Source organism: Buteo buteo, chromosome 2, assembly GCF_964188355.1.
Source record: "Buteo buteo chromosome 2, bButBut1.hap1.1, whole genome shotgun sequence".
NCBI classification, from domain to species: Eukaryota; Metazoa; Chordata; class Aves; order Accipitriformes; family Accipitridae; genus Buteo; species Buteo buteo.
The window spans coordinates 67,335,472-67,407,560 of NC_134172.1; the positions used below are offsets into that span (position 1 = coordinate 67,335,472).

Genomic DNA, 72,089 nt, shown 5'->3' on the forward strand with positions numbered 1-72,089 from the left:
TGTTTATTTGTACATTTCTTCTGAATGCTGTGAGTGAAAATTACAACGACTGACTCATGGTCACATCCCTTTGGCATCTGACTACTGATGCCAACATTGATAAAATCCTGTATCGCAGAGCCCCTTGAGTAGTTCGCTCTCTGCTCCCAGAACAAGGGTTCCCAGAGGTAAAATCCTGACTCTACTCAAGACAATGAGAGCTTTGCCACTGATTTCAGTACAGTCACTATTTCACTTCAAGTCTTTTAAAAACTTGTAGCCTAATTTTCTTCTGTTGAAAATTGAGCAAATCTACAGAGTCATGATGTGGTTAAATGGTAGCAGACAAGGAAAGCATAGGAAAATGGAAAACTGATAGGAAAATCAGACTTGTTATGATTATAGTCCCTTCCCCCTTCCTGGTTTCTCCTGCTGTGCTGAGAAAATACAGCACCATTCTCCTTTAAGTTCAAAATGAGTAGAAGAGGGAGTCATGGTGTAAATATCAAGCAATAGCTAAAAGTGAATTTACCAAAGTTCAATAAACATAAAAATGATGAATTTAGATGTCATGTAATTAACTCAGAATTACACAAGCAATAACCAAGTAATTACACCTTTAATAATGCATTAAACTTGTCAGGAATACTTAGTCATTCAACTAGAATTTAACAAGATAGCCTATAGCAAGTTACAGTAATTAGATATCACTACTGAAAACATTGACAGTTCCTAATTGATACCTTTTATTATAAAGTTAAATGCCAAACATTTCTTTTGAGTGGATTAAGGAATAATATTAGTGGTGTTTAAGACCATACTGCCTACTCTTATAAATTGCATGCAGGTATAAAAAAGCAGCAACAACAAAAAAAACTAAGAAAAAAAATGTATACTAGTTAAACCCATCAATCACACAAATTTGGTTCAAGTTCTCACTCCTGTTATTTAAATTACAACCTAAGAGAGTCTGCTCCCTGGCAGGTCTGTCAGCAGCAATGGAGAAAGGGAGGTAGAAGAGAAAACTTTGAAACAGGTAAAGAGAATAACAATTGCATCATCTGTAAGATGCAGGCCTTCAGTGTGAATAAGGCACACTGCAGCTTTTGCAACAGTACAGCAGAAAAAATAAACAAGCTTAGGAGTTTGTAAATTAGATATTAAGGCAGGACTTGGGCTTACTAACAACTAAATCAGATTGTTTAGACTACAGGAGAAAGGTTTTTTTTTTTTGAGAAAGAGACGGAATAGAATTGAAACTATGTGTTTACTTGCTGTTTCTAAATGTGGGAGATATTTCTGCTGGTTTTATGTTGTTCAGTCTATGCACTTGGCAAGTAATTATTTTGCTTTTTTTTCTTGTAACCAAACCAAAAAGTAAAGTTTATTCAAGGAGAAGCTGAAAAAATAATGTTAAAAAAAAAAAAAAGAAAAAAAAAGAAAAAAAAAAAAAAGGAAAGGGAAAAAAAAAGAAATCTTTTTGGTCAACTCAAAATGTAGTTTTCCTGAAATAAAAATGTCTTGTTTAATTCTATTTTTTAAAAAACTTTTGAACCGCTTTCTTATTTACAATAATTCCCATATTTTGCCTGAATTCACAAATATTTTTGTTTTCCTAAAGTTCATCTCTAGCAAATTTCTTCGGGGAGAAAGTATACAATCCTATTCTGGATATGTATTGGAATCTCTGATGCATAGTGGAACCATCTGTACTTTAAACAAAACTAAACAGAGATTAGTGCTGTCTGTTATGAAACAGTAGAGATTGGCTGGAATGATCACATACATCTTTTGTCCTTTTTTTTTCATCTGTATAATTACAAGTCTTATCAGGCTGCATGCTGAGCTATGTCTGATTGTCAATAAGACCTCTCTTGATTGCATCTTATATAAATATTCCATGTCAATCTGTAGGATGCAATTTCAGAGTCCAAACAACTATATTGTAGTCCACAGATGCAAGATCCTGGCCTTTTTTGCTACACTGATAATCAAATTAATTCCTAAAATGTAGGGTCCCAGCTACCAAGTGGTTAATTCCCCTGCACCTTTAATGCTACTCCTCTGCTCTGATGTATGGTGGCTCTGCTGAGCCCTTCTCTCCAGATACATAAGATTATTCATGAAAATGAAACTACTGCATTTATGTTTACATGATTCTCAGCCAGTTGCGTGGCAACTGGAATTGTCTTTACTTTTATGCATATTAAAACACTCAATAGATACCCTTTCAATAATTAATTGGTAATGAATGTAGAGGCTGTAGAATGCTTTATCCGATGTGTTTAGGCTTTATCCAGTGGTTAAACTGGCTAAAAGAGCCTTGGTTTTCTGTCTTAGGACTTCTTTAACAGGAGATGCCATGCACTGTTCTCAAAAATAACAGGCAGTAAACAAAACCCTAGAGGAGCTGACTGACCTGAACAGCATCAAGGCCAGCCAAGTGCATGTGTTTGCAATGCATGGGACACAAACTGTATGTTGCAGAGCAGACTGCAAAATCTATACTGTGGGGTAGACAGCAACAATTTTCAATCCATTTTCAACACCTCTGCTCTTGATGCTCACCCAGTGCACTGCATCTCTCTTTGGAATCCCCCGGCTGGCTCTTCCAGTGGGCAGCTTCCTCCTCAAAATGGTCAACATCAGAACAGCAATGCTGTGGCTTGAAATAGCCCTGCAGGACTTAATTCTTAGTTGTCTATGAAATAAAGAGTTTCAATTACATATAGAAAGTGAGCATTTGTAGACTCGATAAATATTTCTCTTATTCCTTCTTGCTTTTTTCCTGGCCTGTTCAAGAAAAGAAAAAAAAAAAGAAAAGAAAAAAAAAGGAAAAAAAAAAAAAGAAAAAGAAAGGTCATCTCAGCTCTGGCTAGACTTCCCTATTTAACTGCATCACTTTGGCAATTTCACCTCCCCATCATGCCTTTGGGCTTCTCTTGATAGAGAATTGGGATTCCAAAAACTGTGCTGGCTGGGACTGGCCACCCTTTCCTGCTTATTGGAAATGGGAACAGGACTTTTTCTAAAGAAAAGGCAAAGAGGCAAATCTCTGGTTTCTGTGTGGTTTTTATAACTGTTTTAACACAAGATGGTGTGAGAGGTTTCTTCACTCTCCACAAGTCTCCTTCTGACTTGCTTAATTAGACCTGAAAGCTAATGAATTCTTACAGGTTGTAGAAAAGTTGTGTACATGCTTGTTTGGCCTTGCTGTTGTTAGCACTAGCTTTGCATGGGTGTTTGTGCAACTGTGTTCATCACTGAAGTCACTCACTGCATTGCTTCTCCTCTTGTCTGGAGCATGTCTGGAGTTTTAGTGTCGCCACTTTGTCCCGACACATATCTGCTTTTATATATGCATGTGAAGAATGGATGCACAGCAGTGTCCTCACTGACCCTGTATGCAGTAGCAGCATGTTGAAAGTATTTTCTTGATGCTTCTTCCTTACTGTCACCAGTAATGTAATGGATTAAGTCAATCATGTTGTTTTGTTTACATACAAATATGTGCATGTCTGTGCATTTATATATATGTAATGCACACAAACCAGTTTGCTGCTATGAAGGCCATTCTGTAGAATGTGACTTTGCCATTCAGAGTTACTTGAATAGAGGCATTCTCAGCAGCTGGAGTGGGAACTCACCCAGTGTATCTGCATATCTGTTCATGTGGTTCCTCAGGTGGGTGCACAGTTACCATGGCTGCAAGATGCAATCACGGTAAGTCATATAAATGAAGGATACTATTGATTGTTCATTTTTGTACACACCATTGCATGCACACACTTTTGAAAATAAGACTTGGGGCATAATTGATTGCCAATGGAGCTTCACCAAGTTGACTGCATACATTTGGTTTCCTTTATTTTTACATTTTAGAGAGCTATTCATGCTGATTCCCGGAACCTGTTTTAGGGCTTTGAATTTCCTCCTAGATGTGTGTGTCTCTGCATTGCTCTTGTGTTATGCACCTAAAATAGATGATGTGTTTAACCTTTCAGGTATGCTGATTGTGTTCTGCTTTATCACTACGAAACAAGGAATTAAGTGTTCCCCAAAAGGCTTCCCAAGTTTGTTCCCAGAAACAAAAGTACGCAAATTTGTTGAAAGCCTGAGACAAGAAATGTGTGGAGGCAGATTTGACAAAGTAGTTGATGGGTGTACTACTGAACAAGTTGCTGTGGAAAAATCAGACAAATCCTGTCTTGAGGTCCAAAGATTACACAGTGTACTGAGGACTCCGAATATTGGTCCTGACGATGGGCAGCTGCTGGTGGGTGCTTTCCTGGGCTCTCCACCAATGTGAGCAACCTCATACCATTGAACACAGAGAAGGCACCTGTGTTGTCCCAGGCTGCCAACTAATGAAGTGACAATGGGGTGTGATAACTCACCAGCCAGTGCTGGGTTATATAGAGTCACTGCAGCCTATTAACACTTCGTAAAAATCCTGTATGGCTTAGCTTCACTGAACCTGAAAGGCATTAGAATAAGGACTGAAAAGCTGAAGCCCATATGAAGCCACGAGTGTTCTTGGGACAGCAAAACTAGAGGCTTTCAGATGATTTTTTGAGCCAGTTGGAGATTGGGAGATGTATGCCTAAACAAGTTTCTGCATGAATGCCTAGCGTGTTGTGTATGGAGGTTTACATGAGGGCAGATCCTCTGCGCTGCTACACAAGTGTCCTGCTCATTTCCCCTGGTGAAGACAGGAGAAGGGGTACAGTGAATTATCACCTAAGTATTTTTGTACTAGCTTTCAATTTCCCTGGAGAATGTAGAGTCCAGCCTGTCCTTGCAGGTCTTGATCCTGCAATGGGTCTGAACCTGATTTACCTTGCCACTGAATTTCCTTTAGATTCCACTTCAGGGTCATGGATTTAGGGTACAGTTATTGAAGAAAGGCTGATCTGATCTGTTTGCTGTTGCTGAAAGGAGGAATAGATTCTCAAGAATCCTCCTCTATCTGTTTTGGGCTAGTGAGCTGCTAGCTCCTGAGTTAGTGAGCTCAAACAGCTCAGAGAAAGGTCCCATGAGCAGCTGAGCTGGTGCAAGAGTTGTGCAGCTGGGAGTGGGGAAAATGGGAGGACAGTAAAATTCCTGCCCTTTTAGTGACAGTGGGATATCAGATTTTGTGGGCTGAGTAAGGTCATGCACAGACTTCTCTCCCACTCCAGCAGGCAGTCTTTGTTCCAGGCACTGTAAGGTCTCAGGCCTATCCTTTTCTTGGAGTAATAATTCTGTTAAAAAGTCATGGTTTAGTGATACTTCCTTAAATATAGTTTTAAACTAATGCACTGTTCACTCAGAAAAAATCATAACGTCTCTCCCAATTCCTACATGCAGGCGTAGTCACAGCTCTACAGCACTGGCTGTGGTGCCACACGAGGAAGGCTTTGGTAGTTGTACTGGGAAATGCCACATCCCCCCAGTCTGCTGTTTGTTTCCAGGCATTTTCTGCAGTGTGCTGACCCTTTGCATTTTGGCGATACATCTGTGTGACTGTGCTGTGAATGAGGTGAGTAAACATATTTGGGTGGAAAATAACCCTGCAAAAAGAGTTTGGTTTTAGTCCATACTAATTAGCTGTAGGCAATTAAAGGGTCAACATGAAGAAGGGAATGATCCAAAGGATGTAAGAGATAAATGAGGAAAGAATGTCTTAATTAAGACATTCTCATGCTTCTATCATTGCAATCAATGAAAATGGTGTATAGAAGAGTTTCTCTAGAGCTAGGAAAGTTAGTCCATAATTTTTGTCATATATTAACTGTATTCTAGCTGCTGCATAAATTATCCTTTAGTGATGTGCACCGTATAATAACCTAGATAGATAGATACACCTTAACTATTATCTTTCCTAAACGATGCAGGAGCACTGGACCGGTGCATTACACCACAACTGCAAGCAATCACACTGTAGATGTTTAGGCTGGAAAGGTCCAGATAATATATTTCTCATACCGCCTACTTGCCACAAAAGTTTTCCAATGACTTATTTAAGACCTAATGAAAAAAATCAAAAGGCTATAATACACTAGAGGAAGAAAGCAGGAGAAATCAAAGTCATCAGCAGTGTCCTAAGGTCTGGGAACTGCAGGTAACTTGCTGAAATCCCCAGGTAATCCTAGGATGCTGATGGTGCAGGCAAAAAATCATCAGTGATCGCCATCAACATGGTTCGGAGGAAAGTTCTTTCCTCCTTAATGCAATATCTTGTGATGGGTTGAATTCTGTGTATGTAAGATATACCAAACAATAACCAATGGCTCTAATGTCACTGTAGACCCTGATTGTGCCCTTCTTGTCCTGTTTCTAGTTATGGTTATCTTCAGTGAATCAGGGGAAAGCAGTAAAAGTCCTCAGAGTCATTTTTTCCCCCTCTTTTCATATATAAGGCCTTTGTGATCCTTCCAGCAAACTAGTGGGAGCCCTGAAATGTGGGATTAACACAATATAAAGGTGAGGTGAGCATGCTGTGAAAAGATTTGAAGTAACATATTATGTCCTTAATGAAAGTATTAACCTTTTATGACAGAATGAGGGAAAACGAAGTTAAGATGACCTGGCTGTTTTATAACTGTGTAAGTACACAGTCTGTACAGATATCTCTGTTTCAGATAGCAATGGGAGTTTTCAGTGTCCACCAAATTCTAAATTTCAGTCTTTGTCTTATTAAAGCCCTGACTCAGCAGATCCCTTCAGCATCGTTTTGCTTTCAATTACATTATGCACAAAGTGGCTTAGATGTTTTGGACTCCCCAGTTTGATTCCAAGTGAGATAGAAAATGGCAAAATTTAGAACATGGAACCAATAGGTACACTAATCCTCCGACATCCTTGATGCCAAGATGTGTTTCAACTCTGGCCCGTGTGCAAGAGATCCTCTTCCCTTTTTATAGTTCATTTAATCAGGGGTGTTTTTGACAGAAACCAGCAAAATATTCTGGAATTACCTAACGTGCTCCAAGTGACTGTCCAATGGTTTGTGGAGCGTTCCCATGCAGAAGTTATATAAAAATGTTCTGTTGCTATGTGAACTGGAGGTTTGTTTTGATGTAGCATCAATACCCAGGAGGGGAGAAGGGGGTGGGGGGAGGGAAAAGAAGACAAGACACTGGCATAGTGCCAACCTCTGGAGTTTTTTGCGATGATAAGTGGTTCACAAGGAGTCAGCATGACCCGCCAAGTAAACCCAAATGCTCTCAAAGAGCCGTGGGCTTCAGATACTGCTGACAGACAAGTACTCCTTATCTGCTTTTTTGTTTAAACATACATGCAGAGTGTGCACACATAGGATATCTGCTATAGCAAAAGAGAACGTATGCCAGCAAAGTGGACTGCACTGGCAGATAATGTCCACCCACATGTCCAGGTCTGATTACCTCCTCCCGCCTCCCCCCGCCCTTGGCTTCTATAGAAACTTTGGATTTCTTCTCAGCTAGAGGCATAGATCACAGTAGATACCCTCTGCTGTTGCTTGCGATGGATGAGTTGCAAAGGCCTCATTGGTTTCTAAAGGGAGGAATTCACATTCAAAAATTTTGACAGAGCTAGAGGGGCCCATGTTTCTGTTGTAGCTGGTTCAGAGGTAGAGCTTCTCTTCATTTGGCTTAGTTTGTTTTGTCCTGCTTTTTGATTTTTGTTGTATTTGACTCAGGTGAAAGGTTTGGAATTATAGCTTTGAAAGTGGATTTCATATTTGTTTCCCATCACTCTCTCCTAGAAAGTGTCAGTCTTGTTCTGATGGGCAGGTCAAGGCATGAGCTCAATGGTGGTTTGGGGAATGCTTGTTTGTGCACCACTTAGAAATCCTGACTGATTTTATGGAAATCTGTCTGTAACTCTAGCCCCTGTGGTGCCTCAAGCAGCCATTTGCTAACAGAGACTGTAATGCACACAACTTATTCTCGCAGGAAACAACTACAGGACAATCAAAGATATAATTAACATTAAATAAGTATTCCCTGGCAGGACAGACTTAGGGAATTGATCAAGCTGAAGAAAACTGTTTTTCTCCAGTTACTCTCAGAGGGCAATTTTGAAGGGATGGAAAATCTTCAGGAGAGTGTTCAAATGTAAGAGGACATGTTAGAAAGATCCTGCCTTTAACTGAAGGGGAACCATTCAAATCCTCTAAGCCTAAAGAGAATGAAAAAGAAAAATGAAACAAGATAGATTGAGAAATTAAAGATGTAAGCCAGAGAGAAAAGATAAAGGGACTGAATCATGAGTCTTCCACTGTTTGGGTGAGTTGAATCATCTCTCTCTTAATCCACTTTCCCTGTGTACACAAAGGGCAGGCAACAGGGGAAATAAGAAGGGCATTATGAAGCATAAGTAGTCACAGGACATTTGGAACTACGAAGTGTTTTAATAGTAGTAACTGAGCAGAGTGTATTAAATAGGTGCTTTGGTGGATAGCAGAGTTAAATGATCTGCAAGTCAGGAGCCGTGAAGGTAGAGCCTGGTGTTGGCAGCAGTAAGACTGGTGGTGGTGAGCTGGCAGGAGACATTTCTTAGGGGAGCGAAGGAAGCAGAAGAAACACTTGAAACAAGCTGTACTCTGCATCCCTGACACAGCTCTGAGTGAGCTGGAGTGTCTGCACTGTGCAATGAAACGTTGGGAAGAAATACTGGTGTGGGCTTTAGGAGTGGTGTAGCTACATTAGCTTTGTGCCTGAGATTAATAGCTCAACAAGCTAGTGGGGCTGATTAGCACCATGCTGGTGAGGCTATTCTCTTTCTGCACTGAAATTAGCTTTGTCAGTGTTAGTGCAGGGTTTTCTGTGCTGTGCTTTGCTGTAAGGTGTTGATGAGCCCTGAGGGCTTGACCGTGAACTTATCTGATCAAGCTGAATTGTCTGTGGTTCCCATAAAGCACGTGGAGTTAATGGAATAATACATTATGGTAAGCACAATGCAGACACAAGAGTTAATGCTTGCGGTCCATGCCTGGCTTTCAACTGGATTGACTTTGTCGTGACACTTTATTTATCGTTTTGTGCATCTGTAAAATGAGGAAAGGTGGCAGTAGGTATCACCTTTCTGTTACATTTGGAGAGAAATGGGAATCAGATATTGAAAAACAGAGCCTAGGAGATAGGTTGACAGAAGGGGGTGAGGCTTCCAGGGATAAGGAGGTGGATTATCTGATGGAGTAACCAATTGCTCCCTCTTTATTTTGTTATTGTTGCCATCAATGTGAAGACCCAACGTCCATCATACATATTTGGTTTTGTGAGTGGGACTTTAAGTAGACAGAAAATCAAATTGGAGCCAAGAACTAGCCTGAAGGCAGGTACATCCTAATGCAAAACTTCTAAAAAAAGGGATTTGAGCATTCCCTGTGGCACAGCTTCCCTGTCCCACTGCCGCTGATGCAGCATGGACTGGTTTCCCTCAATTTCCAGGAGACCAAAGAAATAAAATACTGTTCTGTCAAAATCGAAGTGCCTCTGGGCAGCAGATGAGGAGGATTTTGGAGTTTTCCTCTATCTTTTATTGTTTTAGTTTTGTTTTTTTTTCCTTTTCCATCCTGCGTTTGCACTTTAAGAAATTGTCATTGGGGGGGGAGCGGGGAAGAAGGCAAACAAAAGTTGACTTTTGTTAAGCGACTGAGACTTGGCAGTTGTGTGGAGGTCATGGTGTTCAGTCAGTGTCAGCCTCCATTCCCCAGAGTTGTATCCTGTAATGTATTTATTTATCATTACAGACGGCCAAAATTTTTTTTTTCTTTTCAGTTTGTTCTGTCCAAGGCCGCAGGGTTCCGACAGAGATCAACAGCATTCCCGCAGTGATGAAGCAGCTCGTCAAAAGCTGAATTAGATGTTAAATCTTTCTGAAGTGGGGAGGAGGTGGAAGGAGGGGAATCACATTGTGCTAAGAATTTATCATGTGTTGTTTCCTGTGAGATAATGTATAGGAGAAGATTTGTTATGGTGCAAGTTTCAAACTGCTGTTTCAGGGCTACAGTGTCTGCCAAGCTTATGATGTATTTGATCTTTTCTGAAAGTCCTTCTCTTCCTTTTCTACCTTTTGTTAAGCCATCTGTCTTCCAGGTAGGTAAATACTTAAAATACTCCACCTACTGAAATATGTATAGGTAAGGACCAAAATTTGCATGGGTAAGAGGAATAAGGAGAAATCTGTTAGATTAGACTGTGAGATTCAGTGACGTTCCAGCTCCCAGACAGAAGGTTAGACACTCAAATTGTCTCTTAGCTTTGCAATTGGATAAGTTAGACAAGATGTGTAGGCATGCCTTTTTGTAGAAACTGTTACAAATTTTGGTACAGGCCTTGAAGAAAATAAGGCATTGCTTTTCAAAGGCACTGCATACGCCCAGCATTACTTAAAGCCAAAGGAGCAACAGCTTGACGGTGCTTCTGAAAATGTTTATTGAACCATTTCGCATCAGTGACCATCTTTTACAGTTCAGGTCACTGTCTCAAGCTTGTGCACTTGTAACATGGTGGAAATACTCTTTGTGTTTTTCTTTTGCTCTTTCATCACACTCCTTTTTTCCTCAAAAGGAAATACAGACAAGTCTCATATTCATTTATGCTTTCTGAGATAATTGTGTTTGCTCTCTGCAGTCATTGAAAGGGGCCCATAGGCAACTCATGTACCTTATTAATGGACTATAAAATGCACCCCTTTTCAATCTAAATTGAGAGGGAGAAAGTGTCAGAAAGATTTTTCTCTCTCATCCACTGAATAAATATGCTGGTGTAGGAACCTTTGGGGTAAAATAGTTTTGCTCTGATTCTTCAATAAAATGTCAAGTGCAATGATAGATGAAGTGGCAGTCCTGAAGTTTACTCAACATTGTTTTGTGCTCAGTATCTAGGTCAAGATATTTCTGGTTTGCTTGGATCAGACAAAATTTCCACAGATCTTAAATAACACTGTTAATATTATAAGTGGTTTGGTTATCGGGCAGGAAGGAAGCTAATTGATCAGCAGGATAAGCACTGTGTGCATATGAGCCATCTTTTCCTGCCTGACTGTAATGAATCTGAAGACCAAAAGCAGGCATGGCAAGTCGCCTCTGCCGAGGGGTGCGGGAAGGAAGATAGTAACATACCAATTTCCCTGCCTTAGCTACTTGCATGGTCGTCTTTACTAGAGGCACCTGAATAACCTTTAATATAACTTTTCCTTAAAGCAATCCTGGAAGTAAGTGCTACTGTGTACTTTGCAGAGGAATGAGTGAGGTGTAGAGGGGAAGTCACAAATTCACCCACTGTTGACTGAATTTGGGCCTTGACTTTGGACTTGAACCTGATCTACTTACTGTCTAAGTGTTGGTTTGGCCTCTGGACTGGGTCAACGTGCTTGTCAGATGCTGGTTCCCACCTGAGTGTCCTTATGGGGAAATAACATGACTGGGTCAAGCCACTAGAGCTCAGAAAACACGAGCAGATACCAAATGTGTCATGGGTGAACGATGACTTTGGCACTGCAACACCTAACTTCATCCAGGGTTTGGGACCTTAATCAGCTACTCAGGTTGCCCGTTTTGAGTACAAAGGACTTAGAGGTCAAATCTTGTCTCCTTCAGGGGAAAAAAAAAAAAAAAGTTCTGACTTTTCTAAGTTATCCTAAAAGGAACTTTTGTCCATTCTTCCTTTTTGAGGTTTGCGACGTTGCCAAAGAAATCCAAGGTAACCTGCCTTTGCTCAGGCAGAAAGGTACATAAGTTGTGACATCATCTTTCTTAAGAATGGCTCCTATCTTTCACATCATATTATTTACAGAAAACAGCTCATAGGGCAGTAGCAGAAATCCCTGAGTGAGCATCATAGTCATGAGGTGAAAGATAAAATCACGGTGTTTCCTCTGCCCATTCACTCAATGAAACGAACTCTTTCTGTGAAGTAGCTAGGCTTTGACAAGAGGAGTGGAGAGCACCTCCAAGACAAGCAGGTAGCCAGGGAATTACAGCATCATTCTGGGACATGGGAGATGTTTATCTGAAGCCCTCTGGTTGAGAACTGGAGCTTCTGCAGGAGTGCAGGCGCTGCTGAGTAATTCAGTGAAGCACCAGTGGCATCTACTTGGCGTGGTTTGGCCTGAAAGGAGCCCCAGGCAGCCTGCTTTGGGAGGAGCATGCCCCACCTAGGAATGCTTGGCACTCACCCACAGGTCCTGCAAGGGATTTAGGTAGATGAAAGCCTGTTTTGTGGAGTCCAAGCCAGAGCTAGGTGTGAGCTTGATGTGCAGCCCAGCTCAAGTGGTGACATGCGCAGATGCTGAGCTGTGTAGGGAGCACTACTGCTGGAAACAAAGATGCATAAAGAGTTAGGGATTAGGCACACCACCTCTTTCAATGAGGGTGCCCAAAGGGCAAGTTGTGCAAGGTGACTGCACTGCTCTAACAGTTCACTCCTGCCAAAAGAGGGAAGTCTCTTTACCACCCAGCTCCTGTTAGATCTTTGCTGAACCAGTTCCCCGCACTGACTGCCGCAGTGGTGAGCTATCAGAGCAAGTATCTCACAGGACTTCATCCTGTCAGGTGTTTGCAGAAGTTCACAATGAAGCAGAAAATTGAATCCTTGCATCTGGGGTACTATGCTAGCACCTTCTCTGCCAAGCAATTTTATTTACCATGCGTTCCTGTTTACAGTTTCTGAAGGATCTGGAAGAAATTACAAGAGTGACGGTTATGAGAGGGGACGTACTCCAGGTTGGCAAGATTGGTTTGTGCTTTGTTACCACATTGCCTCTTCCTAGCAAAATGGATGTGCTGGTGGTATTCCCTGACTTTCTTGAGCTCTCATGTTAACTCTGGTAAGTGTGCATAAACGAAAGAATGAACATCGTACAGCAAATAACAGTTTAGTTTTCAGGTTTTTTGTAGGCGGCCTGTGTTTCAGGCTGGAGAATGCCTCTGCAGCCCAGTTAGATGGGAGTGTTGCTGAATTGCTTTTCCTGGTTCCGTATTTGCTCCATATTCCTTTATGTTGTATCAAGCTATCCAGCCTGTGTTTCGGGGAGGAGATGATCCTCACTGACACTGCAGGTCACATAGCAAAGCCCTGTGGTAAAGCAGTGTATCTGTCACAATAATATGCTTCCAGTGCACAGAAAAGAAACCCATAGAAAAGTGACATGATAAAAGATAAGCTGCGTTAAACAAAGATGTTTTCTGTGTATCACACCAAAACGTGGTGTATTTCATAACACAGCAGAGCACACTTCATCAGAATCCCAGGGAAGAGGCAGACCTGCTAAAAGAATAACATTTTGGTGCCAGGGAAGTTATGCATTTAATAGATCTCCTCTGTATTTTGCAGAGAGATTTGCAGCTACATTCAGCCTTGGCTAAAATGTAATGGTAACATGTTGTAGGAGCCAGTTCTCCTTAGGGCTTCATATTGCAACAATGGAGCTATAAATGATGTTATTGAAGTGGTAAGTGTCAGAAGGCAAGCAGGATATAATTTCAATTGGGAGGTGCTTTTCATTAATCGGCCCGTTTAAATGCTGAGCTGTCCAGGAGAAAATCTGGTCAGGTTGCTTTTTAGACACTTGAAGGGGAGGAAGTTTGACTGTGCTCTACGTGCCTGGTTGCAATGGACCCTGCTCCTTATCCAGATCCACTCTGGCTAGAGCAGAAACTCAGGGACAGAGTTCATTTTCCTGCATGCAGCCTCCCCTAACTGCTGGCAGCTGCTGATGTGATGCATGCCTTGCTGAGAGGCAGGTTGTATGGATGGGATGGGGATCGTTGGTCTTTGCTCAACCTGTCTTCTGCTGACGCTTCTTGCCCAAGAGAAACCTCAGCTCAATGTTTTAAATGGAGACCTTTCCTAACATTGTCAGCCTCTAGTGGAAGAAAAAAAAAAAAAAAGAATGTGGTGTTTCGTGTTTACATAGAGGGTTTGGAAAAATATAACCTACAGCATGTCAGAGAATGTCAATCTCTTGCAACCTTTTTTATGGGCACTTCCTTTCTGCAGCATTCAAAAGAGTAAAGAGCTGATCCTCTGTTACTTTTGTGTTTACTTTGGAAGGGATCTTTCTATAGCAGAACTGGGATTGTCTCAGAGACCAAGCTGTAATTAGGTCTTGTGTATTCTGACTATATGAGGAGAAAAGCCAATTTTATAAAGACATGTCTCCTTTCTCTGCCCTCGTCTCCTTGCATCTACCTGTCCCCGCTCTAAAAGGAGATTGAAAGGGAAGAGTGTGGCTGAGGGGGACAGCGAATAGTGCTCTTGGCTGGCACTAGAAGGGACCGTGCCAGCAACAGAAGGACAGAACGTGGTCTACAGCGCCCTTTTACCTTGTGGTAGAAAATCCTGATAGGGATTTGTTTTGTTTTGTACTTTGAAGTCAATAGGTTGGTTTTCTCTTCCCTCTCCTATTTTTTGAGTCAGAAATTTACTATTTTCTGACCACAGAAGGAGGAACTGGTTGAATGCAACTACTCTGTAATGTATGAGAGCAGGAGACCTCCCTGGGCCTGGGGGGATGGCTGGGGTGCACGTGCAGTGTGTGGAGAGGAACATCGGGCAGCGGTGGGACGTGGGTCTGCAGAGTACTGTTCGTGTGCGTGGAGTGGCGAGTGGGAGTTTTCACCATCGGCACTCAACACTGGTGCTGCAGGGCCTACGCTGTGTCTGCGGGCTTGCAGGGGAGGCTAAAATAGATTCTTGGCATAAGGTCTTGGATCCTCTTTACTTAATAGGTTGCTCTGTCTCCCTAGTGATACCACTGCAGCTGCAAGCCACAGAGGCATTTTGGCTGAAGTCCTCTTGGTTTAGAGGAGAGAATACTGGATAGATCTCCTCGGCAGGAGCATGACTGAATACTCTCTTTCCACTCCAGCCTGGGAGAGTCCAATTCTGCTGACCTGAGGGACACATCTCCTCATGTCCCAGGCTCTGGAGAAGAGAGAAATAGTGTGTGCAAAAGTTTTCAGTTTATATAGAAAGATTTGAGGTCTCTGGCCAAGGGACTTTTTTGTGCCTTCTCTGGCTTTTGGAAGTTGCTGAGTTTATTTTTGTCTGTGTGAGTTGGCCTGCTTTTTTAATATATGGCAAAGGTGGCTAGAATCTTGGATAGACACTTTTTTATATTTCATATAAACCTAAACAAATACATTAAATAAAGGTCCTTTCACCTCCAGGTTGGTGGTTCAAATCCAGTCGTGCTTGGGAACAGAACTGTTCAAGCAGTAAAAATAAAACATCTCCTGATTTATGAATAGAAGTGTCAAGTTTTGACTTGTTCTGATTACTGGCATCACATTATTTGTGAACATTCAGATAACTGCCAGAAATTCATGAAACACATTTGTGAATCCCAGAAGTTTCATAAACTTCAGCCTGAGTGATTATTTGCTTTCTGGTGAATAAGTGGGCTGGCTAAAGGGATATAAAGAGAACAGCTAACTAATGCTCAGGTCCCATAGTAATAATAATGAGATGCAAAGGCTCTTGTTTCTGTTACACATTAGAGGGTGGCAGTTCTGCTCCAGTTTACACCAGGCAATTGCCATTTGCTCTGGGGAACTGTTGTTACTGGTTTGAGAAAGCCAAGGAAGAAGGGATCCAGCTTGACTTTCAAATCTTACATTGTTTGCTGGGCCAGCTGTTGGGAAAAAAGGTACCTATTTTTTGCTTGAAAGCTGACTTGTTATGTTGGAGACACCATAGCAATAATAATGCTAGGTAGTGCTTGTAGAGTACAGGAGGTGGGGAAAGAGCGGTGCTGTGGTTCAGAGCTCTGTGCAAGACAGTATGGAGAGCTGCTTCCCAGCACACAGGCAGATCAGCAGCTCTGTAACTTTGCACTAGCATTAAAGTGCCTTTAAAAAGCATGGGGATTCAGCAAATCCACATGGATTTCACACCAGGAGTAGAGATGCCACAATTAGAACCTAAATTCAAGGCATAGCTGTGCTAAGATGACTCTCTCCCTAGCAGACCCTGTCATACACTTATTTGTTGGGCATTCAAAAGCTGTCAGTGAATATCAGGCTGTGGGAAACTTGGCTAAAAGCAATGGCAATACGTGGCCTATAGTATTTAAGAGCTACTCTGGGACTAATTGTAAATGACATTTTAAACATTTTTTTAATGTTCTTTTCCTTCCTCTATGTGAGTCTTTATATTCTCTCACTGCTTCCTCTCCATCTGCAGAAAGTAAAATTTAGAAAAGGTTATTATAGCTGCTCTGTCACAATATGTAGTACTTGCATGGGGAAGTTGCAGGATAGGGATAACATGGCATGGTTTGCTTCTGCTGCTACTTTGCATAAGTGTGACTTTAAGACATTACCTATAATTTCTATTGGTATTATAAATAATAGATCAGGTCCACAATTTATTTGCTAAAGGTTCCAACAGATGCAGTGTAATTAACAGACTGTAATCATTAGGGTTTGGATTGAGGGTGACATATCAATTTTTTAACTGCTTTTCCACTTAGAAATACATCCAAGTAGTGATGCCTCCAGAGGGATATGCACATGGATGAATGTACTTTGTGCATGCCATTTTATATACATTCTCACTTTGCTTTCCAAGTATTAACATGTGTAAATCCCTTTGGCATGTGCAGATACGTGCAAGTGGGTTGTGCATCTGTAGCATTTATTTGCATATGGAAGAAAGCATATGTGGAATTGTGTGCACTGAGTTATGCTTGCGCCAAAGTCCTTTGAATGTTTGACCTTACATAGTATCTCTTCAAATCTGCAACTCAGTGATTCAGTTCCTTTTGCCTTAAAAATAAAGGCGGGTGACTTTGGGTGGAGTAATAATGATATTATTTTAGGAAATAAACCTTTGAAGCATATTTCCCAGTTACACCTCCTTTAATCTAGTAACATGAAAACCACAGAGATGGAGAAAACAGTTTTGGTGGACGAATACGGGTGTAGCTCAGTGGTACGGGTATTGAGCTGATATCCAAGCCTCCAGTGAGCACAACCCATTACCATCAGGGAGATTGTTCTTTCTACCACAAAAAGCATAACCCTGAGGAAACAGCATGTCACCACAACCTCTATACTCTTGTAGGTCCCATCTGTTCAGCGGACTTGTCCAACAAGTTGTATTTAGCTCACGGGGTCTTGGAGCAGGAGGAAGACTGGGGTGCTGTGATGCCCGTTCCCCAGAGGAGTATGGGATGTGGCCCAAAAGGGAGTGAGTCTCGTGCAGGTCATTCAGATTAGTAATTGTAATTAGCTGCTGGTGATGTCAATGCACGCATTTGAGTTTTGAGAGTGATTGAAATACGGAAAAGAAGTTCTGGGGAGAACTGCTTTTCCTCTACATTTTGGGAGGGCTTCTAATCTTTTTTGTCCAGTACCTTCTGATTTCTGCCAATAAATTCTATTCTTCGTACATGGAAGTAAAGATGATGGCAATACTTGAAAGCATTTTCTTGTGATGCCGTTTAAAACCTAAGAAATTTTACCAGGGAAACAGGTGAAAGCCTTGTGGCAAACTGATTTCCCCCATGCTGGGGCAATTGTGCCCACATGGATTCCCCCCCCCCCCCCCCCCCCTTTTGGAGAAATCAGAAGTTCCATTTTGTGTCTTTTAGCTGCTCTAATTCAGGTTTCCTACAGTTATATCCCTTTTTTTAGGGACAGTGCGGGAGACAGGAATCTGAACTGACTGCCTGATGCTTAAGAAGGTGAATAATGACTTGGAGAAGACCTTGTGCGTATCTTTTGATCTTTGGGCTTCAGACACCCCTTCACCCATAATTAACTTGTGTGTTGACTGATCACCTGAGTGATCAAGGGAGACTCAGTATGTCAGTGGAAACCAGGAAACTATTACTCTATGGCAAAACAGCAATCAAGCCAACTCGTCTATGATACAAATCAGATACCTGCAAGAACAAGTCACGTAAAGGCAAGCTGTACTGGAGATGGATGATATTCTAAATCATTATCTTCAATAGCATCAATTATGTTTACAGGGTGAGTAAGACCATGGTATCTTCATGGCAAGCACTGCATCCAGGTAGCAGCAGCAGAAGGAACAACAAAAATTAAAATTACAGCATGAATTTCAGGAGGGGCAGTGCACTACACATGACTAGCCAATAAATCAAGACCATCAGTGGATTAGATGGAGTAGAATGGTAATGGTTATCATTCTGTTGTATAAAATGCACAGCTTAGGTTATATATATCATTTAAAATATACATGAATTTGAAATCAGCCAAAATATGTGTCAGGCATTTTTCTTCTTAGAATTATGGTATGTTTTTAAAATGTAAGTGCTTTTCAGGACAGATTTTAGCATGTTTTGCATTCAAATGAAACATCTACTATACGTGTGAAGCCCTTGCATACACTGTCTGTGAAAGTGGGGGGGAATAATTGGATTTATAGGTTCTTTTGCACATTCTGTTGAAGTCAGTCTTTCTGCCTAGTGTAGCACACGGAATAGGAAAGGCTTTCATTGCACAACTTTCCATAAGAGGGAGAGTGTTTACTGTCTGACACATCGCAATGTGTAAACAAAGACTCAAAATAAGTCTGTATTAAAAGAAGGAACTCCAATTGGGAAAGGATTAAGTTAATAACATTTTCTGTAATCTCTTTATCAGCATTTCTGTGGCCAGTATATGTTAATAAACAGGCAAAAAAAGATCATGTTTGAGATGGAAGTAAATTTCAGTCTGATATGAGTGATGTACCTCATAACCAGTTATAATTAGAAGGGAGGCTTCTTACAGCACTGTTCCTCTATAAATCATAGCAGATATTACCCCAACTTGTACAACTATGAAATATGCTATGAAATGTGAAACTCATAAAATAGGTTCTTTTGTTGCAATTTCATTCTCAGAAGAGATCTAATGTGACACAAGCTCATGCCTTTTTTTTTGAGGGGTTACTTAAAAATAGGTTAAACAGCCCCAATTCCCTAGAAAAATGTATTAATCTTTCCATTTAGTAATGACTATTTTGTTCTTTATAATCACAAATTGTGCAAACCGAAAGCATTGTATGTTACGGTACACAGCATCCTTTCTTGGAAGAGCTGTTCAAAAAACCCCAGACAAAACTTGTCTATGGCACAAGCTTCGTATTGAGCAAAATTTTACACTGAACAAGAAGTTGGAAATACAGGATGATAACTAAATAGATGCATATTTTCCTTTCCTCTTCTGACAGAGTAAGCTTTGACCTGGCCTGGTGCCCTCTCACTTTATTCCAGATGTGACCATGGAAAGTCCATAGGGGAGGCAACCATAGGGAAGAAGACCTTGCTGGCTTGATGCCTAAAACCAAAAAAAAACCCCAAATAGTAAGATTCCTTTAGTCTTTTTCTTGTATTAAGGTCTAAGTCTTTTTCTTATGATACTATATTTTTAATAGAAAACGGATGGGTTTATTTCAGAAGTGTCTTCTCTAAAAACTATGAACCTCTCAGGACTGTTGATATGGTAGGGCTGTAGCTGCCTCTATTGATCCTAATTTAAACCTGTAATTGCAAATAAAAACATCATTATATCCCCCAGCTACCGTAATTGAAAGGATTGATTCACAGGAGCAAAGCTTGATAAGAACTTCTACATGGGCCAAGTGCTTATAGGCATTTTAACACCTCAATTTCTGCATGGCCTGGGTCCGTTCTTGTGTGGAAGAATGTCATAGGCATTGGGGAAAACCGTTCACTCTTCTAATATCTGACCTCATTTCTTGGGCTCCACTTAAAATAAGGCAGGGGACTTACCTAGGACTCTGTAGGCAGCAGGAGGATCACTGGTTTGATCTCCCAGATGGCACCAATTATCTGGAGAAACCACATGTGTATCAACGTGTCAAGGATATGTGCTGTAGTTGTGTGAAAGGACTAACATAACAGGTTCCTATAAGCATAGGACAAATAATATGACTATGAATCAACTTTCTAGTCTGAAGTGGATTAATTATTTACATCTTCACAAACTGTTTTTCTTTCAATCATGTCCTCATACGTAGAATCTGAGACTTTTTAACCTTACAGTATGGTTTCCTCTTGGTACAATGTAGAGTAGGATAATGTCAGGTAATTTTCTGCACAGCATCAAACTGCTGTATTCCAGAATTATTCATTATATTCTACAAAATTTCAGGTTCAGGCCTGAAACTCATGTAGTCTGCAGAATCACTGTCTACAGCTTTTAACCTTATGAGATGATCCTGTTAGTCTGTATCTCTTAGCTCTAGCTTACCTGCTGTCTCATGCCAAAACTTTTCTGGTCTTAACAGATGCACAGTTCATTAAGTAAGTCCTTCAATTATAAAATAGCATAAACAGGTAGAGTATTTTGCAAAGTCCATGTCTGAACAAATATATAAATATATAAATGAATCTAGGCAAATCTGACTGAGGTGAATATAGCCCCAATATAAATGGATCAAGTAGTGGATGTCAGTGATGTAGTGAGCCCTAAGAAGGCTGGTGCTACAGGTGTTGCAGCTGCAGAACTTAATCTTCCTGCCCCCTTTAAATCCCTTTCTAAATACCTGTTTGATAGAGCAGTTGATGTGAGAGACTTGTGGAAGACTTTGAAGACCACCATATTTCCCCTCCTCTCAGGGTAGTTTTTGTGAATGAATGTGTTTAGAGGATCTGAGGAGGAATAAAACCAGAAGATTGTTCCATCATATTTTCTCCTTATATCTGCCCATATTTTACAGGATTAGGGAATGCAAAGCATATTAAGTATGCCAAGGTCTTTTATTGTGACTGGTCATCAGAGAAGATGAAAAAAACCTTTTCCTTAAAGGAAATGGTGGACGCTTAAGATACGGAATTACTTTTTCAGTAATAGAAATAGAACAGGAGGCACTCCTTGCACTGGCATTCTCTCAATACGCAAGAACATGACTATTTCATAACAACTCAGGGAGGTGAACACCCAAGACCTTCAAGGTACCAAAATGCTTTCAGGGATCTCAGCCCAAGAGATTAGCTCTTCTTTAGCAACTGAGATTATTTTATCTTCAGAGCCAAATAACTCTAGTTATGGTACAGTATAACAAGCCAGTCATGTCTGCTTAATGTACTCAACTTGGAGGAGTGAATCTGTAGAGCAAGAAAGATTTTTATAAGTCTTAGATTAAGATCAATGGCGGGGGGGGGGAAGTTTACTACTATGATTGGTTGGAAACAAGACTGATATGTCATTACTCAAGGGACATATTCTGTCAGGCAGCATTCAAACACATGGGACAAACTTAGCTCCTTCAAAAATATTTTAGTATTTTTAAAGAACTAAACAAAACTCTTGTTTAATAGATTAAATTATCAATTTTTTTGTCTTACAGAAGTAAACAAAGAGCTGAGGAAGTCTCAATCACTCAGTCTTATGACGTTATGGTCACTGTCCAAAATACCAGCGGTAATGTTCCACGCTGTAGAACTAAGAAGAAGAAAAGCAGATACTCAGCAGGGTTAGCCCAGGGTCTTTCCAAGTAATCCCTTATTTTTGCAAAACATTTCCATATGGGAAACTCAATCACTGAGCAGAAGCACTGAAAATAGCGTGGCCAGTTCTTTGTGTAGATACTGATATTGGCTGTTGAATACCTAAAACAGTTGACAGGGTTTAACAGTGCTGCTCTGCATGTCTAAATGTAAAACTGATGCCTGGGGATGAAAATTGATCTATAGCATTAAACTCTAACCACAAAATGGGTATCACCTTTTGGAAGGGAAACAGATAGCTGGTATTAGCTCGTCTGGTGAAGACGGGTAGCTAGAAAGGGTCTGAAGAACTGTTGTAGATATGAAACCCTTACCCTGAACTTCATGAAAAATTGGTTCAAAACACAAATTTGCAGCATATACTTGTTTATGTACTGGGCCTGAGATGTAGCCCTGAATCTAAATCCTTTTTCACTGGGCAAAGTTGGGTCTGGCTCTTTGCTGACCCTGCAGGCAGGCCTATCTGATCCTAGAAAGCAAACAGACTTACTCTTAAGAAAAAGTCTCTCTCTGTTGTTGGGTTTTTTTTCTCTTTTCTTTTCAAGGGAAAATGTGTTGCAATAATACAGAACTATCATGATCTCTCTGGTTACAGCTGAGTGACACTACATCAGCAGCAGAATATGTACAAATTAAACTGTAACAATGTACCAAGGAGAGGCACAGCAATATCATAAAAATTATCCACAGTACAATATGACTAATGTTGTGTGAAATGCATTCATTGGCGAAATGATGTCTAGGTGTATCTTAAGGAGTTATGCTGATGGAGATAATGGTTATAGAACAGAGATAAAGGAAGGAAAGGCGAGTGAAAGACAAAAGGTTGCAGTAAGGGCAGTGTGGCTGGGGAGGATGCTCAAGTAGGCGTCTTTGAATGGGGGAAAGCTGTGTCCCTATGGAACATAGAAGGGTGTGATAAGAACTCAGTTACACCTTTCCTACTCCTATGTCTGGCACGGAGGTGTGCTCCCTCTTTCAGGCATGGACACATGTTCCTGTGTTCTTTCTCACCTGCTTTCACATGGACTTTTTGCAGTCAAACGTTTATCTAGAAACACAAGCTGCATATGTGTTAAACATTCTCTGGCAGTGTTACTTATAGAAATGTCTTTTGTTTTCCCTTTCTAAGTACAAAAGTAAACAAAAATCCCAAAGAGAAGGGACTGATATTTTATTAGCATGTCTAAAATCAAGAAATCAGCTCAAACTTACTCAGAGAGGGAATGGCTAGAGTAAACACTTCATTAAGGTGCATTCAGAAGTTGTCAGCTCCTTCCTTAGTCTGAGAGTTTTTGAAGTGAGTAAATGTTTTGCCTGAATAAGGAACTTGGGTATTGGTAAATTAATTTGATTTTCCTCTCCCTCTCTCTGTTTAACATAGAATTGGAAAAAATCTGTCCAGTGACCCATTGTGCCATTATGCTTATCCACAGATGTTTACCTAGTATGTGAATGCTTTGTTTTCAAAGGAACATAGGGATTACCCAATTAAGTCTTTTTTTAATAGCTAAATTCCATTTTCCAAAACAGTTGAGGTGCTTGAGAGCTCATAGCTCACTGAGTGTCTCTTAAAACCCTCTCTAAGTGCTTCTTAAAATCGGAGCACTGGAGAGCAAAGTGGACCTGCCTGAAATAAAAATCAATCTTTGTGCAGTGTGCTGCTGGAGTGCAGGGCCTAGTCTCTGATGCAGTCAGAAACTCTCAAATTACTACAAAAATGAAGCATTTTTATGGTGTTCTTGATTAGTTTGCTACCTGGTTGATTACGAAGGGAAAGCTTAGGCCAAAATTGTGCAACAGTTCTTGTTTCTGATGTGTTGGAGCCATGTGAGCTATTTTTTTCCCCTCATCTATTGATATGTACAAGAATGGGAGGTAGACCCATCCAAAAATGTCGGGATCCAACTATTTTCAAAGACCTAAGATATCCAGAGGTGGGAGTTCATTTTGTCTCCTAGTGAAGAAAGGGTCCCCTAGGAACATTTCCATGGGAGGCAAAGCTCTCCATAGACATTGGGTGTGCTGGACTGAGCACTTCTGTTGTGCTCCAAAGGCAAAGGAGGAGGGAGGGATGTGATAAAATCAGTGTTTTCAGCCCTAAGTCTGACTTGGATCTGGGGGTTCTTTGTGAACCTCATAAAGCTTTTTCTCCAACCAACCACCTCCACTTGCTGCTGAGCATGTGCCAGGAATTCCCTCCCGGAGGAAGCTGCCAAAACTCACAGAGCTGTGATAACCCTCTGCTATCGAATGGCATAAAGCTCCCCATGAGTGCTGCGCTTTCCCCCATGCAAGCAGGGGCATGGCGTGGCCAAACTGGAATATCCTGAGCATGTAGCTCAGGCTCAGTGATTTTTCTCCCCCTCCGTGCTGCAGTTTCCTGTTTTTACAGGTCCGCGATGGCTCTATGCAAAAGAATTTCTGCCTGCCCCTCTTCATTTGAGAAATAAACTTCAGCCATTTACTCTCGGCATGGGAAGGCACGCTTCTTTGCTTTGACAGGAGTGTGTGCAGTAATACAGCAAGCTCAACCTTGAGAAGGGGGAGAGGCACTCTGGGAGCTGGGCTGGTTTATATCTCAGCTGATTCTCTTCTTTCTCTCTTCCATATCCCCTTAATAGCTTGACAGGAGAAATATAGGGAAGATACAGCCATCTGATTAACAGTGCTGGGGGCTGGGGGGGGCCAGGGATGGATGACAGGGAAAGGGAGAGCAGTGTGGCTACCAGCCAAGTTCCAGCAAGAAACAGAATATCTGGCTTCCTCTAATCTCTAGAGGAAAATTAAGTTACAAAAACCTTTAGTGGAAACTTTGCATACGTTCAGTACCATTGCCATGCCTGACAGAAAAAAACTGATATATTATTTAGTTTATAGTTATAGAATTAAAGGCATAAGCTTTCCCACCAGGAATGAAGAAAAAAAATCCTCTTGAAAACCAAAGACAAAACCCCTTAAAACCCCCTGAACATTTTGTGCGATCAGAGTTCTTGAGAAATTCTCCTTTTGGTGTTGATGGATGGTCATGTGTGAATTGTGCATCTTGAACACCTTCCCCAAAGAGTTGGATGAATATTTGCACTTGCCCAGAGAGCCCTTCTTGTTTTCTCAGCCATTTGTGCCGCCTTCTGCAGGAGCACAGTAGGGCAGGTGAGGGTGGAGGTGGGGAGGAGCCTCTGAATTGCCCCAGGCAGACACCACTGGCCAACGAAGGGGCTTAGGCTGCTCATGCCGCCAGACAGCCAAGGCCATCGCCTCGGATGAGTGCTCCCCATTTTGGCATTCATCAGAAACCTGCGTGTTACACAGAGAAAGGAATTTCTCCCCCTTCCACGTCTGTCATCAATGTGTTGATGAAAAATAGTGGAGTTTGATTTAAAAAAAAATAGCATAGGTATTAAGTGAGCAACAAGTTGGGACCTATGTGTATGAGATAAATCGCTGATTAAATAGCCTACTTCTTGAAAGTATGATGAAAGTATTACTTACATGTTACTTGGTTTTATGAGAGTAAGAAAAGAAGCTGGATTGGCTGGTTAGATCTTTCTTTCACTTAGTCTTACGTCATGTCCATATCATATGTGTGAAGTGAGATTTCTTTCATGTCTGGAACGTGGGCTAAGGGTCTGAAATGGCATCACATGGTTCAGCAGCCTGTGTTCCCCTGGCTGGCTGGGCTCTCCTCTTGCTGGTTCCTCAGGCTGGTAGGAAACTGGCTCTGTTTGCTCAGAGAGGAAAAAGTACAGACGCATTTTGCAATATTTCCCTCCACCTCGTTGTAAGCAAGCTTGCTTCCAACCTGCACGCTAGCAGGCCCTTTCTCACATGATTCATTCACCAGCCTCATCTGAAGGGAACATTTTCCATGCAGGCGAACATAAAAGCCATGTTTACATGCCGTTTCCCCTCTGAGAGCTTTATTTCTCTTCAGCCTCAGGGACCTCAACACCAGCCAAAACTCAATATGGGGCTGAAATTGTACACTGGCCATCCCCATCCCTGGCTGTCCCTGCAGCAGGAGAGAGGGTTGTGTTTGTCTAAGCGTGCACATGCATGTGTGCGCGCACAAAAACAGATGTGTGCTGCCCAGAATAAATGAGGCTATTCAGAGTGTCACAAAATGGACAATTTATGGCCAGTTTCAGCAATTAGTCAGACCAAAGAAGTGAGGTGGGTCAGTATTAAAACCTCACTGTTTTGTTTACTTTAAAAAAAGCAACAGGGAGTTCCAGCTGATGAGCAAAGATACTGAGAGAGGGTAATTAAAGAGAAACAATCTTTGATGTTTACTTTATTACAGTTTCTCCTCATTTTGTTGTGCTCCCCTTGCTCGGACTTAAGAAACAGAGCTGCTGCTTTCTTTTCGGGAGGGCGGTGCGTGGGTGGCTGCATGGGCAGTTCTGCTGCAGGAATTTGTTACTTGCTTCCTGCCAGGCTCTTGCACCTTGCAGTGAATTAAGGTCCTTTGTACAAAACTGCTGGCACCTAGCAGAGCTTCTAGGTGTCAGGCTATAGGGGCATCCACTTGTGTGACTATTTTTATTGTGTTAACAGGGGAAAAAAATTTCCCTGAAAAATATTGATAGCTTCTAAAATAACCCCCTAGCCCAACAGTAACTTCAACTGTGTAAGTTAAACCTTGAGAGTGACCCATGCCCCATAGTTAACTGCCATAGTTAACCACCTTATTTTAGTATAAATATTCTGTTCCATTTGGATTAACTATTTTGTCTACTCAGGTCCCAGTTCTGCTTCCAACACTTGATTTTGTGCCACAGTCATAAGATAATGGTTTTCAAACATGTTCTTAAAAACTTCTGAGCAACCCAAAGCTTTGGGCTATATGGAAGCAGGCTGTAGCCCTTTTCACTGCAGGTTGTATGTGTACAGTAAGAAAGTAAACTTCTTTGCATGACTTTTTACGTTTCTTGGTCCATGGGCAGCCTTGCCTGACTGGTTGGATACACAGTATGGATCAGGAAACCCACTTCTTGTTTGCCGCTTACTAGTTCTTCATCTAGTATGTCTGGGAAGTAGGAGGGTACACAGTCTTTTTTTTGTGGGTCACCATGATGGGTGGACCCTCTGAAGCAATATAAAAAGCAGAGAGGCCTCTTCTGACTTGTGCATCATGGGTGTGCTTGGTGAAGCTGGCTCTTGCTCATGGATGCTCTCTCATGTGGGGATGAGGGCAAGAGATGGAAAGTGGAATGGGATGGTTGGGAGTTATTTAATGAAAGCGTTTAATGAAACAAAAGATATTTAAATATGCTGTTTGTTTCACTGCAAATTTTTGGCAGTAGATGGGGCCCTTACTGTAATAAAATTCCATTGAGCTGGGAAGCCTTTTGGAGACAGTGCCCAGATGCGGTATATTGGCGCTGACTCCTGGAAGATCAGCTCTGACTTGACTCAGGCACCTTGTTGTTTCCATGTGACTGCCCAGCATGACAAAAAAAAAAAAAGTGGGTGCGAGGGGGGGAACAAATGTGGATATATCTCTGTGCCCCTATCTTTTCACTCCGCTCTGTCCTAATGCTTTCTTTTACTGTCTTTCCAAAAAGGTTCAAACCCACATCTTCAGTTTGCCCAGGCTCCCTGACTCTGGTCCTGCCGACTATGGGCACGACAGCAGGTGTGATCAAGGATGAGCAGGAAGGGAAGCGCACCCCTGAAACAGGATGGGGACAGAACCAGGACCTCACTTTCTGCCATGATGATGTGGATTTGATGTTTCATTCATGCAAATGCACATTTCCTGGCAGTGCTGGTGCTGGCCTAGAATCCAGACCTGGTCTGCTCGAGGTAGAGCCATTATCCTAAAGTGCTTTTATTGATCTGTTGACTTTCTGTCTCCCTCCTTCTCTGCCTCTCTTCACCCTGCCAGCCTCCTAAAGACTCGTATCTTGTCTCATACAACCAAGGTATTTTAAGAGGCAAACAATGATTTTGAAGTCAGGTTAGACAAACTGTACTTGACCAGTGAAACCAGATATCCCCTGAATGACATCTGAAGAAGGATCTGTCTCCATTTACAAGCAGTCTTTCTTTCTCTTCCCCTCTTATTTTTTTCCCTTCTATGTATGTCCTGGTGATCTTGAAAAATTTGGAAAATACCAACAATTAATTTCAAGGCCAAATACATCTTCTTTGCAGTAACCTATTGCCCAGAGTGGCTATGCCATATTGTCATGCTTTATTTTAAGTTGGTTAAAGAGAGCTATAGTAGTAAATCTATATATGTGCTGTGATATCCAGCAGTATTAAAGGCTGAGATTTAAAGAGAGGCCTGAAAGTCTTAGTAGTTGATGCCTGTAGAAAGCCAAAAAGAGCTGCATGCTTTACTGGAAATTTCAGGCAAAATGTGTTATAGTGCAGTATATTACAGTGACCTGAGCTACAAATCCATTTGAGCTGGAGATAAAGGGAGAAGGAATAATACTGGAGAAAATGTTTACAATTCTGTGTATTAATAAACACTAAGAGAGGGATTTGAAGTTGGTTGATTTATTTGCTTTGTTATTTCAGTCTTCACGGTTTCTCAGGTTTCTGGAAAATTGTATTTCCTTCCTAATAACATTGCTCATTAAGTAATTGGTTAACATAGGGGCATTTAGATAATGGACTAAAAAATATACAGGTAAATACAGAACAGTTAAAAAAGGCTAAATTTGGTTATAAGGGTGTGTTTAATTTTTTAAAAAATCTAAACTCCAAGGTCTTTCATATAGCTGAATATATATTCATGAATGCAGTACCTGACAGATAAAGAAGTTATCAGTAGTTTATAGTCAGGTAAACATAAATATGCATAATGCTTTATCAGGGAATAGCTCTTTAATTTTTAAATGTGGAAACAATATAAATAAAAACACATCTAAGTAAAAAACCAGAAATTCACATTGAGCTCTCTTTTGTTAGGCTGGATAGTACTTTACCCTGTGAGGAATGCCAGTGAAAATATAAGTGTTTTTACTGGAAAATATTAATAAGATTAAGGACAAAAACTTCTATAGTTGCATTTATTCCTTACCCAGTTTATTCATATCACCATTAATTTTCTTTTTATGGAAATTCTCAGAAAAGAAGGTGAATTAATCAGCAATACTAATGAAAATGGTTGCCTGTGTGCTACTGAAACCCTCCTTTCAAGTCTATGCTATCACTCTTGCAAACCGTGAACAGAAACATCTCTGCGTGGCTTAGGTGAGCAGTTGTACAGCACAGGTCATGGATCACCACTGGCACTTCGGTCAATAATCAATGTGAAGAGTTTGCAAGCAGTCTGCTGGCTGAAATATGTTCATGTAAAGCATTTATCTAAGAAATTTGAATATAGTTAAATGTGAAAAAAAATATCAAAGCCTGTTTCCGTATTACTGGGGAAATGAAAAAAACCTTGGTGTTAAGTTTCTCAGACCATGGGATGCCCTGTTATGCACTGATGACAATGGACCTTGATTGATTTGGGGCTTCATGTGGTGAAAAGCAGTTAACAGTTCCCTGCATTGCAAATGATTTTAGCTAATTCTAATACTATGTCAGTAACAGTAAACTTTCTTTTTGAAATCACAGACAGGGAGAAGGGAATTGGAGTCTTGGGGAAAGAGCCTCTTGAAAGATTGAGGCTTGGCAAACACCCCTTAGTCATTTACTTTCCTGGAGAAACTACAGCAGGACCACAGCTACAGCCTGATGTGCACTGAACTGCATTGCTTGGGAGTAAACTGCATAAGCTTCGTGTCATGCAACAAGCTAGTAGGTAAGAGCCAGAATTGCCTTTCCTTCTAGACAATAGTTCACATTGCTGCTGATGATGAAGAAAACATAATTCAGTGTATTCCAAGCTAGACCCAAATTTGCATTTCTTTGTCCAAGCCCGCACTTACAGATTTTGAGGCCATATGATTGGCCAGTTCTATAGAAATCTTGATCAAAGCACCAGCTTAACCTGTGAGATGCTCCTAACTTCTGCTAGAAGTAGACTGTGAAGTTTGTTACTGTGTTTCAAAACCTAATTGCTAAGTGAAACTACCTGAGTAAACAGGTTTGAGGGCCAGAAAAAAGTTCATAATCATGCTTGTCTAATAAGAGATCTTGCAAAGATAATGCCAATGTTAATTCTAACAAGTAAATATGTCTTTATACAGAGCAAGATGAATTTGTGGACTCCCTTCTGCAAGATGCTATCAGGACAAGCTGTGAAGTTGGATGTCTGAACCAGATCAAGATGATTTTCTGAACATCGGTACACGAGTAAGCACTGTAAGTAATGTGCAAGCTAGGGAAAGTGAGCCAAAAATGACATTTCAAGACATAAATGATGCCTGAGCAGAATTATGTAAAACTGTGTCTCCTCAGACAGCAATGCTGAATATTGACAAGTACATTTTGTAATGTGGCACTGCTGAGCGTGAGCCAGTGCAGAGGCAGGAGCTTGGGCAGGTGAGCTGATCCACTGTGGGAAATCTTGTATTGACAGCAGTACTCTCATCGTACTCTCTAGGGCTTTACGTAAAAGAAGTTTCATACGTATTAGAATGCAGTGTTTGGTATTTTCAATTACACAGGATTGCAGGCAGTCCCAGTGAAAAGGATTATGAACTGGGAACTGCCTGGCTGTTTTCAGTGAGTATCTGCCAGCAAGGTGAGCCAGGCAGCTACACGCTTGGTCTGTGGGACACAAGACAAAATAAGAGGAAGAAGGAAGGGAAATATTCTCCGGTAATTTGGGGGGAGGAGGGAGGCAGAAGGAACCCCGTGCACTTTCCAGTTCACACCAAATCTAATTGCCAGCGGAGCAGTTGTGAGCTGCTAGGTGTGAATCCCACAAGAACCTGCTGTAATTAAGCATCCTGTAACGTGAGGAGGGGTGTGAGCACTGCGATAAGCTCATCAGCAGCGTCTGCATCAGTTCCCCGCCCCCCTCAGATACCCTTTGGAAATCTTCAGCATGTTTTGTGTTTGTTTCAGAGCCAGGAACAAATGCTGGCAAATGTAAAGGTGTTAAATGTTGGCCAACCTATCTCAACATGCCCTACAAGGCACTGAAGGGAATATTACTCTAAATGGATGATGAGCTCAGTTCAGAGGCTGTTAAGTTAAAGCTTATTACACTCATTAAGAGATGTGTGTAATGTGGTTTTGGGCTTCTGATATGGGAAAAACAACATTTTCCAAGTGTTTTGTTGTCCTGTCTGTTATGCTTGGAGAGGAATTCAGTTTCTGTTTTGCACTGGGTCAAATTCAGCCCAGAGATAAGATTTCTTCACCAAGTTTAGAGTTTGGGATTGCCTCTGTGAAGGCAGAGGCTGAGTCTGGGGAAATGTGCTTTGTCAGAACCAGGAGGGGTTTCCCTGTGAACAGAGGGAAAACAAGGAGCAGGGTACAGAGATGTTCACATGCCTCTGCTGGGAACCAGTCCTGCGCCGAGAGCACAGGGGCTAAAATGCAGAGCCATGCAGGTGTCCCTGCCCTGTGCTCCCCGGAGCTCTGTGTGCCAGGAGATCAGGTTGTATTGCCCCCAGAAGGGTGTAAATGCAGAAAGCCAGCTTGGGTTTAGCTTTCCATGCAATTTAATAAGCCCCAGTAAACCAGGAGTGCCGGGGTGGGCGGTGCAGTGTCATGAAGCAGTTTAGATTCACCAGATATTATTAACTTGAGCTTAGGACTGGCCCTGCAGGACTGGGCTAGTTTGCACAAGAAGGCTTGAGTGTCTCTGCCATGTGCTCCTCATCATCTCCATTATCTGTGTTTTTCCTTTATCTGGGGTACAACAGCTCCTCCCAATGATGGAGCATTGGCTCTCTAGTCAGCTTTAATCTCTAGCTGTCTTTGGAGGGTCAGGTCAGGAGAGGTTTGAGGTCCTCAGCCCTGAAGTGAAGCCCTCCCTGCTTCAGACAGGACTGCAATTGAAACCAGCTGATCCTAAGTCCCTTGCAAACATTTCCATTTCAAACCACTGAATTTTTATGTCTTCCTAGTAAATTTTTTTCTTAAGCCTCATAAATCTCATAAAGATCTGGAACAGCTAGTAAATTTGGCCATTCAGATACACGTTTTCCAGTAAAGAGGATAATGATTGCCGTTTCTGATGCCACCTCCCCTCCCCACCCCCTCAGCTGAAGGAGTTCACCTCTTGCTGGCTGACTGCTCCTTGCACGCAAATTGAACCATGCTAAGAAAGGCAACACATACAGGTCCCATTTGCACAAAGAATCAAGGAGTTGCTGGACCTCTGCTAGTTTTGCCACTGCCCCTATATGTGACCTGAGAAAAATTATTTCTTCTCTTCACATCTCAAATCAGAAGAAACAGGTTGATGCTCGCCTGCTCAGGGGTTGGGAATCTTGCTCAGTTCAAACTGGACAGCATGTGTTCAAAATGGGAAGCTGCAAAACTCCAGGGTAGGGATCCTCCTCCCAAAGTCCCCACCAAACGCAGAACACGAGAGGTCTGCACTGTCAGCCAGGCCACAGCCTCAGTGTCTCCTGCTCCCTGCCCTCCATGCCAGTTTGCTTGCGGCGGTGCCCAGGAGGGCTGCAGAGCTCTGGTTGTCCCTAGTCCCTGGGATGATCCAGAGAGGAAGCTTTCTGCATTCTCCCCGATGCACCGATGGCAAGTGCAGCCAAGTCTCTTAAGCTTGGATTTCCAGGCAGGCTTGAAAGAACGTGAACCCAAGGACAATATAAACCCAAGTCTTCTCAGGCTTCCATTGGAAATTCCAGGCAAAAGTGCTGAAGATATTTAGAAAAACATCCTATAGAAATAGAAAATTGCAAGCATATTTTCCCCTTTATTTGTTGTCTCCCAAATCCAAACAAGCTTATTTCCTTTCCTACAATGCTGCTTTTGATAATCTTGTGCCAAAGGCACTGAATCTGTTCTTATTGCTGTTAATAGCAAGATGCCTGTTGCTTTTAATGGTTCAGCTATTAAAACACTGCATCCCAGTTGTCTGGCTGTGAGCAATCCCAAGCTATTGCAGTGACAATATGGAACCTTTTTCCTCTCTGAATGTTTCTCTGCAAAGTTTGACCATTTTGGCTGGGGTAAAACATGTGTCTATCTGGGATTCTTTCCAAGGATGAGATTTTGACAGCTGTGCTCATGTTGGCAAAAATCCTGACATCTTGTGCTTCGTTGAAATAGCAGATTCTTAGTGGAGGGGGGTGGGAATCTGATTTCATAGATGAACACTTATGAATTGAAGACTGTGAGCCTGGCTTAGCTCTTTTGACTTGGGGGAAGAGGTTGAACCCATCCTCTGGGAACAGGGTGGAGCCTTTCTTTCTTCCCATCTCCACCTGTGGGCACAGATGGCTGATGGACAGTGGGGCTGATGGGAGCCCTCTGTGCCTCTGCCAACTTCGTGCAGCAGTTTGGGACATGCCTTGGACTGCACCCATGAAAGTGGGTGTCAGCTTGTTTGGAGTACATGCCTAATGATTTTCATTTACATATTAGAGGTTTGGGCATGAGTGGTGGGTGGTGTTAGCACACTTTCAATGAAAATCCACCTTTGCGGCCATGATCAAAGCTTGGCCTATTATTTATGCCAGATAACTTGTGAAAAAACAAAGCCTTGGTATAGTTTGAATTAGCCTGTTTTGGGGTTTTTATTATTACTATTGTGATTATGATGATTGAGTTGGTTTTTGTTTGTTTTTCACTGGAATCTCCATCTTGAACTGGGGAAATATTTCCCACAAAAGCTGTAATTATTCAAAACCAACATATGTCTGCAGTAACCTTCAGTCTGATGAACTGTCACTTTTCTGATGAAATATCACTTATTTGGAGACTAGGATTCCTATTATCTCGACAAATAGGGAATGGGTGCACAGCAAATTGTGTCACAAGGTCACCCAGGAGCTCCACATCAGAGCCAAGGATAAACTGGAACAGGTCTGGTGGAAGGTCATAAAAAAGTTTTTGGAAGGTATTTTGCAAATATTATATTTATTTCAAACTTTCCAGTGGCCAGATAGTTCCTTTATATTTTACCAAGAAAATTAAGTAAAAAAATCACAAGGTTTTAAAACCATATCAACAATAATTTTCCATTTCTGGTATTTCACTGAAAAACAAGGAAAAATATTTTTTAAAACAAGATAGTAGTCAAACAACAAAACCCCAAACAAAACATACCTCCTGATGAAAACAATTCAAACAGTTTTGCTCAGGGAAGATTGTAGCTTAGGGTTAGACACACAAAATCAGACATTCATGGCTTGTGTCCATGGTAAATGCGAGGTCTTTTATGGTACTTCAACTTTCAAGAAAAAACAGCTAAACTGGCTCAAATTTGTACTTGCTGTGCGTTGAGTGATGTATACACACATTTACTGCACATCAGCAAGCACTTGCTTGGCCTTTTCATGTGTTTAAGCCCTCAAGCTTATTTTAAGGATTTGGGAAGGCTGTAGGTCCCTGTTATATGATAGATGACTCAGATTTGAAATGGTTAAATGTGGGACAGTCTCTGAACAAGAAATCATGCATGCGTGGGGTGACTGCACACTATGCTGTGACCACAGTCAGGCACACAGGCAAGCTAGAGGTAAGCTCTGAGCATGTATTATTTATCTGCACGTAGCCTAGCCGTGTTAGCTGAGTGGCCGGAAAAGTGACCAGTAACTACAAAATTATATGGGAAAAACTGTACGCCATATACTTTGCTTATAGGAGATGGGGTTGAAGAGTATAATAAAGGACACTGTATTACATGGGATGTTTGGTGAATGTGGCACTGACCGAAGGCCTCAGAGGCTCTTTCAAAGTCATGCCTTAATGACAAACACTCCCTTCCTCTCCCACTTGTTTCTTGAAAACTAGGGCAAATATTAGCACATCTGGGAGTGTTGGGCTGCCCTGTTCAGAGTGTTTCTAGCACCCGTGTTAGCTTGATTAAAACTAACGTGACCATTTCTACACTGAGAAATGCCAGTGGCATGTCTACCATAAATTAAACTGAAATTCCAACTTTAAGTTGTATTATAGTTCTGCAGCAGATCTGTTTACTCTGGAATAGCATAAGGCAGATGTCTTCATCTTTGCTGATTCTTAACAGGTCACAGGCATTGACTTTAAATAACTAAAAGCCTTTAAAATAATTTTAAAACATGCTTTCCCCTCCTCTACAGACCTTAACCTTTAGTTGGCCTCCACTAGAAACAGCCAGGATAATATGATTCTAAAACAGACCATCATAAATGAGCAGCAGCTTTAAATATACAGTGTGATCTTTACCTGAAACCAGTGAAGAGGTTGGAATAATTATTGCTCATGTTTACACTCCTGTATCTCTGTGGGTTATGTTCAATCCAATAATGATTAAAAACATACTGGAAACACATAGTAATTAGAGAAAGCACTTACCATGTTTCTGAAAGCACAGAAGTAGCTTTGAAGTGGAACTGGACACAGTGCCTGCTGCCAAAACATTGCAAGATTTAGAAGCCCGATGCAGCAGGTCGTTGGTAATTGTACATACAATAACATGTCTGTTTTGGCACATGCAATATCTGCCTTCAGGACCAACCTTATAATCGCTTCTTGTACATCAATGAGACTTTTGCAGCTTGCAGAAGGAGCAGGTTGATGGCAGGGTGAAGGATCATATAAATGCTCTGCTTTTTAATTTACATAAAGCCAAAGTTGAACTTTGGTTTGTTTCTCCGTGGGGGACTTTTTGGAGGGTGAGGCAGTGTTTAGGAAGAGGGAAGGAGAAGGAAGTTTGGGGTGGCAGCAGAGAGTGGGCACTGGTTCAGCCGCTTTGCCCTGCCAAGGTTTCAATGTGGGTACTGACATGAAAGGGAGTTCTCAAGCAGTAAGCTGTAAACCTCATGTTTTAGGAGTGTTTCTGTGGGTGAGGGATAGGGGCATGTATTGTGGAATGTATTCCTTTGTTTGTTTTTCCCATTTAAACAAACAAAAATACTCTTTTATAATAAGAGAAGAAAGGAGGAGTGATGAAGCTTGTGCTGTAAAATCATGTTTGCTGGAAAAGTTGCCCTGTTTTCCATTGCTTAATTTCAGCTTAAAAGGGGGAGCATGAAGGTTGGAGAGCACACAGCTACTTTCTTGGGAGTATTTTTATGAGAACTAGAGATGAGCCCTCTCAGGAGGGAGCAATTTAGCAGTATGTAAGGAAAGCAGAGGCACTCCCCAGTGTTTGCTAGCATTCCTTTGAGGCTCAAAGGGACTTACTTTCGGTCATTGTCCTTTAATTTTCTACACCATGTCTCTTGGTAATTTTCTCTGCAAACTCAAATTCAGCTTCTGTCCCTGTGCTGATGCTACAGAGACCTACCTGCTTACAACACGTGTCTCCCATTTCGGTGGCGTTCCTGTCCCCCCGATGTCTCCTTGCAGATGACCAGCTGTTGGCTAATACTCAACACAACTAAAACAAGGCTCTTCCCCATATATCCCCTCTTTCTTAAGCACCATGGACAATATTATGATCCTGCCTGTCACTCGGACCCGTGGACATTATCTTTGACTCAGATGTCTCTCTTGGTTCATTCCTCCAGATGGTGTCGAACTCTTGCCACTTGTTTCTCCATAGCCTCTCTAAAATACTACCACTTTTGTCCCCCTCTCGGCTCACATGCTTGCTCAGGCTGTCATTATCATGCTCCTCAATCGCTATTACAACATAGCTAATTCTGGCCTTGGCAAATCTAGTCTCATCCTGCTCATGCATGTTCTTTATGCTGCAAAAAAAGATCATTTGCTTCACCTGCCCTGCACTGCATCTCTCTTGCAAGTCTCTGCTCTTGAACATATTGAGCATAATCTGCTTGTCTTTGCTCCCAAGGTCTTTCATGGCCTTTCTCCACCCAGTATAGTATTTTTATTTTGTGGTTAAGATGTTGGTTTGGGCCTCTGATAAGCCCGCTGTGCCACTCTTTATTGCCTAGTTTTTCAAATTTTAAAGTGCCCTCGTGTTTTCCTGTGCTGTTAATGCAGCTTCATTATTCTCTTCCCAGTTTCTAAGATGGCTATAAAACCTTCACAGCAGTGAAGTTGTTGGCGTGCTGAGCTCTGTGATGACTATGTGGACTTTGGTGGTTTCTATGGACTCCCCTTGCCTGTAACATCATCTGTTGGCTTTTGGCTTGGAGTGAACACTCCCTGGTTTAAGAACCATCTGTTTCTGCTGGCTTTGCATGGTGCCTGTCACTGTGGCTTACTGTCCCGTGAAAGGAATCCACAGGTGCTATGGTAATACAAAATAATAACAATGATTAAAAAAGAAAGCATTAATAACACCACGTGTTTCTTGTCGTTGGTCTGTTGTTACCCCTGCGACATTGAACAAGCACTGATCCTGGAGAAAGTTGACGGGTTTCACTTGCTTCTGGAAAAATGTGGAGAAGCGGATTCCGCTCCCTACTCCATGCCTCTTGCACAGGGCCCTTTCACTGCTCCGTTGTCCATTAAAATGAAGGTAAAAGGCTTAAAAAGCAGGATGGCAAGTGGTGGGACCAGAATTATGCAGTTCCACTTTTGGGTCTTCTGTCCACTCTCTTCAGAAATCATTGCCAGTTAGTAGAAAGTCTGGGGGACTTGCAGAAAATGAGCTGAAGTTTGTTTATGAGAAGAGATAGAGTAATGCCATGGGTCCACATCCAATTCCACTCTTATTCTTGTTGGGGCGTTCATTGGGGAAGCCTGTCACTGTACGTAGAGTCCACAGTGCCCTCTCTCCAGTTCTGGCCTGTGCAGGATAGGATCAAAAGCATACTGATAAGGCTTTGCAGCATGCTCTGCAGCTATATTCCCGCCCACAGTCTCCTGAAGCTGCCAGCCACATGAAACCAGTATGAACAATGGGCTTAAATCCATTTTCTAAATAGAGTTTTTTCCCTGTGAAAAAAAATCAGATGCCAAAATGTCAGGCTGCAAACACCAATTGCCAAGCAGTCCTTTTTCCTGTGAGAAGAAAAAACTCTGTGAAAACCAAAAAAATAATAACCCAGCCCTGTGTCAGGAACAAAGGTCGCTGCCTCTGCAGCAGCCAAGTGTGTAGCCCAAGGCCAGTGAACATCTTGAGCCTTCTACCGTGGCTTTGGGACCTTTTACAAAAGCTGGGCACGTTTCCAGCGCTGAGCTGTAAGAAGGACAGTTGACCCATGTTGCACCTGGGGCATCTCGGCCTTATTTCAGTTTCACATAAGGCTTTGTCTAGGTTTATTTTATTTAATGGGCTTTTTTTTTTTTTCTCGTTATACTGTCACAGGAAATTCTCACTGTTCTATTACTTTTTTCCTGTTGGAACTAGCCTTAAAATAAAATGAATAAATAAGTATATATACATACATATAAAAATATGCAGACAGGAAAGCTATTCAGATCTGGAGAGGCCTTGATAACGCTGCTGATGAGATTGCCAGCTTTCCCTGAGTCTGAGCTGAACAATTCCCCACCACCTCCCCAACCCCTGGGAACTTAAGCAGTGGTAGTTGTGAAGCTTCTAATTCTGACTACAGGTGTTTGGTTTGAAAGACATCACGTGACATGTTGTAATCTCATTTAGGAAAAAAGTAATTAAATAAAAATACAGATGTGCTACAGTCACAGTTCCTGAACATCTGAAATGCCAGTCGGTTTAAAAAAAGTAGAGAATAAATCTCTCTAAAGGAGCACTATCATCTCATCTTTTGTAATATTATCCAGTATTAGTATTTTAAATTAAAAAAAAAAAAGAGAGAGAGTTTCGAATGTCAACATCTGCTCTTAACCATCTCTTTACAGCAGGAACAGTTTGCTTAAAAACAAACAACATAGGAATGCCTAAAGTCCCCTCGTTCTGCTGCTCTGCATATCCAAATATTCCTGCTAGTGTTTACTTGTTGCACATTCCACTTCATCGTTTAGTGTTTAGCACCATTTTCTTAAGGTACTGTAGATTATCAAAACCGTTCCTCGAGTGCAAAGTAGCAGCGAGACCTGCTCAGCTTTGTCATAAGAAACTGGATAGTCACTGATCTTGCTCTTTTGAATCATTGACTTGAAATATGTAAATGCCAGTATATTCTGGATAAATTGCACAAAAACATTATTTTGAAAAAGGTTAGCCAGCTTTTAACATGGACTGTTCTCCGTTCAGTAGTAATGATGATAGTAGTAATGATAACAATAAACTAACTATGGAATTCATCTGGTCTCAATCCGGCAAAATATTTAACCCCATGCTTAACTTTTTAAGCATGTGTGCATTCCCTTTCATCAGATATAAGCATATGCTTTGGCTCTTTGCTCTACTGCTGCTCAATTCCAGCATGTGCTGCTCCTGTTGTTTGTTTGAGATGTGCTATTTCTGGTTTTGACTGGCTGGAATAAACCTTTGGAATTACCAAATACTGAAGAATGGCTAATATATTAATTACCCAGTATAATTTTGGGGGGTTGCAGTAAACAGCTGAGTGGTGTTAACCTCCTTGTTTACCACATACTTTAAAAGCTTGTTGATCTCTTCTTGCCACTGTTTAACCCTTTCTCTGTAGTGCTACCTGAGGGAAGATCATCTTCAGCTGTGCTGTGAGTGGAGACTATTGGCCTTGGAGGAAGAGTACGAAGGTACCAAGCCTGGTAATGTTAATGTGAATCTTTCCAGTAATGCTTGAGGTTTCTCTTAAAGCCTGAGCTCTTGTAATCTTGCTATTTCTTTGAACTCTCACTTTTAATACACAAAAAATAAACCCCAGCACATTTCTTCTTTATAGAGGTGCAAATCCACACATTCTAGTCTTCATGGTATGGTGGAAGAGAGCTTGAAACATGATGTGGTGATTATGTTCTAGGCTGCAAAATAATAATAATAAAAAAAAGTCCCCTCCTTTTCTTATTTGGTTTGTTTTTTTTTTTTTTCTTTCATGATTTTCAAGCCAATTTCAAGCCTTTCTGAGACCTGACAAGTTTTGAGCATTTAGTGCTGGCAATTCTTTGAAGCCCTGAAGCCTAGCTTATGGGGAATCAGATTTTTATTGAACTCTTTAGAAAATTCACCCTTCCTTCCTGCGTCAAGCATTATACAAACACATGAGAGAGGGTCAGGGCTTTAAAGACTGTACCATCTAGAACGATTGCCAAAGAGTGGGAACTACAACTGCAACAAGTTTTGTCATCTCAGACCCCATTTTGCAGCATTCACGTAGGAGCAGAGCCCTAAGACAGCACCCAGCTCCTTGTGGGCACAGCTAAGTGAGGCTGCAGGTCTGAGCTTCAGGCTGCCAGGGGATTTCTCAGGGCTGCCATACATCTCTGCATGCAGCCATGTGAAAGCACCGGCGAGCAGGGGGAGCACAGATTCCCAGCAGGCCCCTGAGAGTACCAACTTTCCAATTGGACTCATTGGGCTATTATTAAATGCCTACAAAATACATGAGAATCCTGCCATTGTCTCAACTGGTCTTTGATTCAGGGGCTCTTAAACAGATGATATGGTATTCTTCTTTTGTTCCACATTCCCATAATGCTTTTAAAAGAAAAGAAAGAAAAAATAAACGCAAAACCAAACCTGAAATGGGATGTCAGTTTTATCCTGAAAGACAGAGGTGGAAGGGATGGTTAGTCAAGATTAAAGTCGTAAGCTTTGCAATTTCTTTATGTAAGTTATGGCTCTATGTCAGTAGCAGTAAGCAAAGCAAAATGCACTAGCAAGACCAGTGTTCTGTTCAATTGCCTGGGGCCCCAACTGAAATTTAATAAGCAAATGTAAGATTTTAGTGCTTTGGAATGGAAACTTTATGGTAACTTCTTTCTGCAGACCCTTTTTAAGTGATGTATCACGTGTATGGTTTGTGCAGTGCACCTTGGATGCTGAATCCCGTTCTGCTGTTGTGCTGTCAGTCCTACCCTTTCTCTCTGGGTAGGACAGCATCAGCGTGGTACTGTGCCTGGTTGTTGCAGTGAGGTGACAGACCACACTGTATAAAGCCGTGGCCTTTCTCTCACAGGCTGGAGCCAGGTGAATCTTCAGGTCACAGAGCAAGCTAGTGTTGAATACAATTATGGCTGGGGTATCTTCCCTGCAGCTCCCATTCACATGGCTTCTGATGCTAATGGCTAAGGCAGATGGGGGAAGCTCTACTGGTGACTTTAAGTCAGGGGTTACCAAATCATGTTCAGGGATGGCTTATGGAGAGTAGACCCTGGCTTGGGGGATGGGAGAGAAGGGGCATGACTTCTCAGTGCTATTTGTTCTTATTCTTTGGGTCATTCTTCAGCTTTCAAAACACAGAGGTCTTCTATGGCATTCTCTGATGATTTTTTTTTTTTTTTCCCCAAGACACAAATTCATTTATTGCTCAAGGAGTTTATTGTCAGAGCATGTTTTACTCACCAGTGAGGATGCAGAACCCTCTCATGGGAAATGAAAAAAAAAGCTCCTAATTTTAAATATCCAGCGCCTCTGTTCCCTGCACAACAGTAGGCGAGGAATGCATGCTCTCCTGTTGCCAGCTTGTGTTTTGCTGTATCTGATATTTAGTTTCTTCATTATGATGGTTCATGGAGACTTGTTGTAAGCTGTTCCTCATCTCTCTCCAAGCATGAAAATCTAGTCTTGAGGGTTGCATTTAGAATCAGATCGTATCAGTAGCTGCTGGCAGGAATACACTGAGATGGCAAAGGGAGCTTTACTCTTTCCCCAGCTCCATACAGCTCTTTCCCATTAGTACCAGCTGGTACAGCCCATTTGTCTGGGATTTTCTGCATGTTATGCAATACCTCCAACACCCATTGCTATCTTTAGGAGATGAGGAGGTTGAACAACAATGAAGAAGTGCTTAGCATCTTGAATTCAGTCTAACCAGGGGAAAAAAAAAAATCCTCTTTACCTTGCACAACTGCCTATTCCAACTTTGTCCTAACAGCACATGCAGATGGTGTGCAAATGGCCAGTCAAACATGGAGACCCCTCTCTAGGGAAGCACATAAAAGCCAGCTGTGATTCTTATGCTCCTTGGGTACCTCTTGTATGCTTTTCCTGGGTTAGGGCCCAAGACCAGGCTGTCTCACTGTGCATACTCAGCCATGGTTGCTGAGGACAGAATTTACATATATTCTGTTTCAAAAACCATGTCTCTGTATCAGTAAAGTCTTTAGAGTTCAGCCAGTGAAAGGTCTCCCATGATAATAAACCACCGTTCATTCCTCTTGCCTTCTCACGCGTGTGTTTATTTCTGTTTGCTCCTTTCTTTTTTGCAGATGGCAGATAAATCTTGTCAGTGCTTTTTTGGCTTTGCAGCCTTCTCTCAATCATCTTTCCTTTTGTATCTCCAGCAATGTGCAAATCTGATGGTTTGCTATTTCTGCTAAGCATGTTTCTTTTTCATGCTGTCTCATTGTCTAATTCTTGTGCTTTTTTGCTGGGTGAAAGAAGAGACAAATTTCCAGTAGGCAAAAAATAAACCATCCCTAGCTTGTGAAAGAAATGAACCTTTTTTATCACTGTTATAAAATGTAATAGTTTGATGTGAGTTCCTTGTCAGTGTTGGAAGACTGACCAATAGGTCCCTGAGAAGCATCTTGATGTATCTGTTGGATCAATTGGAATTGTATTGCACACGAGGAGAACAATACTGCACGAGCCCGTGAAGTGGAGTGAACACAGATGACATTTTTATTCATTCTCAGCCAGATTGCTTGGTATTGTGTCCTTTCTGTGAAAAATGACACTCTGGCAACAGGCCACTGACTGCAAAACAACTTGGCATGGGCCTCCTGTTTGTCTCAGCCTGAGCTGAGCATCACTAGAGATGCCAGACTGCTAGCCACAAGCTGAGAGTGTTAAAGCACCATCTTTCTTTAATCAGCACCTCTCTACCATTTCTGGAAGAAAACACTCAAGGGAGAAGGGTTAGTTCCTGACTGCTTAGATCTTTGGTGGCATCAGTGATGGCACTTTGCTCTTCCCTTGGTAAGAGCATTAGCTCTCCTGGCTCGGAATGACTGGTGCAGTCTAGCCAACCCTGAGACAAATTATTTTTCAGAGCTTCTGATTCTGTGCTTCCCATCTCCTTTTTCTTTTCTTGCATCTTCAGTGGAATTTTTGAAAGCCTTCAAGTGATCAGGAAGACAAATCTGATTGAATTTCAATTTCATCTAAACATCATAGTTACTGCAGCAGCTACTGACATAGCCAAAACCCTATGGATTTCCCTCAGACTTTTCAGAGGGCAACTCCACGGTTTGTCTGGGACTGGGAGCTTTCATGAGATGATTGGGTATGCTGTGAACAAGGTGACACTGAGCTGTGGGTTGCATTGTAGCTGGGGTCTTGGCATCAAAACTAGGTGCAATACTGGGGCATTTCTGCCATTATCCAATAATCTATATCATAAATCATCTTTCCAAGGTCCCTGTTGGGTCTTTCTGGCTTCTAAGAAAGTAGTTTAAATGGAGAAAGTGAAGGAAGATTGTCTTCTTCAAAGCACATTGGTTTAACTATTAATTTCGTAAGATGCTCAGATATTTTATTCAAGTTAAATGTTTTTTTGTTCCATCCAAGTAGGAGTGTGGTAAGATACACAACAGCCACCACTGTGTACTAGGAGACACTGGGCTGAAAAAATGGATGTGAATTTCTGTTCTGCCTGCTGGAACCAGGTTCTCTCTGTGCCTACTGCTGTGGAGTGGGTATATCCCTAACTAAATAGTTGTGTTTTTCTGAAGTAAGGACAATATCTTCGCTTCCAGCTCTGATGCAGTGTGACATGTACAGTAGGACCTGTCATAATTCATGAAGTCAGTTCTGTTTCAATGTTAATAAGTCCTTAATCAAGTCATTTGTTTCATTCAGGATGTCACATTTAGCAGTGGATTGTGAAATGCTTGAAAACTGGAATCATAGGAGCATTATTTAATGTTAAGTGTTATCCGCATCATATCTGAAGATGGAACATGCCAGGAAAACATCCTGCACATTCTGCAACTAACATATCCGAGCTTTCAGGATCAATTGTGAGTTGGCTGGGTATGTACACTATTTCTCTCTGTTTATGTGTAGCATAATATTATATGCTATATTCGGTAACTCATTCTCACATTGCTTATCTGTTACCTATTTTCTATGACTGGTTCTTTTGCTTTATAAAATAATACTGTGCAACATTGGACCATTCACTTTAAACTAAGATTGGCACTTTAAGTCCAACAGAAAATAATTGAAGTTTAAAACTAGTAGTCCTCATTCTAGTCTGTTTGTGATATGTAAGGAAAAAGAAGAGGTTTGAGACAAGCAGCTGCTGGTGGGATTAAGTGGGAAGCTATCCAGTGAGACCAGGTTTATGTTTATCATCTCCTGTTCTTGATGTTGTCTTCAAGAGCAACAGAGCTAAGGGCTAAAAATGTAACTTTAATACCTAATTCCTGTAAGTCTTTTCCACTTACAAAGAAGGAAAGGAAGCCATAGTGAACTTAGGGCAAACATTGCCCTAATGCATTTTCCTTCTTCATTTAAATTACATTTAATGTTGTGCCATTTTTTCTTATAAGCTTATTTCTGTCTGCAAATAGGTACGTTACATACTGTCAGTGATAATAAAAAACATACCTGTATATGCGACATATGTTGCTATACAGCAATGTCATTATTTACAAAATTTCTGCCGAGTGAAACATTGAAAAGTCATTTTTTTTTGCCTGAGGGAACTGTTTGCATTTATGTTGTATATCTGTCTTACTGTTGAGTCCTTCTTGTGAACCAGACCCCTCGTGGTAGGTACTGTGAAGACACAGAAGGAGGGCTCCTGGTCTACCTGTGAGGAAAACAGTTTGGTTTGGGATTTTCCCAGTTTCTGGCCTAAAATACTCAGTAAAGAAAGGTCTAAAAAGGGAGTTATAAAATACTTCTTCAGATTTTATTTTGTGTTTCCATAGGCTCTATCAAAATGATTTCTTCCCAGTTCCAACCAGTTGATCAAAAATACTAAATGTTTTAGGGATCCATGTTTTCTGCAAAAATTTTTTCTTCTCCTAAAAGTTATTTTTCACTATAAAAAGTTTTATTTGAATTTGGTCCAAGTCATAATGAGTGCTGGAGCAATTAAAGTATCAGTCACTATAAGGAGTCTTGGGAGCACAGGAGACAGATAGGATCTGCAGGGCTTAAGCTACTGAAATACCTTTTATGAGAATAAAGATTTCACAGACCTCAGTTTCAAACAAAATAGTTGACATATGCTAAGATCAAAATACTAAACTACTTTTCCTGCCCTCTCCCACTAAACAAATAAAGATCTATGAAATATTCAAACTTAAATCTGCAGGAAGAAAGAAAACACTTTATTTTAAAATTTTTGGCAGGTGCTCAGATATTTATGATAATGGGATCGTAAAATGACATGGAAAGGTTAGTGGGAAAGGTGCGGTGGGAATTTTGAGTATGACTTTGTAAACTGTCGCATTTGTTAAAACTTAAACTTCAAATTCTAGACAGATTGTTTGTTCGTTTACATGTGTCATAGTGTAGATATTGTGGGTTAGGAAACTCTTAAATCAATGAAGAGTTTATGTGTAGAGCTGGATCATGCCTTTATATACTGCAATCAATTAAATTCCTTTTATTTAATTCTTGTAACCATTAACCTTAAAAAAAAAAAGGAAAGAAAAAGCCTTTTAAATATTTTTCATTAACACATACTATTAAGTGGGTAAGTGCCCTAAGTATATTTTAATTTAATTTAGAATTAACAGCAACATTTTTCCCGTGCTAATTAAATGCCAGTTTGTTATTAAGAAAATATTTATTGAAGTTGAACTTGGTGATAGATACATATCTATCACATCACTGTTAAACCTCATTAAATAGTGTTTTAATTGCAATTTGTTTTTAATTACCATTCATTAAGCATATTATTAAATCTAAATTGCATGCTTATGAAAGACGGGTTTGCCAATACAAGTGGCTTAACTACTGCCTTACTTCTAGGCTCCCATAATTTGAGGTGTGTAGGGTGGAAGTTTGATCTATTTACCTTATTTCTAACAGTGTGCCCTCCCTCCCTTGCTGCCTGTGTCTCCCATCTTTATTACAGAGAATTAATAGCATCTGAGCCAGTCAACAGATATAAAGGAAAATAAAGTATGAAAAATGGTGACAAAACAGCTCTTTGGGCAAGGAAGCAGGGAGCCAGCAGGGAGGAAGCTGAAGCAAAGAGGGAACACAGGCAGGGAAAACAGAACTTAAACAGGGCATTGAAACCAATTATCTAAATTAAAAGAAGTAGAGGATGGGGACTGGATGCCTGAAGGATGCAGAGGGATATGGCTAATGATTTGCAGAGCTTTTTCTCTTTGGCTTATCACGGCAAGTCTGCCCAGGGTCAGTCACCGTTACCATCTGATGACAGGCCGGTGGCTTTTCAGCAAAATGAGTTGCTGGTCTCAGTCCATGTGGTGCACAGCTGCTGGTGTGGGCAGGCCTCGTCCCCAAGACCAGGACGGAAGCGTGCTGCTTGGTGGTTGTGCAATATCAGCTCACAAATAACAGTTACAAAGAAAGCCCAGTGCCTTTCAGTTTTTCTAAATTTTTTTTCCAGAGGCAGTGCTGCCCCCCTTAGAAGTGCCACTCAAATGAACAGCCTTATGGGAAGTGTGAACTTGCTTTTCTTAGTCGTGTTTGCCAGATTTCTTAGTAGTAGTCCGTGAACCCAAGGCAAGCTGAAAAATCCTGGAATAGAAGGTTTTCGTTTCTAAGGATATCAGTTCTTTCAACAAAAAGACCCTACTGAGTTGTGTTTTTAAAGGCTGGATGTTTGTTTTAACCTTAAAAGAAAAGAACCTTTTGGAGCCTTTCATTTAGTAATGATGCTCTCTCTTTGCCAGAAAGGAGGAAAGGCTGGGAGGAAGGGTGTGAGGGTGCTCTTCTGAGGGAGACCAGCTCAACATAACCAGTCAGCAAACTGGAGAGCTGTTCCCAAGGCAGATGGAGGGGTGGTAATAGCCAAAAGGCATGGTCCCTTATGGGGTGCAGTGTTGGCATCCTCTAGGATGTCAGAGCACTGACCTGTCAGAGCACTCAGGGAGGAATTAATGGGGACGGGCAATGCCATAGGGGTGAAAAGACAGTTGTATGATGGAAATAGCTGAAGTAGCCTGAGGTTATTGCAGACTTTCCCACGGGCTGGATAAGGAAACGCAATAAGGCTCTGTACGTTGACACTCTTTGTCTCTGCTTCTCTTTGCATTGAGGACGGTTTTTGTGCCAGGTTATCTGCATTGACTCCAATGCATTATCTCCAATTCACAGTGCAGTTTAAATCAGATGCAGGACCTCTTTTCTCCTCTTTCCAATTCATTAATCTCTTTCAAAACCTTCTGTACCAGATGTTACAATTGTAAACAAATCATCCTGGCAAACCAAAGTATCTTCTCATATGTCTGTGTCACAGTAGGCGAGGTCCTAGCATTGGTGCCTCTATCTGCCTCTGGATCTTCAGCTCATAAAACATTAGTTATACAACGTTTTTTTTGGCAGTTGGGTATCTTCCACGAAAAAGCCATTTCCATTCCAATACAACAGTGCTTTTATATGGACTGTTTCAGTCCGTGTTGCGCAACCCTTTTGCACAATGATTCATTATGCTATCTTGCTTCTTGATATGCTGAATCATGGGATGACAGTTTGCCAGCTTCTTTGTATGCCAACAATAACTTGCTCATGTTTCAAAGATAGAGAACGCTGCAGAAATCACTACAGCGCAGGGAGCCCGAACATTTGGCTGAGGGAAGTTCTCAGCAGGTTTTAAACTCCTCCACATGGGTGGGGAAGTTACCTTTCAGCTCCTGCTCTCTTTGGATGGCTGTAGGAAATTGCATATGGCTTCCACTTGTCTTTACAAAGCTGGAGAAGGCCCAGATTCCTGCTCCCTCTAAACTGATAGCAATCAGCCACTTCTGAGCTGTGGCCCCTTAACTGAGAGAACATAAATCAGTCCATCCATCCGTGGAGCACCATCTGCATTCAAAGGCTTGACCTAGCAGAATCGTGGAACCGTGGAGAAGACTTTGGAAGTACCCACATAGATACATCAGGTGGCTGCTGTGGGATTTCCTGATACCGTCTCCAGCATGTTGATGTGAGGAGGCAGCTAAATTAAACCCTTTCCTTCTGCAGTAGCTGCAACAGTATACATTTCTCCACATGTTCTTCCATGACTCCTGGGTGCACTGGGTGCTGGGTTACAGTACAGCTGCTTATTTTCCACAACTCAGGGGTTTGGTAATGTTTTCTAACTTCTATTTTAAAAATTAATTTATTTTTCATCAGTTATGCACAGGATCCTTGCAGAGGCAAATGACGCTTTTCCTTGGCCATTCTGGAGTTCTTTCTGATTTGTTTTTGTTAAGAGTCCCTAACTGTAACTATCTGATCACAGAGAATTCAGAATCAACTGAGTATATTCACAGGTGTCCTGTGAAAAGGGACAAGATTTTGGTCTGAAAGGAATACGTCACACTGCTTGAAAACAGGTTTTTTAATGGAAATACTTTTGTATTTTTAAAATGTATACTTAATTGAGTACTGTATTTTATTTCCCAACATACTTCAGTTTGTGGCACAGCATAGTACTATGTACCTTATACACTTTGGACAATCATTTGAAAAGCCATTGGTTTTCCTATGAAGACACTAACTCTGAATTGCAATGAAAAATTCTAGATTATGAAGGTGGTGTCCTAATAGACCTTAACGGTGCATTTGCACATCTGATTTTTAAGTGTAATTATTTCAGCAATTTCATATACAATAGTATCCACTATTTTTAGGTATTATTACCTGACTGGGACTTCTATAACACAGGCAGCTTTAGTGCTTCCCCACCCCCCACCCCATGTTTATTGCATGTTCATATTCCATGAGAATCTGACCATGTGCAGTTAGGCTTTGATGTGAGATATAATAAATATCAGATTTTAAAGAGCAGCATGTACATATTTGTCTGACGTGTATGTATGGAAAAGGTCAAGGGACTTACTGTTAGTGTTTTTGTTCAGGGTCGTGGGTATGTGAAACATTCTTCATATGGATGCTATATTTTCTATAATATTTATATCTCTGCTTTGGTATTTCTAGTTCAGTGTCTCAGCCATTCTTAAGTGTCCTGCATTATTTTTCTATGTATTTATGTGCTTATTAGCTTATGTCTTCATTGCTTGTGTGTTACCTTCTTGTCTTCCCACCTTCTCCCATGACCAAATGATTTTGCAGGCTGCCCTGCCACAGAAATGGGTCAGACAAGTTCCAAGAACTGTAGATTGGTTGGATGGGGATCCACCTAGCAACACCACCACACTAATGCTGGATTGGGAAATTTGCCCTACAGGAGTTTGTCTTGATTAAAGGCTTCAGTCTGTCTTTGCAACACAAACACAGGAGCCCCCATGCTGCTCTCTGAAATTTACAGCGTATTTTCTTTTTACTCAAGCATATTGAAGCAGAACAGAAGAAAGGATCAAAGGTACCGTAATGTTTCTATAAACAAGTACTACTTAGTTTGGTTTTTTTTATCTTGGGTTTATTTTTTCCAAACAAATCTTCTAGGCACATTAGGCTCAGATTTCATTTTATTGCCAAATCACCAGCTGGCAACAAAATCACATATGTCTGTGTAAATAAAGTAGATGAGAAGCTGAACAGGAGATTGGGAGATGATTCAAGCAGTCATATTGGCTTCTACACCTTAAAATTTGACTGGTTTATCTGTCTATTCAGCAATGTCCTGTACAGACCCCTTTTCAGCACGAAATATAGAATTACCCCAAGCTGAGATTTTAGTCTGTGGTTTTCCTCCCTTCTAGTGAATTTACAGGAAACCAGATAATTCTGTGGGACTATAACCCAAAAATTCATTTTTTGTTTGCTCACCAAGTGATGACTAATCCACTCCCTGTTACTCAAATATAGGTGTAACTCTTGTGATGACTGATGTTATTATGAAGCATTTTCACTTTGAGGGCCAGATGATCCTTCCTTTGAAGGTAATGCAATTTTGCAATTGGCTTGAGGGCTCTATTACTGCCTTTTTGGTATGTTTGGATTCACTTGGCAATGAAGCCTCAAAATTGATTAATTTATCTTTAAGGTCAATGTTGCTATATATCCCTTCTCCATTTGTAGGTAGACAATGGCATGGTCACCTCAATTTGTAACCTTAATTTAAGTTTTTCATGCCACCCTCTAATTCCCAGGAAAAAAAAGCCTGACAGTTATTATCAGGGAAACATATAAAAAAATTAGTAATCGTCATCTTGCTTATACAAGCAGATGAACTAAAGCATCTTTTCAGACCTGGGTGATAACGAGACAGAGTTTTTCCCATGCAGTCACGAAAAATGGGTTCCTTTTGGCTATACTTACGCTGCTTTTGGGTCCCTAGTGAAATTTTTGGGTAACTACTGAAGGATTAGGATAGCTGGTCATATTGGTCTATTCAAATATCTCTCATCCAGGGGAGATGTCCCTTGACAGAGCTGGGTAACAGGATTCCATTTGTCAGAGTAGTGGCACAGAAATGCTGCAATAGCTATCAAGGATCTGTTTGCAGGGGCAATTTTGCCCTCAGTCAATAAACTCTAAAAGAGCTTAATTAACAAGTGAGGAAAGCCCCATTATCTGGGAGGTGGAGGACAGAAATGAAAGGGTTTAAGCGGTAAATAGGCTTTGTTTCTTGCTAAAACTTTTTAATCCTTGCCTTTTCCCTAACATCCTCCTCTTAGGAGATTTCAATCCCAACTGACTTCTTGAAGCTCTCATCCCTACTACAAGTTATGCTTTTTCTGTCAAGGGCTTCAATTCTGCTCTTTCTTCCTAGTGTTACCCTTTAGTCTGTAATACAACCTGGGCTGTAATGTGAGGGAGAAGGGCTTCAGTTTGGGAAATATCAGTGCATGCTCACTAGCTGACTTTTTTCCCAAATTGGCCAGAATACAGAATACTTCCTGCCCCACTCAAAATCATCTGCATAGAAAGATAAAATGGGAGTTAACAAGGGTCAGGTTTATGACAGGGAAAGAAGGCTGCTAATGACCATTATCTATGCCACAGGTTTAACTTCATTACTTTTGCATTAAGTTCTTAATGCCCAAAGCAATAAGCAAACTGAGTCCTGTTGAACTGTAGTAACCTAATCTTCTCTCCAAACGAAATAGAGGGGAAAGCAGAGTCATTTGACATGGCCTTTATTTCATCTTTTCTTTTCCCATCCCCCATTCACGTATTAGGCATGTTGTGAGAAGGAAGGAAAACTCACAGCCTTTTTCTTTTTTCTCTTTCCTTCCTTCCTGAGTTTTTCTAGCTGTCCAAAGTGGTATTTGGTGCAGGATTTACTCTGATGAAGGGCTTAGGCCTTCCGTAATAGTGGGTCCAGGGTTTGTCACATGGAGAAATCTATCTTGATAAGGTTTTAAAGTACAAAATTAAGCAAGCTATGTCCAGAATCAAAAGCTTTTAATTTCAGAGGTAAGACAAACTTGAGCTGGCCATGAAACTGTGGGTCCCAGTAAGTCAGATCTAGGAGACCACATTTGCTGGGTGTTTTGAAGTGTAATCACACTTTTGCCAGGAGAGTTGAAGGGCTTGGATGATTATATCTGAACGTGACTTGTGGGCATATGCCAGCCTTGACTCCAACCATTAGTTCATCTTCTGCTCATTCTCCAGTTACGACCCCTGCTGACGTTTATGGCTCTGAACTTGCCCCACTAGATGTGCGAAGAGTTTAGGTTTAGTAAGCAATGAACAAACACCAACAGAGAATTAAATGTAATTCATGATTTAGAATGAGATCAGCATTTCCGTTGTTTCAGCTCTTTTCCTACTCACTCTCAACTTTGTCAACTGAAAAATAATGAATTACCCTCTTCTGGTATGACCTGCAGACTTTTGCTCTGTAACTGGAAAAGGAAAAGCCGCTGAGTAAGAAGAGGGAGCACAAATGGATTTCCTAATACGTGCAACTCCCAGACCAACAGCCTCAGCTTTTGGCAAAGGATGAAATCAACAGTGCATCTTTTTTGGGTTCCTCAACAGAATGAGAAGGAAAGAACCAGTGCTGGCAGGTAACTGGTGAATCAGTCCAATGTGTAAGAAATATATTACTGCTCATAGAAAAAGGATACCAAAGTGATAGGTGCCTGGGAAACGTGATAGATTAGAGAGATAGAAGAAAATAATAGAAAATATGGAGAGTTAAGAAATGAACGTGAAAACCTATGAAAAAACCCTATCAGCAATGCAATGTAATATATTACCATAATCCAATATTATATGGTAACCTCCATATGAGAACCTTGCACTCTGAGTAATAAGTGCCGAAGGCTGAACATTTATCTTATGACCTGTTCCCTGTTCAGAATGATCAGGGTTACCAGATATTTGGGACTCTGAGAAAATTGTCCCTCCATAATAACATTTCCTTGCCGTGCAGCACAAAGGGGTTTAGTTTCCTTGCTCCTTTCTGTCTTGGAAAGGACGTATCATTGTTCTTTTTTCTGTAGCCAGGAAACTGTGTCTACAATAAGGTCCATGAGTATTACAGCAAGGCTTGATATATCAGACTGACAGCCTTCGTCTGTTTTAAGAAGTGGTATTGGTATCTCCTCTCTACAGACCTGTCTGCCTCCTGACTGCTTGGCTTGACTCTACGGCTGCTTTTTTGACTTGTACTGGTCACAGATTCTTCTTCAAATTGCTAACATCCTCATCACTTTTCTTCCAAACAAGATCTTTCTTGTACTTCTAAAATGAGAGAGTCAAGTGAACTACAGGGCACGCCAATTCAAGCTGCTGGGAATGCCACAAGTAGAAAGGAGTTAAATGGTGGATCCCACCCCAGGTACGTGTAAATACAAGCAAATTAAATGGTCTCTGTTGTGTCTTTGGTACTGACTTGCTGAGCTTTGCCTCCCTTCCGTGGGAGGGAAGGGAGCGTATTTCATCCATGCACTAGGCTTTTTAAGATTGCTGACTATCAAACTCAAATGTCTCCCGCTTTGATAAGTTTCTGGGCTTTCCCACTTCTCGCTTTCCTCATGCTTTTTCCCATTGGTAACACCTCTTGAGTAACAACATCTCCTCATGTTTGTCAGCTTGCCTGGGATTCATGGAGAACCCAAGTTTATTAAGATATCATTACTGAGTTCTGCAAGAAACAAACAAAGCCAAAAAGCCTTCCACTCTGGTAAAATAACCTACCCCTTCCATAAAAGAATTGAGAAGAGATGCACGCTTTTCAATTCTGATTGCGATCTCCTTTCAGACATGGGAAACAACTTCATTGGATGCCAGATTGGGTAATTAGCCACTAAATGCCTATTTTTTGAACAAACAAGCTGCCACGGTTCTGAAGTTCAGGGTGAAGAGGGCTTAGGGAGAAGCAACACTATTTTCTAGGAGCGCAGAGCAGATCAAGGGCTCCTGTGCAGTGAACTATATCTGATTCAACACAGCCTGCAAAATTAAATTTTGTTCGGCTTAAACATTTAATTACTGCAGATGTTCAGGAGATACTCTGTGAAACGTCACCTACTGGGGCCCTTTGGACAGATGCTGTTTGCTTTGACACTCCATCTGTCACTTCAAAATAATCACTGAAGCTTTAACTAGCATAAACCTGTAGGGCTGGCATCAGGGCATGACATATAAGAGGTTAAAAATAAGGTCAAGGTCATTGCACATCATGCATGCTAGAAGGTCAGTGAATGACGATTGCCATTTCTTGCTCGCCACGATTTTCAGAAAAGAACACTGTATGTATCACTACACAAAGGCTTTTGGTTTGCTTTCTGGAAGATCTAATACCAATAATACCGGCCCCATAGTTTGTTAGATCCTTATATTCAGAGAGTGTTTTGGACATAAGAAAGATATGGCAGTAAATAATGGGTATGGCTTAAACCAAATGAAAAACTTGGTCATCTTATACCAACAAATGGAGATGTAGTATTGGTATGGATATGGGACACCACTGGGACCTACCAAAAGACAGCATAGTTATTAATTGGCCTCAGGGAAGTACAGTGCCTTTGGGAAGGCATTTTCTTTTCATGTTGCCATTCCTCAAGTGTTTGTCCATGTCTCAGGAGGAGCAACTGTGGAGACAATGAACTAGGCTAGTAAATATACCTTACCGTGTTTGTAAAATCTTGTTAAGCCCAGACCATTCTTGCTCCTACTATGTCTGAAAAATCTGTCCACGCTGAGGCTGTAAATAGCCTTAGGAGTGGTGCTGCTGCGATGGAAGTGGCAGGATGCCTTGCTCTGCCCTCCCTTGTTGATGGTGGCAGTCAGCTCTTCCCCTGCCCTGCAGTTCCCAGCCCTGTTAGTACCACATATCATAAAGCCAAAAGGTACAATAGACCTATGCATTTTGATCCATTATATAACATTTACTTCTGCATAAATCTGATTTCAAATACCTCCTAGAAATCTGATCATAAGCTGTTGACTTTATTAGCTCCATTTATAATCTCGTAAGAGAAATGAAATAGGTTTGGTAGGCTGTGGTTTCCATAAACTCATGTTGACTGCTTATAGGTTTGTCTGTTTCTGTGTTTTGAGGTTCACATGATTCCTTTGGTTAGTTTGTTTTCATCAGTCTCAGTATCTGAGTAATGTATCTGTTCATTGTATTAAGACATTGGCATAACATCAGGTTTATTTTCTAGAATATTCCTTCTTCCAAGGCATGCTGAAAGCCTTTGCTTCCCAGTTTGGGATCTCTTAGATGGGAATAGCTTTGGTGTATTGTCTTGAAAACATGTCTTCTTCTGGTAATAGTCTTTTGCTTTTCAACGTTAGCTCTAAGCACAAATTCCATTTCAAGATTCCTAATAAACTTCAGATTTACTCTATTTTATGCATTATCCGACTGGCAATATAAATTTCCTTGCTTTTATTAGGCTTCTGAAATTTGTTAGTGTAGATTAATTATTTGACCAGTATGATCTCTTGACTATTGGATTGTGGCATCTGGTGCTTTTAGTAAGATGTTCATAAACGATTCCCAGTCATGTTTGGTCAGTGAGACTTTTTCCCTCAACTGAATCGTCCGTAACAATTTCACAAAGATGGAAGCTTTTCAGGGCACCAAGTATATATCATAACTAGTTTAGATAGTTTGATCTTGTTGCCTGTAACAAAGGTGATTGGCTCATAATTAATTGCACTTACGTTACTGCTGTTTGTTGGGTGATCGATTCCTCTGTTTGTCAAGAGTAAGTTGGTAGAGGTTTTCCCCAGCCTGGTGACTTCTCTGCTGCTTCGACAGACTACAGCTAGAATATTTAGCAGTTCTAAGAGGGGTTAGCATCGACCTTTCATGTGGGAGACCTTGAGGTTAGTAGATTATCTTAACTGAAAGAGGGTAGATTTAGATGAGACGTAAGGAAGAAGTTCTTCACTGTGAGGGTGGTGAGGCACTGGAGCAGGTTGCCCGGCGAGGCTGTGGATGCCCCATCCCTGGCAGTGTTCGAGGCCAGGTTGGATGGGGCTTGGAGCAGCCTGGTCTAGTGGAAGGTGTCCCTGCCCGTGGCAGGGGGGATGGAACTGGATGATCTTTAAGGTCCTGTCCAACCCAACCCATTCTATGATCTTTTCATCCTACACCTCATAAACAACCAGGTTTTGTATGTCACCCTTCTTTCTAGCATGATGGTAGGGTATGTGAACTAATATGTCATCTTGTTGCTTTATCAGGTCATCAAGTAGGAAGTGTTCAGGATAGCACTTTTTTTTTTTTTTTTTAAATTGTTAGTGACTTGGTAATGCCATCTTTTCTACTCCTCATTTTCTTCTAAGACCTGGGACCTATCTAAGTAGATTATAACCATTGATTTAAACATTCACACATGGAAATCATTCTACAAGGTTCAGTAATAGCAGCTAGGTCAAATTAGTGCTCATAAATGACTAATTCTATTTCCTCTTGTTTATTACCTAGGCTTTTGGCATTGGTGTGTACTTAATTAAATAATTTCTTCTTCCCATCCTCTCTTTGCATTCAGTGCCTTCTTGACCATAGTCTCCAATGGAAATCCACCCAGGGCAGGGTTTACTAATGCTGCTGTTTGTAGATGATGGTTGGGTGCTCTCCTCACCTCCCTGGGGTCCTTCCAAGTGAGAGCTGAGCATTACAGCACAAGAAGCTGTTACCACCTCTGCTATTCCCATCTTGCATCTAAACTGAGCTGAGAGATGGAGGTCAAGGGCTCTCTTTATGGCTCTTCTTTTGTCCTATAACATACACTTCCGCCTCTGTCTCTTCTCTGTCCTCCTGAATTGGCAGATTATTGTGCTTTGTCATTTTTTGGTCCCTATCCCCTATTGAAAGAGATGTCTGACTTCAAGGGATGTGCCTTACATCAGGAGATCAATTAGGCTTGTTCAGTGTCCCTTCTGGAGCTTCTTTTTTCTTATATCCTGACTTACACTTCCATGTCTGATTTCTGTTACTGCTTGTCCTTTATATAGAATTTGTTCCCTCCTTCATCTGAAGGAGATTATTTTTTCCTATTAAGTGATGGCTGCTGCTGCTCCTCATCCCAGGATTTAAATAGACTAGCATTTTTTCCCTGTGTTTTACCAGCACTAAATTCACACAATATAACAGAAAACCAAGCCCATACCCTGTCAAACAGAGACACTCTCACAGTGTGGTGACCCTCTTTCTGTCACCTGCCACATTTTTCATGCTCAACCTACAGCTGTGAAACTGTTTTTTCCCCCTTCTCTTCGAACCACAAAGTCCAAAGAACACTCCTCAGTTTGATGCCTGTCTCAATTTGCAGAACATCCTTGGACAGAAATGACATTGATAACAGTGAGATAAGAGTCTTCGTGAAAGCAGCAGCAGCAGCTTTTCATTGCCAGCTCCTCCAGTGGGTCTGAGCTAATAACAGCCATGCTGCAAACTTTATTTAATTTGTATAGGCCTGTTCCAGAGCTTTCCTATTGACTTCAGGGGCATTGAATCGGGCTGTATGGTAGCTATGGCTTTGCTTTATGACTCAGTATCACTGTCTTGGAATGGTCTCTGCCAGCTCAGTCAGATTTTCCATTAAAACATTCTCTAAGGAGAGAAATGAGTGCTGCCTGCTAGCAGAAATGTCTGATTTTTCACTTGTGTAATTTTCCCAAATAACTTTCTCCTCTGCCATGAGAAACTTCTGGGTTTCAGGTGGGACGATTCTGTGAATGCCTTACAGAGAACTGAGAATATCTGCTTGAATCCTTACTAGCTAGCCCTGCTTATTATGTTTGAATGTTCCTTTTGTCCTTTCAATACTTTTCCATGTTGTTACCTGAAATGAGAGGAAACTGATTTTTTAGGAGTAAAATGTGCAGAACATATTTCCAGTTAATCTTCTGTGATAGCAGTTGCTATTGTGTGACTAATTGACCTGTGGCTAAATAACTATAATAGTAAAATAATTTTAGTCTAACACCATAAAAATCAAAACTAAAACTATGACTCTGTAAAGCAATATTTGTTACAAGCTGAGCATATACTCCATTAGAGAAAAGGAGACTGTTTGCATTACCAAGCTATAGTATACACCTGCCTCTTCCCATATAGGTGATTTCCAAAGGTTACTTTTTTTGGCTTGTATTTTTTCTGTTATGTTTTGGGGTTTTTTTCCCTGAGGGAGAACCAGACTTGAGTATTGTAGTCTGATTTGTGTTTTATTTTGGTTGCTTTGTTGCTGGAAATGATTAAGGGTGTGAAGTTAATCTGCCCACGTAACACACCTACTGCCACTCTTGACTTGGTTCCTTATCTGCTCTGGGATTTTAGTTGCTAATCCATCCATACTGCACTCAAGGCAGTTCAGCCCCAGGAAGGAAGGGGATTAATTCCTCTTTATACAAATCAGTGTGTTGGTCACATTTGCTTTCCAACCTCTTGCTCTAACAGGTAGGGGGATGTGCAGAGCTATAGAAGGACTTCAGCCAACTGGAGAAAATGTGCGTATGTATGTGAGAGTGGTGACTGGAGATACACAAATGTATAGGGAAGTTGTAGAAGAAGGTAACTGCACCTAGAAATTCATGAGTCGTCTCCTGATAACCATCTGACTATCTTGCCCCCTAATGGTAGGGAAAGATAGAAGATTTCTTGATCTGAGCAAATATAGGTAGTCATATAAGTGGACATACCTTCATTATCTTCATGGGAGTCAGGAAAACTCCTGCTAGTCACCCCTGGGAACGTAGACTTTCACTTCTGAGATGGAGTTGTGTCTGAAGAGAGAAAAGTTGAGATGGATGGACTGAAGTCAGAGAGCAAACCATGGCACACCATGTTGAAGTCAGGACATGAGTGGAAAGAACTTCCTGCATCTCAGTGCTCAAAAGAAGAACAAAAAAAGAGAAGTAAACGAAAAAATTACTAGCAGTTTGCAGTTTTGCTGCCGTCTGCTCCTCTTGTTGGTTTTCTTCCTCTCTGTTCTAGGAATTCTATAGTAGTGCTATGAGGAATAATCAATTAATGCTTAGAAAGCAATTATAATGATTCCCAGTTTACACATGAATAAACAGAATGCAGCTTAGGTGACTGAGTCACAATCATTTTCTAAGTCTGATAGGGCATGGGCAGCAGCAAAGAGCCGGCTCAGCACTTGTGCTCTAATTGCTATTTTGCCAGAAAAGTTGGGGCTGGAGATCAAACAGACAGAAATGAGTTATAAAACTCTCTGAATGCAAATTGCTGTGCACTGTTTTTGAGAGAAAAAAAATAAAATTGCTACACTCTGTAGTGATTTCACAAGTACTACATAGCTAAGGCAAGATTTGCTTAAGGTCTCACAGGGTGACTGTGGGTCATACCAAGGAGAGGATCCAGGCTTCATGACTCTAGTGCTGTGCTTAAGCACAAGACTATCTTTCCTCCCTCTACGAACTTGATATTTGATTATAGAGTACCTTATCATATAAGTCTGTATGTGATACTTTCTCACGTGTTCAGCCTGAAACATGGTTAATGTAGAAACGTCCTTTTTATGTGCAATATAGCTCATGTCTTGCTTTTATTGGAAAATTCACAGCTTCAGTTCAGACACTTGGCCTGGTACTGTGATCGCTCATTGATGTTATTCACAGTTTGGTTATGTCCACTGAGTAAGTGCGTTTGGTACTATATGTTCAGATAGGAGAGGATATGTCATAAGGATCACTCTTTTCTCCTCCAGGGATGAAGGTGTTACCATGATGTAAAACCAGGTCAGGATGAATTTCCCCCTTCATGTCTGGGGACATATTTTTGTTATTTGAAAACCTACAGAGCCTGTATAACTGCAGAAGAACAAGTAAAAACCTTGCTATCCTGCTTCATGTACTATCAGCCAAACGAGCAAGCCAGCTTTTGAGTCCTCTGGGGTCATTTTATTTTTAGGGCTGATGCCTGAAGCAGGAAGAAAACAGCTTGATCTGTAGGTTCTGCTTTGAGCTTCCAGTGCTGGCAGCAAAAAGCAACTTCTTTTGACGTGCAGGCTGAGTTTAACCAATGGAAAAAGCCGTACGGGCCAGTGAATTGCCATGTTTTGAGTGTTGCTGTTCTGAAGCACAGCACAGTTCCTTGTCTATCACAGAGCTGATTTACTTTTGATCTCTTCAGTCTATACTTGACATTCCAGCTGTTTTTCTGTCTCTTTATTTAATACCAGGCTTTTTCTCTCCATGCTTTTTCAGGTTTTTCATTTTCCCTTGTTTGTCTGAAATCCATCTTGGAGACACTTGTTGCCTTGTTCTCTGATCTGTTTTGAGCCTCTGCCAGCTGCTGCTGCTGCCAGTGGATAAAATGACTGAGTCACCACTTTGTGAATTTTGCATTTGCTTGTGGGGTGGCAGAGCCAAGGCCATCATGAACAAATCAAGCAACCACAACAAAGGCCCAAAACACAAACACTGGGACTTAACCTCAAAGCATATGCTGGAGCCCAATGAGGTGACAGCCAGCAAAATGCATACCGAAGGACCTCAAAGCATTACTCAATCTCAGTCCTACTTTAACCACATCAGAGACATGCACCTCACGCAGCTCTGGATCAGGGGAGAGGATGGAAGGGAAAGGTAGCGGTGACCGAAGAACCTTTTTCCTCCTTCCAGAATGAATTTATCAGAGCAGACCAGCAGATGGAAAAAAAAAAACCCCGACCAAAAAATGCTCAGGGTTATTGAACACAGCAAAGCTGCAGTTGAAGAAAGCAGCACTAAATGCACAAGAGAAGGCCCAGCTTGGCAGATTGGCTCCTTCTCTGCACTGTCTTGTGTGGCTATGGGCCCAAAGGACCGTTTTGCCTTGCTTCGGCTGGGTCAGGCTGGTTGGGCAGCAAGCTTCTCCGGACCAGCACCATTCCCCTCCAGCGCTGGCAGTGTGCTGTCACCACAGTGCTTCCACTGGTTTGGTTTTGATCTGTACCTGCTCTCATGAAATTGTCCCAGTGCTGATTTGCTCTCAGTGGCTGTGTTTCCTTGTTTCCCACGCTTTCTAAACATCCCGCTTGTTAGCCTAAGAAACATATCAGGAAAAAAACTGTCTCTGGTTGACCTGAAGGGCCAGGGGGTGTTTGGGCTCTTCACACCTCTGTCTGCTGGGACTAGAGCTTGCCAAAAGGTAATTTATACCCTATGTACCAGCAGTGACTAACTAAACACAGGGTTAATCAGCATGGTGATGCTGAAGCCAGTGGAGGTTTTGTTACTTAATTTCAGCTTGATCAAGGTCACCCCTATACTGCCAGCAGGGGCATGGGGGGCATTTAATATAATCTGGGTATCAGGGCTCTGTGGCTACCTCCAGGTTTGGTCACTTTTGTTGATGGCATGTGTTATTAGGGATAGACAGGGAAAGGCTGAAATACACTCATCCGATCTGCAAGCAGAGGATGGGACTGTTCTAGTGTGTCGTCTAAAATATCCTGGCCTGTTTGGCTTGTAATAGCCCTATAGTAAAAAGATTTTTCATTCTTTAGCCCTGATGCAAAAGGGAAATGGGTTCCTATTTGCATTGTCCCCACAGTGTTTGTGTAATTAATGTACGTGGGGGTTCTCCCTCCCCCACCCTCTCCCAAGGTAAAAAATGACCTTGTCAAAACTTAGATTACAAAATCTTAGTTACTAAGCAATGGGTAGGGCCCCACTGGGATGGCATCCTGGCTCCTGAAATGGTATGTATAGTAAAAACTAATAAAAATGGTGTCAGAGGCTCTCAGGCTTCCAAGTCCCCTGCTGTGTGACCCCCTGATCCCAATTTATTAGCTGAACCCAGGGAAGCAGACAAACCTCGCTGGCTCCAGACTGTAGGCTCCAAGAAAGGAAATAATGTGAGCTCCAGAGCAGCAGCTCCAGAGCAGGAGGGAAGGAAGGAGGGAGGGAAATCCTCATGGAAAACAGAGGGGTGAGAGCAGGGCTGGAGGGAGCTGCTGACAAGAGCCATCTGAGCAGGATAGGGAAGGGGAACTCGCTCTGTGATATCTCAGTACCTTGACATTCAGATGCTTTAAACATGTCGGAGGGGAAGGGGAGGAAGGGGGTGGGGAGAGGCAACCAGCCAAAGTTGTTTCCTTTCATGTGTTAGCAGAGCGCTTGGGTCTGAGATCACCTTGTGCTGGTGATGGAGGATTTAGCAGCTGGGGGTGGCAGATGGAGTGGCAAAGAATGTGCCCTGTGGGTCAGAGGGGAATGCGCCTTCCCCCTTCCCGCTCCCCAACTGCAAGAATTTTGTCTTTAAAGCATTAAAGGCGATGCAGCTCATCACATTGCTGCTAACCCCCTGGATTTCCTCTTTGGTGTGCGGTACACTTAGCAATTAAACCATGTTGCACAAGGGGAGTGTGATTTTTCTTTTCTTTTTTTTTTTTTTCCCTTTCTTTTTTTTCTCTTGAAAAGCTGCCAAAGCAAAGTGATATTGATGAGGATGGCTTGCTTCGATTAGCGGTGGCTGGCTAAGGAACAGTCACCTCCAGCCCATTTCCCTCCCCCTCTCCTGCCTTGCACAAGAAACCTCCGTATTTTTTCTGCTTTCAGCAGTTGTCTGTCTGTTCTACACTTCTAATCTATGCCCAAATCAAGCTTAAGTAGGGGTAAGAAGTGTAACAATAACTCTCCTTGTTTAATGCCAACCGTTGCATTTGAAGTGCTTTGGCTTCCCAAGGGTGATGTTATCAGGAGAAGGCATTGCACTTTTTTAAAGGCATGATTATGCAGTAAAACGGCTAATGATGAAAATGAATGGATGAAGGCTATGTGGAAGGTAAGCATACAGCAGTAGAGCAGGCCTGTCCCATTTGCCAAGTCTTTATACATGTGTAATTTGCTGTTTGGAAATGTATCAGGGGTTTCCTGAGGAGGGACTAGCCCAGTGTTTCTCCTATTCAGTGACCTTAATGTTTGTTTCTAAGAGCAAATGAAAGGGCAGGCCCATAGTTTTGGTTGCCCTAGTGCCAGCTGGCTTGTACGAGAAAGGGTGGTGATTATATTCCTGCTTACCTGGAGGTGTCTTGGAGAAATACCCCTGGATGTAAGACCAGTACAGATGACAAATTTGGGGGCTGGAAAAACATGTGTGCACACACAGGTTTTCTCCTTCATGCTATTAGGAAATAGGCTGCAGCTCTATAAATCTGGGTTTTCCTGGCTCTGTGTTGCTTCTTTTTAAATCACTGCCAGGGCGATCAGTTTAAACAACGACATTATTTGTGTTTTTCCGTAGTCGAACACAGGAATTTTGAAGCGTTGTCTACAGGAAAGAAATGTAACATACTCCTCCTCTCATTCCTTAGCTGTAATCAGTGCGAGTTGGACAGCTAGCAGAGGTCCTTGTTAGAGGATCAAGATGTACTTTCTCCCCTGGATACACACTGCAACGAAACAGAGCCTAAGCCTGCATCCAGACTTGGCTCAGGTGTTGCTATTGGTGTATAAAGGAACCTCAAATGCTACTAGTGATCTGCAGCTTGGTGTTTGCCTCTCTTCTGTGCCGTGAAATAGGTGTGAACCTTTTGAGGGAAAGGTGGCCAATGAAAGCTGCTTCCACAGGAGCAGAGCCTGGGCATGAATAGGAGCATGGCTGGAAATGATGCTGCACCTGCACTTCCTAGGGCTGGTGGTTTCCACTCTTCCCAGTGAGGCTACAGTCCTGGATGCTGGAGCTCCTACATCCATGTGCTGTGTCCATATGACTGAAAACAGAGGAGGAAGCATGGTCCCAGGGGTAGGCTTCCCTCCTGCACAGGCTTCAGTAAAAAGCAGCCTCAAACCTGTGCAAGCCATGTCCTGCAAGTGCTTCCTGAGGTTGGGGAAGGGGAAGACAGCTCCCTTGGATGAGTGCTATTGTGTGGTTTGGTTGTGGTGGAGCCTTGGTTATCTACAATTTAAGGGCAACAGTCCTTTTGCCTCACTTGTATGCTGAAACAGTGTAGTAGGGGTGGGGAGTCTGAGTTCTCCTTAATGTGGATGCCACCATAACCTTGGGCAAGTTGCATTCACTTCATGGCCCTTGCCATTTGTGGCTGAGGTATCATTTTTCTCAGGATAAGCTGAAATTCTGTGCGTTGTTGGATGACTTTTATCTTGCTATCACAGGCAGTGTGCTCTTTAAGTGTGAAAGGCACTGCTTTGCTTTATCACTTGGATGTGAAGAGGGATTATTTTGCAAGAGGTCATGGGAGAGTGAGAGAAGTTATGATCAAGTTGTACCCTCTGGAATATGCTGCGGGATGAAGATGTGGAGAGTGATATCTTCATTCTTCTTCCTTTCCCTTCTTTGCTGATGATTCAGAGCAGAAATGACCTGGGTCATTTTATGTGAGAAAAGATTCTGGGCTGATCTGAAACAAAAGGAGAAAAGCAAGTCACTGTTTCAAGTGCATTGTGGTTCAATTGAATGAAAGCCCAGTCTTGCCAACTCATGATTTGATCATCAGTGCCGCAATGCATAGTCCTTTCTTATAGCTCCAGGTCTGCAGTTATGGAAGGTCTTAAAATATATTCCACCCCCCCACCCCCCCCCGCCTTCCCCTGTAGGTTTCATGATTTCAAAGAAAATATAGCTAATGTGACCTCAGTGTACCCTCAGGACTGAGGCAGTAGAAGGCAATGGATTAAAAACTGGCTCGGGTTGTGAAGTGAGAAGATGGTGATACACAGTTCATATAAAAAGATAAAGAAAAAATGGGGTCTCAGGATTGCTAGATCAAACTTTGAACAATACTGAGAAGTTCCAGGATTTGGGATCTGAAAAGGAGCTTCAAGTCACCTATTTGTAGCTCCATGGATTGAGCTAAGTGGGTGGGAGTTGAGTGTGCAGAAGTGTTGTGGAGATCTGCACTGCAGATGTGAAGGCAGGAGAGCAGCTTTTGTGAATTTTTACCAGCACTGTGGTCTTGGTCACATTTGTGTAAATCCAGAGTAATGTGGTTGTCCTGCGTAAACTGGTATTTTCTTCCTATATTGTGGACCAAACAAAAAATTTTAAAAGAGATCCTCTTGTGCCTGCCTCTGACTCAAAGTGACAATAAGGGGTTTTGGTTTTTCTCCTCTTTTTTCCCACTTTTCTTAAAACTAAGGTTTGATTAAGGGACATGAGGGGGGGGAAGTTTAAATCTCTGTTCATAGTGGGACACTGAATTATCCTTACTGGGACCAAAGTATGGCGTATGCATACGTGTGGTGAATACTTTGTTTGGTTACTATCAATGCTGTTGGATATTCATGTGCAGGGTGAATATTCCCACACAGAAAATGCATTAATCAATACACCAGTTACTACTTTAAGAGAGCTGAAAGTTGCATATGAATTTGGAAGTATGGCAAATACAGTCAGTCATATGATGCCAATGAACAAACTAATACTCCAGTGTGAATAAAATCTCTTACTCCCATTCCTGACCTTGAGAACAGGCTTGGGAGCATGAAAGGTTTTTTGTCTCTTCCTGCCATATCAGTTGGTCTAGTAAAGAGATTTCCTTAGAAAGGAAAAGAAGATGTATTCTGTAGTCAGTAAGTTATGGGCTGGTTTCTGGATGGCAATGAAGGGCAAGGTTAGGTTAGACTATAGTGGGATATTTGCCAGGGTACGTTTGCTGACAGTGATTGGAGCTGTCAATGAGAGTGACACCGGGGAGCCTCCACCTGTATGTTTAAAACATGCTTTGTGAATTCGGGTGTGAAGCAGGCCAGAGAAGATATAAAAGACGTGAAAGGAGTTTGGGAGCTTCTCCCTAAAGTGAGATAACCTGTTTCTGTCAGGCTCTGTTAAAGTAAATAGGTTAATAACTGTTTTTGGTTTTACCATTAATCCTGCCTCTGATTTCCATTTAGGTATATTTATAAGTTTGCCATATACTTCCAGAGGCACTGGTCAGAAGTGAACTTAGCGAAGAAAAAAAAAATAATGCAGTGAATCCACCCTAATTTCTGTGTAACCTGACAGATTATGCAAAAATGTTGCTGCCACTACAGAGCAAGATAGCGCTGATCTCTCCTGCCTCGCCCACATGTAAGATGACGATTTGGGGCATGGAAGCAGCCGGGTGTTGTGTTCCTGTGCTGGCAGTAACTCCCAAACCCTGCTGAGTTCCTGCGAGCACTGCAGAGTACATGCTGCCTCATGGATGGCAAAATACTCTCTTTTGCTTTGGGGTGTGAGGCACAAAGGTTGAAGGGCTCTACCCTACACTGGAGGGTTCATTTCTGCTGCATTTTTCATTTTAAGTATAAATTTTTCTGTTTTATGAGAAAATAACTTTCTTGGTTAAGCTGGCCAGGTTTTCTTAAATTGAGCCTAATTTATGAGAAGATCAGGAAGCCCTGGCCTATGCTATGTTTCCTCTAGTTCAAACATAAGGCATAAAACCAAAGGGCAAAGCTGAGCTTGGGGAAGAGAGAACAGCGGTTTCAATGTAATTGTGTTATCTACACAAACACTGCACTTCATAGTCCCAGCCAGAACCCGCCACCCTTCTAAGGAGAGTGTGTCTGAGATATAGAGAGCTGGAAAGATGAGAGGGGCAGAAAAGCCAAAATCAGGGCAAGAATACATACAGGTTACTCAAAGCCTGAAGGGAAGGGAGCATCTAGTGATCAGACTATCAAGCCTTGGATCTATAAATAAAGGTACCATGTTTATGCCCTCTGGGGCCCCATTGTCAAAAAGGCTTTTTTCCCCCTTGTCAGCCAGAGAGAGATAGACATGGTTTGTCTGAGTGAGAACAAAGTATGTGCCCCTTTCCCAGGGCTTGTCATAGCTGTGGGGATGTGGGTATGACAGGGAAAGGTGCATTTCAAATGGGCCTTTTCAGGAGGTGAACTCATTGTCACTTCAAAGAATCAGATGATTTACAGTGTCTGTTTATGGGCAAAAAGTAACATCTTTCTCTATCTTTCTGCAGTATACTTAGGAGAGACATAATAGCCTGGTCATGTGCTGGAAAGAAATGACTCATTTCATATTGGGTCTAAGTGAAACTAATGTATTACTCATTTTTATGCAACTCTAGTAAATTGGACTTATTAAAAAAGGGGGATGGGGTGGAGGAGGGACAATTACCTAAAGTCTAACCAATATGTACTAGAAAATTAATTTAGAAATATGGTTGACCTCAGCTTCCTCCTAATGAAAATCTGCTGACAAATCTTGTGATTTTGTTTCTCTTTTTAAAGCAGCCCTCGGGGTTGCTAGTAGTTCAGGTGTCAGGACCAGCTACAGCTACTGATTCAAATCCTGGCTGGATGATTTTGGCATTGTTCTTCCAAAGAAAAGACTCCAGATTCAGTCGTCTTCTGGGCTTTCTGCACTGCTTGTTGCTAAAGCGTCTGAGTCTGACCCCATTGCTGAGGTCTACTGGTGGTGTGTGAAAGAGCTCTGCAGGCTGCTGAACTGTTGAGCACAGCTTTAGCAGCTCTGAATGTGGTGGTTGCTCATCCTTCCAATGATACTCAAATCCTGTGAGGTGTCCATGCACCAAGGTAGGCTGATCTCTGCCTCACAGCCCCTCGTTGATATTTTGCTGACTGTCTTCTGCTTAGAGCAAGTAATCCAAAACCCATTTTCATTCCGAGTACTATTTATCATTGAATTCTGATTAACTGAAGCCCCATATCCAGAGGAGCTAGGAAAATGGCAGCAATTTTCAATTAGAATATCCCGAACAACCTTGTCACCTCTTTCATAATCATTGCTTTTATATTCAAAGGTTAAATAAGATCACTTTTAACAACACTGAGTGCTATCTTTCTTTAGCCATGCTTGCAGTGCATCTGTGTAGAAACCCCACACGCCACTAAGCTGTGATTAAGACCACAAAGAGGGCTCTGTGTTCTCTGGTGTCCCATTTTTCCCTCAGTGATTTCCATTCATATCTGCCGAGTTCACAGAATGGAAGGTCTGTGGTACCTGGGAAAAGCAAGCTGTTGGGCACCTTACCCTCCTTGTCCCTCTCTCTCTGTGAAGTTTATGGAGTTAGGACGGAGCTGGTGACTTGGTCACTGCTGTATGAAATACTGAGGCATCTCTTTTCCTCTCCAGCAGCTACACCACAGGGTCACTGCACTGGGAGCAATCAAACTTTATCTGATGTGGATTTTGGTGAGAGTTCGACTCAGGAAGGGACTAAGGATAATAGATACGATATATCATAAAAGGGGATTGTTTTTACTTGTGCTTTTTTATCGGTTTTGTGTGTGTGTTTGTGTTTATTTTCTAAATCACTCTTCTGCCTATTTCTTTTCACAAATGAAAAGAACCTGAGAGAAAGCAAAGCTACTAAAGTAATTGGAGTGATTCTGGGTGGTTTAAGGGGTGGGCAGATACTTCTCTGGAACTGGAGAGATCTAATCCTTGCCCTTTGGTCAAGTAAGCTGTAAAAAGCACTTTGCTTCTAGAAACAAGGACTGAAAGCAAACCTAAGCAGAGCCCACAGAGTCCTTCAGCTCAAGGGGTTTCAATAGATTTGTCTTAGTGACTGTGTAAGAGAAACCGGTTAGGAAGCACCTGGAAACTTATCTAATTTTTCCAGCTATTCCGGTTCATCTAATGAAAGATCTTATTTCTGCCTCCAAACACTGTTGTGCCTAGGTCCTTAGACCCTCAGTGCTGAAGCAAAGCACTGCAAGAAAAATATTTACAAGACAAAATGGAAATATGGTTTCCTCCTGATGTCGGTCCCAACTTTACCCCAGTTCTCAGAGGTCTGTGAAATGTTGTGCTTTATTAGTGCTCGGGTAATGACGGAAAAAACATTATTTTCTTTTTCAGGTTTTTGTATTCACTTTGCACTTTGTCAGTTAAAAAAAAAAAGACTGAAGTTTGCTGGTAGGCAAACTATGACATGTTTTCAAAGGCCTTGATGTGTAGCATAGCGCTTTTGCTATGTATTAAAAAAAACCTCCAGATTTTCATTGTTGCATTTCTAATTAAAAGTTCAGTGAAATGTAGGAGGTTTTCTAGCAGGAAGAAAAAAAAAAACAGAAAAAGGATTAATAACCTGGATGGCTTATAGCCGCAGAAAGTAGCTGTGGAGACCTAGGCAAAGTGAAATCAGAATTCAACAAATTCATTGCTTCTTTATGAAAATCACATCTATGAGTCAGCAGAACAAGCTCCTCTGTCATCTAAAAATGTTCGTCTTGGAGACGTTCACAGCTGCGGCATTTCCAAGCCCCAGTAAGGCGTGGCTGGCACAGGGATGGGATGCAGCTCTCTCCCAGCAACTGCAGCGGTGGGGCTGGGACCAAGCACACGGCTCCTCTCAACGCTTGCGGCAGAGCGATGCTCATCGTGGCCGCAGGAGCTGTGGATGGAGCGCTCTGCCTCGCATGCTCTGGTGATTAATCAGGAGCTGTTCTGCACGAGCCTAGGGTTGCAGCTTGTTCAGATGCCTGGCACGGACTGCGCTTACCCCCTCGCTCGTATGCACGAACAGGGGCAGCCGTGGTGGTCAGAGCAGTGGGTGACCGTGGCTCACATCAGTGGGATTTTGTATTCTGGTTGTGGCTAGAATTGCACCACTCCTTTGTTAAAAAGAAAACAACAACCAACCTACTACTTCTTTTTTTTTCTTCTTCTTCTTAACACACTGTGGAATTACTCCAGGCATCTGACTTACTCTGTCAGCCTTTCCTTGGCAAAGTGGCTTCACCTCCCCAGCAGAGTGACTCAGGATGCTTGTCTTGCTGGCTAAGGCTTTCTCTCCTTTCCTCCATGTCACCATACACCCTTTCCCTCCCTCCTAGACACTGCTCCCTAGAATTTTTAGCAGTGAAGCTCGTTGAGAAGCACAACCATCTTCTTCAGTGTTGATTTGTCTTTAACATTTTCTGACCCACTCTTCTGAGCTGTGCTTTGCTGATCAGAATCTCAAACAAGTTCCTTCACCCGCTAATGCAGTGTTAAGATGATCAACGCTCAAATCCCTGAGATCTCTCCTTCTTCACAGAGGTTAAAGAGAATCGTTTTTGAAAACTTTAGCTTTCCGCCAAGTTAAAAGGGAGGAGATCAATGGGATCTGTGCAGTCCTGATACAGTGCCCTGGAGGTTACGTTCCCAGCCTGCTGATAGCATCCAGGCTGCTGAGCCCTTCCAGCTCTCTCTGAATATGTCCCATCTGGAAAGGTTCAGGCAGAACCATGGGGGTGGGAAATGCAGGACTGCCTCAGATAGGAGGTTTTGCAGGAAATTTTTGGCAAGGAAGCTGCTAGGTAGCCTGCGATCATCACAGCCCTAGCACCCCTGGGATTTATATGGCTATTTGGCTGCTGCAAAGTGAGACCATAATGACTTACACCAAACCATGATGAAGCAATCAGAAAGAAATGAAGTGGGCAAAATGTTACCTACTCGGCAGCCATGGCTTGGTAGGTGAAGTGCTGTGAAGGCAGACACTAGCATTAGAAGAACACGAGAGGAGCTGATGGTGTCATCAACCACCATCCGCAGAAGTGCTTCTCTGACATTGCTGTCCCATGGTGGCCACGTGTCTCCCTGCATTGCCTCCAAGTGCCCAGGAGCTGGCTGCACAAGCAGGATTTTGCATGCACGCAGGATCCTGAGACTGGAGAATTCACACATATTTTTCTTGAGTTACCAAATCTAGAGAAGGCTAATCTCTCTTTATTCAACTAAATATCGGACTGTCACAGAGGCCCTAGTTAAAAAAAACAACCAACCACAACCAAAACAAAATAAACAAGAAAAGGATGAAAATACTTCACAGCAGTGAATTTTGACTGTTGTTTGCCAGTCTTTGTAAGTAAATGATTTTCTTTGGTTCTTAGACTCATAATGGAACAGGCAGTCCCCTTGACATGTTAAGTGAGGGCTGGATTTCTGGGGTTTTCTCTTTGCCAGTAGTTTCTTTGTGTGGCAAATTTATTCTGCTTTTATTTGATAGCAGGAAAAGGGTTTATATGTTGACATCAGAGTCACTTCACAATATGTGTCTGACCAGTGATTACATTTCTGAGAACATCAGAAATGCAGGGTTACCTGCAAGCCATGCAGGTTAGCCCCATGGGGCTGCAGATACTTGAGAAACGACTTCATTGACATTATAGATAGATGCTATGTATTTTGTCATGTGGTGGAAAGGAGATGTCTGCTTGTCCCAGAGAGCTCAGAGACATGCAGTAGATGTGGCTGTATTGCTAATGTGAGTGTCTGCACATTGTCTCAAGTGATCAGCTGGATCATGGAGTGTTACTGCAGGGCACCCTGTAGACTGGTGATAATCGAGGGCTAATTGCAGTCATGTTGGATAGAAAAGCATGTCCTATCTATGGCAGTGCCATGTATAGGGCTGTCATGTTTCCTAAATGCATTCTTCTTGTTCTGGACATCTTTGAAAGTGACAGTGATGCTTCACGTTGGCATAGTTGTGGCAATGGTGAATTTGATGTTAAATTGCTGTACCTTACAGCTAAAAATGTTCTGATTTGACCAGCAGCCAGTTGGTGATACTCAGTTGCTTCTGGTCTGGGATAGCTGTCTGGCTGCTCTCCAGAGTTGATGCCATCTAAAGATACCAGGCATGAACTTCTTATCCTTTCCCATTCTCTTATTAACAGCCTGGTATTGGGTATGGAGGAGGTCAGTTGGGTCCTGCCAGTGGGTGCTATGAACTGTGAGCAGTGTACTGGATGTCAGCTTGGCTGAGGGGTCCTCTAGCAGCTTGGCTGTGCTGGGCAGGGACTTGCTCGAGCCTGGCTGGTGCATCCCATGGCCCTGGAGATGAGCATGGCTGTGTGCCACCTTGATGTAGGTTGTGTCCCCTTCCCTGGCCAGCCCTCAGTGAAATCTTCAGTGCTTTTTCTCCCCTGGTACATCAGCTGGGTGTCAGGCTGTGGTAAGGTGCTGATGCAGCCAGCCTGATCTGGATGCTGGATGTAGCTGTGGGAAGAAGGTCCCACTACGAGGCTGTGTCCCAGGACTCTCGGGTGTGAGATGAGGGTGGGTGTGAAAGGGCTGCAGGATAGCATCAGTGTGCAGCGTTGGGTGGTAGGTGGACATCCCAGGAGCTCTGGGGTCTGGATATAAGCAGGGACCTTCACTAGGGCAACCCATGGGAATGAGACAGCATGCGGTGTGGGGGTGTAGACTAGGAGACGATGAGCTCATGTGCCTCTCTCTGCTGTTAGTCTCTTAAAGGCAATCTCTGCTAACCACAAATAGGTTGTAAAAAAAGAAGACAAATGGTAGAGACTAAATGTAGTTTAAGCTAGTCAATGACAACAAAAATACGGGGATTTATTTAAATTGAACTGCATTTGAAATTCTATTTTAATCTAGTCCCTGTGCTCCATTCATCATGTTGCTGTCTGGGCATCGTTTCTGTCGCTGCTGACCCCTGAGCATGTAGATGCATATGCAGAGCCGGGACTGCATTTCCACCACGTCTGTGCAGGTATTTGTGTTAAAACTGGGGTGAACTCCCTAGGGGAAGGGAGTGAAGGGGACCAAGGAGCCCCACCAGCTGTGTTTGGAATAATTCATGTGCTCTCCTGGTGTACGGTGGGGCTGTGCCTGACTCCCAGATCCTCTCTTTTCTGTTCACATTAAGGCTAGGTCTGATCAGTAGAGGATAGAGCAGGGGACTTGAAGGCAGAAATCTGGTTTCTATTTCAGGCAGTGCCACTGCAACATGCTTTTTAAGAGGGCTGGTGGATTATGCGTTTCCCACAACCAAAGGGAAATGTACTCAAAAGGGAGTGTTAAAAGGCAGCCAAGGGAAAGAGGAAAGGGGTGATGTGATCTGATACCCGCTGACCTCTCTTGTATAGGCATATCTCCCCTTCTCTTGGGTACCCTGAGAAACACACAACCCTCTGCAGAACGGATGTTCTCTGAATATTCTCCCCCACACCCTTTTTTTCCCTTCCTTTAGCCCTTGATCTGTTTAGAAATCCCCATTTGTTTGCCTCTCTGGTTTCCATAACCTCACTGACACTGAAGTAATGAGGAAAACCTAGCGTTAGTGGCTTAGCAGTGGAAGTTCAGCTCAGTCCAGCTGTGGGCAGTTCAGTGTTCACTCTTCCTTTGGTTTTTTTGTTTGTTTTTTAGTTGGGTTTTTTTTCCACTACCATGTCCATTTCTGCAGAAGCAGCTGACACCTTAGTCACAAGATCAGAGTCACAGATC

General features: G+C 41.9%; 1 long non-coding RNA gene across 1 annotated transcript; it reads left to right on the forward strand.

The window, feature by feature from the left end:
- Positions 1 to 27,063: 27,063 nt before the first annotated feature.
- On the forward strand, positions 27,064 to 48,867 carry LOC142028702 (uncharacterized). The gene is made up of 6 exons (XR_012649662.1): positions 27,064 to 27,249; positions 29,020 to 29,206; positions 29,595 to 29,709; positions 38,961 to 39,045; positions 43,259 to 43,432; positions 48,671 to 48,867. It is a non-coding gene; the product is annotated as an uncharacterized LOC142028702 (long non-coding RNA).
- The last annotated feature ends 23,222 nt before the right edge of the window (positions 48,868 to 72,089 follow it).